This window comes from Triturus cristatus, chromosome 12 (assembly GCF_964204655.1).
Source record: "Triturus cristatus chromosome 12, aTriCri1.1, whole genome shotgun sequence".
Taxonomy (NCBI): domain Eukaryota; kingdom Metazoa; phylum Chordata; class Amphibia; order Caudata; family Salamandridae; genus Triturus; species Triturus cristatus.
The window spans coordinates 566,391,674-566,463,762 of NC_140595.1; positions in this window are offsets into that span (position 1 = coordinate 566,391,674).

Here is a 72,089-nt window from a genome sequence, read left to right on the forward strand (position 1 = left end):
TTAGCTATCTGAAGGCTAATGGAGGCCACTTTTAATATTGTGTCCGGGCCTATCTTTCGTTCCAGTCAAACCCTGTTTACTTTTCATTGTCAGGCTTTAGTGCGGAGAGAGAACAGCAGTAAATGTAGGAAGGAAGAAAAAGGTAGGAAAACAGTGACAAAGGTAAAAGAAGATATTGAAAAGCACCAGCACGAATGAGACAAAGAAACAGGATGTCAAGGGCCTTTCATTTACCCAGACATCTCCCAGGTGGGCTGCACCCCTTGGAGTCCAGTTGAAAGCTTCCAGTACCTCTGTGACTTTATCCAACTCGCCCAGGTCACTTGCTGCTGGCACAGGAGGTTTCAGGAGAACGAGCGAGAAAGGAAGGGGAAAGAATAAAGAAAGCAGCCAGAGAGGGAGGAGAGAAGAGAGAACGAGTGAATGGCTTTGAACGAGAGAGGGTGCATGAGGAGATGAAGGGAGATGGTCTGGTTTGAAATCTTTTGACAGGGCTGCCTTTGCCCCCTGTGCTTTTTTTTCTTTTACAAACATATCACAGCTGTAAACACCGTAGACTGAGTACACAGCTCTTCTGTAATTAGCAGTTCCACTGAGCCCCAGCCCTGGCATGTGGCATGCTAACTGTGATCCCAGGATGCTGAGCCCTTTAGTGTCGTTTTCAGAGTTTCCCTCACTTTCATCACATTACACCATTATAGGGCTGCTGTATGAGAGAGGCCATTGCTCACTAATGGTGAACAATGTGAGGCCTATTTATAAGGGCGTTTTGGAGTCCCTTCTTTTAGGTACTCTTGCACGCCTTTGCGAATTAGCCGCATAACATCTAAAATGTGAACAATTTGGAATTTTCAGGATCTATTCAATGAGTACAATCAGAAAGGAGGGCGCTCTCTTTTCACTTTTACTAATAAGGAGTTGGGCAGGTCATGGCTGATTCACATAGGCATGTAAGAGTATGTATAAAAGTACTTTGGTATTACTTTCCCCTTAATCATAAATGCTTTTGTCAACCGGCCCTTATGTATGCATCAAAGCCTTTCTCTTAATGAACAATTCATGGCTAGGTATCATAGTCAATTTAATTTTCAGGCAGCACCATCATGTTAGAGGGAAAGAAATACTATCATATTTTCGCTTATATTCTCTGCAGTAGCAATAAACAAATGGACAAAACAATATTCTCCAAATCCAGAAACTCTATTATCTCCCAAAGTAGGATAATTATTGCATGTCATTAACACCCTGTACCCATCTATCAACCAGTAAGTGGCTGGCAATAAAAGAAAATAAACATAAATCAAACAAAAGAATAAGAATTTTCATTACATGGATGAAGTGTATAAATAGATAACTGCAACGATTGGAGTATTCTATAGGGAAGCAATATATTATTGTTTATTAGAGACTCGTGGCTGTTTTGGGTTTTATTCTTTGTTTAATTCGTTTTTGATTTCCTGAGTTCATCGTTTCTGCTTCAGCAACCGGATTAGAATAGGAAGTGAAACTCTATAAGAAATTGCGAAGTCAGTCTAGAAATTCTTAAAACAATAAAGAAAAAATAACTTTGGCAGAATATGTCTACAGTTCAATTGGCAGAAAGAGCAAAGCAGAAGGATTTTATTTGACAATAAAATTGTGACAAATGCACCCGCTGTGTTAAAAGAGCTTATTGCACAAAAGGACGCACAGACCTGTCACCACAATGATCAAGCGACTGGACAGACTAAGGGGTGGTGAACACCTCTGAATTAGACTCAATTAAATCTGATTGGTGTCCCTGAAGCTTCTATGTAGCACTGAGTGTGAATAGCACAACAAATCCCACAAGTGGAAGGGTGTAAGAGGGTATTATAGTGGAATCCGAAGAAGACTACAATAGGAGAAGATGAAAATGAGTGCATGGTGCATGCAACTTGCTCCAAGCCTCACTCTAGAGGTATGTGTTTAGGAAAGGCATTCATCATGCTATGGGTGTGCTAAATGTGTAAATCTTTTCACAATATTACATGCAAGACGTAAAATGTGGTTTGCTAGTATCTCACATGACATTTTCAAGTGAGGGCATACCTCCCAGAACAAAAAGTCACTTTAGATACTTACAGTAGAGTCCTTCCAGTAGAAAATGTCTTTCATATGACATTTTGTAAAGCAAGATTTTGTGAATTCGGTGAATTTCATGCGATGCAAAATTCACACACTGTGCAAGTTTTCCAAGCATAATGACATTTTGCTCAGATCTCATCACATCCCATAAGAGGGCCCAGGAAAGTATGATTGAAAAGGAGAATTAAAATTTTGGAAAGACACGTGTGTAGCAGTATGAGAGGGAAACATCTGATTAAGAAATATATTGATCCTCTTTATTGCTTTTATGCAGCAGCTCCAAGGGTAGAATAGATCCTATGTTCTGGAAGACTCCAGAGTGTGTGAACTTGCCATTTGACTTCCAGATTCGAAAGGGTTTAGGATAGTCTTCTAGATTCCCTATAAGAGTCCATGTGGTTTAGGCTGCAAAATCTCTGTTGTTCGAGTGATGCAAGAGAGAGAGCTGGGGGCTGCCACCTGCAGAAGCGGCAGGTGAGCACTTATTCTCAGGCTCAGCTGCACAATAGCATATGCAATGACCTGGTATAGCTTGCAAGTCGTAGGCTGTGCATAAATGCCTGCTGACTGCATTTATCATCAGGCATGGTTATTGTCCATGAAGAATCTGGTCAGCGCTGTCTCCTCCACTTGCTTCCTCATTCTCCTAATGCTCAAGAAGGCTTTCAGATGGCTCCCACTCAACACCAGGTGAGCAGTCACACAAGCTCTTATCACCAGCAGACTAGACTACGGCAACTCCCTCTACGTAGGAAGGACCACCCAACTCATGATGAAACTCCAGACTATCCATAACACAGCAGCCAGACTCATCCTCGACGTCCCCAGACAGACTCACAACACCCCTCACCTCAGGAAACTCCACTGGCTACCTGTCGCGAAGAGATGGCAGTTCAAGCTGCTCGCTCACACTTACAAAGTACTACACAGCAAAGGACCAGTGTATCTCAACAATTGAGTTCACTTCCACCAACCTACCAGAAAACTCTGCTCCGAATCCCTCTCCCAACAGCCACCAAATGCATCTACCACACAAACAGTGGCGGCCGCTCCTTTTCCCACCTGGTGGCTCAGACCTGGAACAACTTCCTTCTGAACCTCAGAGCCTCACCATCACTCCAGCAGTTCAGGAACAACCTCAAGACCTGGATGTTCAACCAGTAGAAGAACAGGCAGCATGTTCTGGCAGTGGTTTGAGACCCTCATGGGTGATGCAGCTGCACCCTTCAAATCCTGATTGATTCATTCATTGTTGGTTTTGCCATCTGGGGAAGAGGACAACTGGAGGGAAGCCTGGAGAAAATGACCTCTGCAGAATTCGGGGAGAAAAGATTTGCAGCTCACCCTTGGTGCGGTTTGCTGCCTGACAATCCCTCTGTAGCCCGGCAAGTAAAACTTACCATTGTCTCAGCTTTACAGTATTTGACAGTGTTTTCTGTATTTGGTATTGAAGTCCCATGGGTAGGGGCAGCCTACCAAATGCACTTGTGCACATTCAGGAAACATTCGAGTGATGTAAAAATATAGCAAAATTACTGGCAAGTTACCAACACTGTGTCCATGTACTAGACACACCAACAACACATATGATGATATAATCAGGAGAGGAATACCAAAAGGAGCTTAGAAGAAGAGAGAGTTGTAAGGAAAGAATTGAGACTGCATTCCTTAGAATGAATTGAGGTGATGCATCTTAAGCCGAGGCAGATTTCCGCACCGCTTTCATTCACATTCACTGTCTCCCTCCAGGGTGAGATTAGACTTGAGGCAAGAAGATAATGTCCAACTTCAGCAATTAATGAAAGAAATTATACAGCGGGCCTCAGTGTACATCACAACACGAGTTAAGTACCCACCTTTGCAGCTCTTACAGTCAGGTACATTGTGATTCATTCATGGACAATTATTTTTATAGGGGTACTGGGAAATAGGAGAGTTTCATTTAGGGCGGCTTTGTGACAACTCTGAAACAGGTATTAAGCCTGCAGAAGTCCCTATATTTAATGTCCCTGTTCAAAAAGTCAATTTGAGCTTCGGACAGAAAAGAAAACCTGCAATTCATTATTTACTCATTTTCAGCACACATAAGGAAGAGATTACTTGGAGCTGAAAGCTAAAATCATTAATACAAACATTAAAATAGCCTCACAGACTTTAGAACTACCTGCAGGGAAGTCTATACTGGAGTCAAGATCCACACAAATTAAGCTCTCTCAGTCAACTACCACCTTAGAAAAGAACTCATGCACATCCACTGTAAACAGGGTTGCCTTGAAAACCACAAAAGGCATCACTTCCATCAAGATCCATCAATCCCCTTTCATTGCCAACCCAACATAGCAACACCCCACCAACCTCTCAAGTAACTTCCAAAGTGTTAAAGTTTCACAGTGGGGCAACACATTTAGAACCTCCTGTCATAGTGAGTGAGGATAACAACAAGCTGAATGCAACCCTGAATAGGAAGCAACATAGGGGTTATGGTCACTGTTTGCCAATAGAAGAAAGGAGACAAAGGCCCACTGCTAGGATTATAGGTGTTCATGCCACCTATAACAGATAAACCTATGTGGTGCCATGTAAACAATACTTAAAACCTTGTCATCACTAAGGTGTCTAGAACCACGCGTAGGGAGCAACCTCACGCTCTGTGGACATTTTTTTTAAATTAAAATTAAAAGTGAGCCATACAATCATTTGGGCATAAAACCTGCAGTATGTAAGGAGGGTAATTATGGAAACCTGGGGAGATCTCTCTGAATGAATGGTGGTAGGTTGTGGAGCCAGCAACCTGTCGGGCTTACCCTGGAGAAGCCAGATATTAACACCGGTTGCCTCCAATATGAAACTTCTGGTGTGACTAAAGGCAATGAAAGTTGAACACATTAAAGAATCTCCCCATCCACCATAGCTCACATGATTGATCAAGCAAAGTGTTAGGGCACTTTGCTCCGTGTGAATTCTAGTACCAATCCAAGTTCAATCAGCTCCCTCCGATGAATCTTTAGTTTAGACTGAGGCTGACCATAAAATTAAATGCATTTCAATAACATGAATCACATTTGGCTCAACAAGAAAGACAGAAAATGGTAACGTTCAAAACCATGAAGGTTCATTAAAGGATTATCAAAGTTGCAAACTCAAATCAGCTCTTCAACATTGTGAAGGAACTCGCCAACCCCAGCTCCAATGACATCCCGCCATCACAAGACCTCTGCGACTCTCTAGCTACCTTCTTCCACCGCAAGATTGCAGACATTCATGACAGCTTCAACACCCAGACCTCTCTGACAGCCGCCGACACCCCAGATTCACCGCCCCCCAGTCTCACCGGCCGCCTGATCTCCTGGAACCACGTCAATGATGAAGACACCATCAAGACCATGAACACCATCCACTCCGGCTCACCATCTGCCCCCTTCCCCCACTACGTCTTCAACAAAGCGAGCTCCATCATCGCACCCCAACTCCACAAGATCTTCGACAACTCATTCAAGACCGCCACCTTCCCAGAAAGCTGGAAGCACGCAGAGATCAACGCCCTGCTCAAGAAACCCAAGCCGACCCAAAGGACCTCAAGAACTTCCAGCCCATCTCCCTGGTCCCGTTCAAGGCAAAAGTCATCGAAAAAATCATCAACAGATAACTGACCCAATTTCTCCAAGAAAACAACACCCTGGACTTGTCCCAATTCGGATTCCGCAGCAACCATACCACCGAAACCACCCTCATCGCCACCACCGACGACATCAGGGCCCTGCTGGACAACGGCAAAATCACGGCCCTCATCCTCCTGGACCTCTCAGCCGCCTTCGACACCGTCTGCCACCACACCCTTCGCACACGCCTCTACAACGCAGGGATCCACAACAAAGCCCTGGACTGGATCACCTCCTTCCTCACTGACAGAACCCAGAGAGTCCGCCTCCCTCCATTCCGATCCGAAGCCACCAAAACCACCTGCGGCGTACCCCAAGGCTCATCCCTCAGCCCGACCCTCTTCAATGTCTACATGTTACCACTCACTAACATTGTCCGAGCGCACGGCCTCAGCATAATCTCCTACGCCGACAACACCCAGCTGATCCTCTCCCTCACCAATGACCCCGCCACTGCCAAAACGAACTTGCACGCATGGATGAAGACCATCGCCGAATGGATGAAGAGCAGTCGCCTGAAACTGAACTCAGGCAAGATGGAGATCCTCATCCTTAGCTCCACCCCTTCTGCCTGGGACGACTCCTGTTGACCAGCCTCGCTGGGAGCTGCACCGACACCCACCAACCACGCACGCACGCAACCTGGAATTCATCCTGGACTCCTCTCTGTCAATGACCCAACAAGCCAACGCCGTCTCCTCCTCCTGCTTCAACACCCTCCGTATGTTTCGCAAGATCTACAGATGGATCTCCACCGAAACCAGAAAGACGGTCACCCAGGCCCTCATCACCAGCAGGTTTGACTACGGCAACACCCTTTACGCGGGAACCGCAACCAAACTCCAACGCATACAAAACGCCTCCGCACGCCTCATATTCGACATCCCCTGCCACAGCCACATCACTGCCCACCTGAAGGACCTACACTGGCTTCCCATCAACAAGAGGATCACCTTCAAGCTCCTCACCCACGCTCACAAAGCACTCCACGATGCTGGACCAGCATACCTCAACAAACGACTCAACTTCTGCACCCCCAACCGCCAGCTCCGCTCCACTGACTTCACCCTAGCCACCTTCCCACACATCCACCGAACAACCACTGGTGGCAGGTCCTTCTCCCACCTCGCCGCCAAGACTTGGAACACCCTCCCCGTCCACCTGCGACAGACCAAGGACCTGCTGACCTTCCGGAGACTCCTCAAGACCTGGCTGTTTGATCAGTATCTGCTCTCCCCCCACCCCCAGTGCCTTGAGACCCTCACGGGTGAGTAGTGCACTTTTCAAATATCTGATTGATTGATTGATTGAAATCATCAGTGTAGGTTATTATCAATAACTAGCACACGAATGCAACAGTCAATTTATAGTTCAATGCAATTCAAAGTCAATAAATGCAATGACAAACTATTATAGGTGTCTCAAAAGGAAAGTCAGCTAGCTCAGTTCTCCCGTAAAGGAAGCATCAAACACTCCTAAACAGGGGAGTAGGGTTTTCTAAGAAGTCTGGGGAAAGATGCGTTGGTAAGCAAATAGAAATGGATATTTGAATATCAAGGCATGTAGGAAAGCATCTGAAATTTCGTTTGCCTTGCACTAGTCTTCACTACTCAATGAACTAACTCAAAGTGTCCTCCCGACTTACAGTTATTAGTAACATAATGAGAAACATTCTGTTCAGGCAGTACCCAGGAGATGCTCCTAACTGCATGTCACAAACATTGTGTAAAGAAAACATTTTCACATGGGAACAGAAAACAAAGATACATCGCTTAAGGTTGCTGGTTCGGTTTTCTCCTGAAATCCAGAAAGATATACGACATGGACAAAATGGCACCCAGACATTACTCTCTCTTCTTTCTCCGCCTTGTTCCAGATCTAAACAGTGAGGCAACTGCACCTCTGTCAGACATGGATACCACGCCCCGGGTCAAAGACCCTGTCTACTGGCAGATTTCTTTTACTTCTATTATCAGTATATATAGCTCCCTCTCCTTTCCTGCCCTTCTGTAATACCAAGTCGAACTTGATTGGAGGTGCAGAATGTAAGGGCGGGGTTGTGGTCTGGGATGAGGTGGACTATTAAATGGGGTAATGAAGATTACCAGTAAGTAATAAGAGTCATTAGCCCCTCATCATTGTCCTCCTCATTCCAGACCTAAACAGTGAGGATATACAAAGCCAATAAAAAATGCATTGACAACATGTGATGCTAAACCAGAATGTATTCAATCAACAGTTACATCATTGCTGTTTTCTAAATTGATGCAACAAAAGAACAAATTGGTCAGTTCCAATCTGTAGTGTTTAACAAAAGTTTGGTGGGAAGGCCAAGTGGCAACACAACATATCTCATGTACAGATGCTCCTCCCACTTCTTTCCAAGATGCTGTCAACATTCAAGTGGACCGACCCTGGACGTTCAAGGAACTAATTTCTCAAGAGAGCCCTTTTTACAGGGTTAACCCTAAACTTTTTGCTTTGTCCTCCTATTTTTTCCTGACCTCTTTGTGTTGGTTTTAGGACTCTGGGCACTTTCCCACTGCCAATCAGTGCTAAAGTCCATATGCTCTATGTGTAAACAGTGTTATGGATTGGTGTTTTCATGATTGGCCTAGTTGATTTATATGTCAGTCCCTAGTAAAGTGCACTGCACGTGCAAGGGCCCATAAATCAAATGCTGTTGTTGGGCTGCAGCACTGGATTGTGCCACCCACGCAAACAGCCCGTAAAGTGTAACTCTGGCCTGCCATTGCAGAACCTGTGCACAGCCTGGGGCTACCATGTCGACTTGGCAAGTGAACACACTTGCCAGTCCCTAAACCTTCCCTTTTCTACATGTTAGTCACCCCTAAGGTAGGCCCAAGGTACCCATGTGGGCAGGGTGCATTGTATGTAAAAGGTAGGAAATGCCCTGGTGTGTGTGGCATGTCCTACCTAGATAGTGAATTACAGCCTGTTACACCTGGCACCATTGGCGTGAGTCTCCCTTCCTTTTTTCGCTGTGTCTCCTCTGTTTTTGCTGGTTATAGATGCTCTGGGCGCTGTGCCGCTGCCATTCAGTGCCACAGCGCGAATGCTCCCTTTGTAAAGATGACATATGAATTGGTACATCCATGATTGGCTTATTCAGTTTACCTGTTAGTCCCTAGTAGCGTGGCCGGTGTGTGCCCAGGGCTGGTAAACCGAATGCTGCTGGTGGGCCTGCAGCACTGGTTTGTGCCACCCAAAGAAGCAGCTTGTAAAGTGTGTCTCAGACCTGCCACTGCAGTGTCTGCGTGCAGTCCAGAACTGCCATCTTGGCTGTGATGTGCACCCGCTTCCCAGCCCCTAAACCTTCCCTTGGCATCATGTAAGCCCCCCTTATGATAGGGCGCATTGTATGTGTAAGGTAGGACATGCCCTGTTATATGTAGCATGTCCTAGTAGTGAATTACACCCAATTTCGTTTTTCACTACTGTAAGGCTACCTGTTCTCCATAGGCCAGAATGGGAGGTCTGGGCTATTACATCCTATAGTCCTAACTGACCCACAGAACATGGTAGAAAAGCGAATCTAGTATGCCTGAGCTCAGAATATTCAAATACATCTTTTAGTGAAGGTTATTTTTATATTCTGGGTTTGAAACTACCACTTTTAGAGTATAGGCACTTTCTTGCCTAAGCCTTCCAGTTGCTCTGCTATTATGTGTATTGGCTGTCTGGTTTTGGAGGGACAGGGCAGGCTGAGTCAGACCTGGGTTGAATAGAGCGACCTGCATAGGTGTGAGGGGAGGGGTAGCTCCTGCACTTGAATAGGGCTGTGCCTGGCAAGGTGAAAGCTGGCTCCACCTCCCACTGTGTGTCTGAGGCAGACCCCCTCTTTCTGAAAGAAAGGATGCAGCCTGATCAACAAAGTGCTCCAGGGCTGGGCAAAACTGGTTCTGGCTGGGTTCAGAGGCTTGGGACCCCTAAGAACAAAGACTTTGGGGGTATAAATATTTGTGCACAAACCCGTACAATTTGTATTGCTCCTGGATAACAAGAAGAACCTCTGTCCGTGTGGCTACAGGAATCTGCAAGAGAAGGACTGTCCTTGTGCCTTTTGTGCTGTTTCTGGGACTGGCCTGCAGCTGTTACTACTGGACTTCAAGAAGAGGAAAGGAACTTTGATTGGACTTTTATTTCTTTTGCTACAGCAACTACCCAAGGGCTAGGAGAGAGCTAGCCTCCTGCTGGAGTATCAGGCACATCAGACTCCACCATCAGCCTCCTGTTTCCTCCCAGCGAGGATTACTATCTGCAGGTGAGGCTCCTGTGTGTTCCAGGACCTCTATTTCTACTGTTGAGAAGAGAGCGCTGAAAATCGTCGCTAACCTCCGTTAGCGAGCCGCTGCAGCTGGTGAGCGTGAGAAAAATCGCCGCTCCGCTGTCGCCGAGCGCTCGCTAACCCCAAAGATCGTCGCAGCACCTGTCTGCGGGCCTGAAAACGCCCGCTATCCGAAGATCGTCGCAGCACCTGTCTTCGGGCCTGAAAACGCCCACTATCTGAAATCATCGCAACAGGATCATCGCAGCGCGGACGCCGAGCGTTCGCCATTTTCCCCGCATCGAATCCGGATCGCCGCTCCCTCGTGGAGCGCCATCTTTGTCAACGCATCAAGATCGCACACGCAACAGGCTCGGTGCATCATCCTCCCTTCGCGGCAAGGATTTCATTGCATCACCGGCTTAGCGTGAGGAAGTTTGTCGCTTTGTCCTGCCCGCAACCCAGCGCATCATCCTCCCTTGCGGTAAGGATTCAACGCATCGCTGGTTAGCGTGAGGAAGTTTAACGCTACAACGCCTTAGCGACCTTTTTGTTGCTTTGCCCCAGGAACCAGATACTTTGTGAGTAAAAGGGTCGCAGAGACCACTGCCTTGAACTAAACATCATTTTGTGCATCCTGAACTATTTTTCCTTGCAGCATTTCTAAAGTAATTATATTTTTATAGTATTGTGGATTTTTACTGTTATTGGTCTTGTGATTAAGTCTATATAAAAATACCTATTTTTCATAACTACTTGAGTGGTGTCCATTTGTAGTGTTCCTCATTGTATTACTGTGTATGGTCATAAATGCTTCACACACTGCCTCTGAGATAAGCCTAGCTGCTCGTGCTACGTTACCACAGGGTTGAGCAGGGGTTGTCAAAGGGTGTAGGCTGCTTACTCTGACTTAGGAAGAAGGGTCCCTACTTGGACAGTGGCCAGCCATTGCCAACTAGAGACCCCCATTTCTAACATTGGTGGTCAGCGGTGAGGATCTGGACTTGCATTTATGATTGCATACAGTGATTATAGTGTACACTACTAGTGAGTGCAGACCATAACACAACCACATACGTTTTTGAGATTTTTGATTCTATTTTTGATCGATATTGCCAGTTATTATTACAATGGCCAAGCCCAGATCCAATGCCTCTGAGGATCTCTCCTGGGAAGAAGAGAAAATAGACACCTACAATGCCAAGCAGCTCAAATATTTTTGCAAACGCTTCACAGTCCCTATCACAGGTCTCACTAAAAGGGAAGAGTATTACAAGGCGCTGAAGGCCTGGTTAGAAGCCAGGGATGCCCCAAAGACTGTAGAAGAGCCTGTGGAGGGAGGAGAGGATGCAGGAGAGCGGCAGGACGAAATTGTAGATTTGGTAGGGGATAAAGCAGTTTCCAGCCCGGGCACTAGTGTGTCCTCAAGGGGCCTGACTCCAGAAGAGATGGAGGACAGGGAGAGAGATAGGCGGCATAATATGGAGATGGCTAAGCTTAAATTGGATGGTCAGAGAGACCTAGAGAATAAGAAGTTGGAAGTTGAGATAACGAAGATGAAATTTGAACATGAGAGAATTTTGAGGGAGTTGGAGATTAAGGCCAAGAGTATTGAGATCTCCCCCTCTGGTGGCAGCATACCGGTAGTGCATAATGAGAGTAGAGTGTATATACCTAAAGAGGTTATTAAGGATTTTCATAAAAGTGAGGATATTGGGCAATGGTTTGCCGCTTATGAATTAGCTATGGTGTCCCACCGGGTCCCTGAGAAGGATTGGGGAGCGGGGTTGTGGGGACGCTTTGTGAGTGAAGGGAGGGATACCTTGTTGGACCTACCCCCAGAAAGTAGAATGATTTATGCCCACATGAAGGAAGCTTTGATTTCCCGCTATGGTTTGACCCCTGAAATGTACAGGCAGAGATTTAGAACTTGCAAGAAGATAGAGGGTACCACGTGGGTAGAATATGTGTCTTTTTTTGGCAGAGCAATGGAGCGCTGGGTAAAAGGCAGCAAAGTAGAAACTTTTGAGCAACTGTATGACTTGATTGCATGGGAGCATTTTTCTAGTAACTGTTTTCCTGAGCTACGCCAGCATCTGATAGATTGCAAGCTGACTAACCCTAGGAAGCTTGCTGAGGAGGCGGACCGCTGGGTGAGCACCCGGGTTCGCAAGGGTCCAGTGGGAGACTTCGCCAAAGGTGGGCAGGGTCCCCAGCAGAGAGGTGGGGGGGGACAGGGGTAAACCAAGGGAGTTCCACCGAGGGCCCCAAGATAATTCCCAAGGGAACCAGGCAGTGGTATCCCAGCCTCCCCCAGATAAGAAGCCAGTGCCTCCAACAGGTAATCCTGTTCCAAGGAGGCCCCCTACTTGTTTTAAGTGTGGCCAGGTGGGCCACAGATACTTTGACCCCCAGTGTCCCCAAAAGGATACTCCTGCACCACCCCGTGCACCGCCCCGCCAGCTTGCTAGTGTAGCCCTGGGGGAGGAGGAGATGGGTGCCCCCGGTGGGTGGGACCCCGTAGAGTTGACCCTTGTCTCACTAGGAGACTTTGAAATGGTTCCTAAGCCTGCACTGCCTGATAACACTAAAAAATACAGGCAGTGGGTAACCATCAATGGCCATAGAGTTGCGGCTCTGAGGGACACAGGAGCCAGTGTAACTGCTGTCAGCTCCCGGTTGGTGTCCAAAGAGCAGGTTGTGCCCCATGCATTCTACCCAGTAGTGTCTGCAGACAACACAGAGAGCCACTGTGAGGTGGCTCAGGTTCTCTTTGAGTGGGGGGGGGGTCTCAGGAACTCTTCAGGTAGCTGTGAGGCCCGCCATGCCTGTGGACTGTCTGTTGGGCAATGATTTGGAGAACTCCCCGTGGGCTACGGTGGAGAAGAGAGCTCACTTGCAAATGTTGGGACTGCCTGAGTGGGCATGTGCTACCACTCGGTCCATGGCAGCCAAAGAGAGTATTGAGAGAGACCTGGAGCCTGAGAATATGGCCCAGGTCCCTGCCTTAGAGGGAGGGGGCAGGGGGCGTGGGAAACCGGCCCCCTTGGTTCCCGCGGACCAGGAGGGAGCAGACCCTGAGGGGGATGCCCTGGAGCCTACCGGGGAGCAGAGTACCGACCTGGGGGACCTGCCTGAGCTGACCCAGTGGCAGCAGGAAGGGGGGCCCACCAGGGAGGAGTTTTGTGAACAGCAGAGAACTTGCCCCTCTCTTGAGGGTATGCGGCAACAGGCTGCAGCCCAGGCAGCAGGTGACGTGTCCTGTTCCCATCTGATTTATTGGGAGAACAGTCTCCTGTATAGCGAGCCTAAGGTTGCTGAACCGGGGTCAGCCCGTGTGCTGGTGGTACCCGAGTGCTTCAGAACCTTCCTACTGGGGTTGGCTCATGACATCCCATTGGCAGGACATCTGGGGCAGACTAAGACCTTTGAAAGGCTGGTCAGCCACTTTTATTGGCCCCAGATGCGCAAGAGTTCAGATACGTATTGTAGGACCTGTGAGACTTGCCAGGCAAGTGGAAAGAGTGGGGGGAAGATCAAAGCCCCACTCCAACCCTTCCCAGTTGTTAGCACCCCATTCGAGCGAGTGGGCATCGACATTGTGGGGCCTCTGGACCACAAGACAGCCATGGGCAACAGGTACATCCTGGTCTTGGTGGACCATGCCACCCGGTACCCTGAAGCCATCCCGCTCAGGACAGTGACGGCCCCCGTGGTGGGACGTGCACTGATGGGGATCTTCTCCCGTGTGGGGTTCCCCAGAGAGGTGGTGAGCGACAGGGGGACCAACTTCATCTCCCAGTATATGAAGTCCCTGTGGAAGGAGTGTGGGGTGACTTACAAGTTCACCACTCCTTACCACCCCCAGGGTAACGGTCTGGTTGAGAGATTCAACCGGACCTTGAAGGGCATGATCATGGGCCTAGAAGAGCCCCTGAGGCGTAAGTGGGACGTCCTCTTGCCATGCCTGTTGTTTGCATACCGTGAAGGGCCACAGAAGTCCTTAGGGTTCAGTCCCTTTGAACTGCTCTATGGCCATCCGGTAAGAGGACCTCTGAGTTTGGTCAAGGAAGGCTGGGAGCAATCTCCCAGGAAACCTCCCCAGGATGTATTTAGCTACATCCTGGCCTTCAGGAACCAAACTCGGCGTTTCAGAAAAATTGCTGAGGCAAATCTGGAAGCCAGCCAGGAGGAGATGAAACGTTGGCACGACCAGAATGCCACTCTGGTCGAATTTCAACCTGGTCAGAAGGTTTGGGTACTGGCCCCAGTGGAGCCTTGTGCGCTCCAAGATAAGTGGACCGGTCCCTTTGAGGTGGTGGAGCGCAAAAGTCAAGTTACCTATTTGGTGGACTTTAAATCTCCCAGGAACCCCCTGCGGGTCCTGCATGTGAATCGCCTGAAGCCCCACTTTGAGAGGTCTGAAGTGGGCATGCTCCTTGCCACAGATGCAGGGATGGAGGAGGAAAGTGAGCCTCTTCCTGACCTCCTGTGTGCAGGAGAAAAGGATGGGTCAGTGGAGGGTGTGGTCCTCTCCACCACACTGACCCCTGAGCAACAGTTAGATTGCCGCCAGCTGTTGGGGCAATTCCCTGATTTATTTTCCCTGGTGCCTGGTGTCACTGACTGGTGCGTCCATGAGGTGGACACCGGGGACAGTCCTCCTGTCAAGCACAAGGCTTACCGAGTGACTGACCGGGTAAGGGCCTACATCAAGGAGGAGGTCTCCAAAATGTTTGCTCTAGGGGTGATTGAGTCCTCTAGCAGCCCCTGGTCCAGCCCCGTGGTCTTGGTACCAAAAGCTGCAGCGCCTGGTGACACTCCAGAACTTAGGTTCTGTGTGGACTATCGAGGTCTCAATTCGGTCACGAGGACCGACGCGCACCCCATCCCCAGAGCTGATGAGCTCATAGATCGGTTAGGGGCTGCCCGGTACCTCAGCACGTTTGATCTAACGTCTGGGTACTGGCAGATCGCCTTAACTGATGGGGCAAAGGAGAGGTCAGCATTCTCCACCCCAGATGGGCACTACCAGTTCCGTGTGATGCCCTTTGGAATGAAGAATGCCCCTGCCACCTTTCAGAGGTTGGTCAATCAGGTGTTGGCTGGGCTGGAGGATTTCAGTGCCGCCTACCTGGATGACATTGCAGTATTCAGTTCCTCGTGGGAGGACCACTTACACCACCTCTGGGAAGTGTTGATGGCGCTGCGCAGAGCAGGCCTCACAATCAAGGCCAGTAAGTGCCAGATTGGGCAGGGTTCGGTGGTGTACTTAGGACACCAGGCAGGGAGTGGCCAGGTGGCACCTCTACAGCCCAAGATTGAAACCATCCTGGCGTGGGAGCCCCCAAGGACCCAGACCCAGGTGAGGGCCTTCTTAGGACTCACGGGTTATTACAGGAGGTTTGTCAAGGGGTATGGCAGCATCGTTGCCCCCTTGACTGAGCTGACTTCCAAGAAGCAGCCCAAGATTGTGAACTGGACTGACACCTGTCAGAAAGCTTTTGATGCCCTCAAAACTGCCATGTGTACAGCGCCCGTGCTCCTGGCGCCCAACTTTGTTAAGGAATTTATTGTCCAGACAGACGCTTCAGAGCATGGGGTGGGGGCTGTTCTGTCACAGATGAATGAGGAGGGACTAGACCAACCCGTAGCCTTCATCAGTAGGAGGTTACTTCCACGGGAACAGAAGTGGAGTGCAATTGAGCGTGAGGCATTTGCTGTGGTCTGGGCACTGAAGAAGCTGAGACCATACCTTTTTGGGACTCACTTCCGGGTTCAGACAGACCACAGGCCCCTCAGATGGTTGATGCAGATGAGGGGTGAGAATCCCAAGTTGTTAAGGTGGTCCATTTCCCTACAGGGTATGGACTTTACGGTGGAACATCGCCCTGGTACAGAAAACGCCAATGCTGATGGTCTGTCCAGATTTTTCCGCCTTAGTGAAGAGAACTTCCAAGGGGATGGGTAGTTCTCCCCATTTCAGCTGGAGGGGACGCGTGTTAGACCTGGCACCATTGGCGTGAGTCTCCCTTCCTTTTTTCGCTGTGTCTCCTCTGTTTTTGCTGGTTATAGATGCTCTGGGTGCTATGCCGCTGCCATTCAGTGCCACAGCGCGAATGCTCCCTTTGTAAAGATGACATATGAATTGGTACATCCATGATTGGCTTATTCAGTTTACCTGTTAGTCCCTAGTAGCGTGGCTGGTGTGTGCCCAGGGCTGGTAAACCGAATGCTGCTGGTGGGCCTGCAGCACTGATTTGTGCCACCCACAGAAGCAGCTTGTAAAGTGTGTCTCAGACCTGCCACTGCAGTGTCTGCGTGCAGTCCAGAACTGCCATCTTGGCTATGAAGTGCACCCGCTTCCCAGCCCCTAAACCTTCCCTTGGCATCATGTAAGCCCCCTTATGATAGGGCGCATTGTATGTGTAAGGTAGGACATGCCCTGTTGTATGTAGCATGTCCTAGTAGTGAATTACACCCAATTTCGTTTTTCACAACTGTAAGGCTACCTGTTCTCCATAGGCCAGAATGGGAGGTCTGGGCTATTACATCCTATAGTCCTAACTGACCCACAGAACATGGTAGAAAAACGAATCTAGTATGCCTGAGCTCAGAATATCCAAATACATCTTTTAGTGAAGGTTATTTTTATATTCTGGGTTTGAAACTACCACTTTTAGAGTATAGGTACTTTCTTGCCTAAGCCTTCCAGTTGCTCTGCTATTATGTGTATTGGCTGTCTGGTTTTGGAGGGACAGGGCAGGCTGAGTCAGACCTGGGTTGAATAGAGCGACCTGCCTAGGTGTGAGGGGAGGGGTAGCTCCTGCACTTGAATAGGGCTGTGCCTGGCAAGGTGAAAGCTGGCTCCACCTCCCACTGTGCGTCTGAGGCAGACCCCCTCTTTCTGAAAGGAAGGATGCAGCCTGATCAACAAAGTGCTCCAGGGCTGGGCAAAACTGGTTCTGGCTGGGTTCAGAGGCTTGGGACCCCTAAGAACAAAGACTTTGGGGGTATAAATATTTGTGCACAAACCCGTACAATTTGTATTGCTCCTGGATAACAAGAAGAACCTCTGTCCGTGTGGCTACAGGAATCTGCAAGAGAAGGACTTTTCCTTGTGCCTTGTGTGCTGTTTCTGGGACTGGCCTGCAGCTGTTACTACTGGACTTCAAGAAGAGGAAAGGAACTTTGATTGGACTTTTATTTCTTTTGCTACAGCAACTACCCAAGGGCTAGGAGAGAGCTAGCCTCCTGCTGGAGTCTCAGGCACATCAGACTCCACCATCAGCCTCCTGTTTCCTCCCAGCGAGGATTACTATCTGCAGGTGAGGCTCCTGTGTGTTACAGGACCTCTATTTCTACTGTTGAGAAGAGAGCGCTGAAAATCGTCGCTAACCTCCGTTAGCGAGCCGCTGCAGCTGGTGAGCGTGAGAAAAATCACCGCTCCGCTGTCGCCGAGCGCTCGCTAACCCCGAAGATCGTCGCAGCACCTGTCTGCGGGCCTGAAAACGCCCGCTATCCAAAGATCGTCGCAGCACCTGTCTGCGGGCCTGAAAACGCCCGCTATCTGAAATCATCGCAACAGGATCATCGCAGCGCGGACGCCGAGCGTTCGCCATTTTCCCCGCATCGAATCCGGATCGTCGCTCCCTCGCGGAGCGCCATCTTTGTCAACGCAGCAAGATCGCACACGCAACAGGCTCGGTGCATCATCCTCCCTTCGCGGCAAGGATTTCATTGCATCACCGGCTTAGCGTGAGGAAGTTTGTCGCTTTGTCCTGCCTGCAACCCAGCTCATCATCCTCCCTTGCGGTAAGGATTCAACGCATCGCTGGTTAGCGTGAGGAAGTTTAACGCTACAACGCCTTAGCGACCTTTTTGTTGCTTTGCCCCAGGAACCAGATACTTTGTGAGTAAAAGGGTCGCAGAGACCACTGCCTTGAACTAAACATCATTTTGTGCATCCTGAACTATTTTTCCTTGCAGCATTTCTAAAGTAATTATATTTTTATAGTATTGTAGATTTTTACTGTTATTGGTCTTGTGATTAAGTCTATATAAAAATACCTATTTTTCATAACTACTTGAGTGGTGTCCATTTGTAGTGTTCCTCATTGTATTACTGTGTATGGTCATAAATGCTTCACACACTGCCTCTGAGATAAGCCTAGCTGCTCGTGCTACGTTACCACAGGGTTGAGCAGGGGTTGTCAAAGGGTGTAGGCTGCTTACTCTGACTTAGGAAGAAGGGTCCCTACTTGGACAGTGGCCAGCCATTGCCAACTAGAGACCCCCATTTCTAACACAGCCTATTTTGTTTTTCACTATTGCAAGCCTACCTGATCCCATGGGCCAGAATGGGCAGTTTGATTATAACATCCTATGATCCTAATTGATCCAGGGAGCACGGTAGGAATTCGAGTTTAGTATGCCTGAACTCAGAATGATAAAATACATCTTTTAGTGAAGTTGGTTTTGACATTCTGTGTTTGAAAATACCACTTTTAGAAAGTAGGTATTTTCTTACCTAATCATACAGCCTGCCTCTGCTAGCTTGTGTACTGTCTGTCTGGTTTCTGAGTGACAGGGGCTGGGGGAGACTCCAGGGGACAGGGTGAGTCAGCACAGGGCTGAATAGACTTATTGCACATAGATGGGTGGGAGATGTAGCACCTGGGACTGAATAGGGCTGTGCCTGCCTTCCACAATGCTGGCTCCACCTCATGTGGTGCGTCTGATGACTCTGCCCACGCTGACAAAGGAGGAAGGTGCACACTGGCAGAATGCACCCAGAACTGGTTTGAACTAGGTACAGGACCCTCTGCCTTCAGAGAACAAAGGATTTGATGGTATAAATATTGAGGCCCAGACCCCAGTACTTTAGATTACTTCTGAACTAAGGAACCTGCCAGGAAGAAGGACCGGGAAAGCTGGAGGTGGAGAACTGCCCCTATGCTGCGTGTTGAGGGGTTGGCCTGCAGTGGTTGTTTCTGTCTTAGGTAGGGAAAGGACTGGACTGTGCTGTCTTCATCCTGCTGTTAGAGTTTTATCCAAGGGCTTGAAGTAGAGCTTGCCTCCTGTTGGAAGTCTCAGGGATAGAAAAGACTTAAAAGAACTATTTTGGATCAAGAAGACTGTCAGGAAGAAGAGCTGGAGAAGCTGTGAGGAGGAACTACCACTTTGCTGTGTGCTTTGCTGTGTTGGCCTGCAGTGGCTATTTCTGTCTTGGGCAGTGAAAGGTTTGGACTGAACCTTCTGCAATCTACTTTTGTGAGTTTCTGCAAGGGCATGAGGTACAGCTTGCCCCCTGTTCGAAAAGTCTCAGGAGCAGCAGAGACTTCAAGCTCGACGCCATCTTCGACGCCGCTGCCAACTCTGTGTCCTGAAGGCACCGCAGAGGGCACCGCCGCACTGCAACCCTGGTCTCATCAACGATGCCTGCTGACGCCGCCACCGAGCCGCTGCTCGCACCGCAACCTGTGGGCAACGTACTCCGCACCGCCTCGCTTCACGACAACGCCTTGGTATCCCCGACGATGCCGCTCCATGCCGGAATCGATGCCGCTGCTTGCACTGTGGTTCGGGGGCACTGCTCGTAAAGTTACACCATGCACCGCCCTCATCCCGCATCGCAGCTTTGGCCTACAGACGCCAGTGCCATTGACTCCAGTTCGTCAGCCGACGACAGCGCTTCAGCAACGATGACACCGCTGCTTGCACCGTGACCTGCCAGCACCGTGACGAGCACCGTCTTCATTTCACACTGTGAACCTGGTCTCACCGACTACGCCATCTGACACCGCTACCGAGCCACTGCTCGCACCGTGACTTGAGGGCACCGCACGCCGCACCGCTGCACTTCGCACCGCAGCACCCGACGCCGGCTGACGTCAGCGCTCCTGATTTCAACAAAGAGGAGTTCGATCTGCAACGCGTGTGACTTTGAGGGCCCAGACGCCTCCTGCACCGACCTCCGGAGCTGACGCCTGCAGACGCCGTGTGTTCGGAAGCTGAATAAGAGGTCATCGACACCCTGCATTTCTGAAAGGTACTGTTTGCGGGTCTTCCCGACGCCGTAGCTGGCCCGCGACGCCGCGGTCAGCCAGAACTGTTTGGATTTGTTTGCTCACGACACTGTGAAAGCCCCGGACGACATCAAGGAACTGTTTTACAAGGTAATTTTGATAACTGAAGATTTTTAAGTTCTGTATTGTGGATTTTTATCGTTTTGGTCTTGTCTTAAGTATATAAAAAATATTGGATATTTTTCTAAACTGGTGTGGTGTCCTTTTGTAGTGCTTACACTGTATTACTGTTGGTTATGCGCAAATGCTTTACACACTGCCTCTAAGATAAGCATGACTGCTCGTGCCAAGCTACCAAAGGGGTGAGCAGGGGTTGTTTTCGGAGTGTAACTCCCTTACCCTGACTAGGAAGAAGGGTCCCTATTTGGACAAAGGTGCAAGCCCTTGCCAACTAGAGACCCCCATTTCTAACAATTATGAAAATATTTCCATCCAAAGTGATTGCTTATGTAATGTAGTAGAATGTTCATTCATTTGCAACTGTACTGCCTAATCTTTTCATTTCACATCCCGAGTACATTTTATATGTATCTTATGTTATTGCCCCTTATGTATATTATTCTTTATTATTTTCTTTTTACTGTTTGCAAAAGGTACCCATTTTCGAACACAGTAAAACACATTCAAATTCTAGTCTTATGGCTGGAGCAGATGTTCCTCAGGTGATTTTGCAGCTCAAGAAAGTGTACTGTTGTTTCTTGACCTGCAACAGCATCTAAGAAATTTGAACAAAACCACTGTATTTGTTGTTAGATCCTTTATTGTACTCATATCCATTTTCCTCATTGGCCTTTGGCCTAACTTGAACCTCTATCCAAGTTCCACAGTTCCTGATTGGTCGGCATTTATCATCCTTCCTCTGTTCTCTTTCTTAATGCCTTCCATACCATGAAAACAGTGTTTTCCTTGTGTGGTTTTAATTTGTGACAATGCCCACACACAAAACGCTTGTTGAGTTGGAAATCTAGCCCAAAAAAGTCCCACAAACAAGTGTCATGCTGCTGCAGTTATGGCTGCTGAAAGGGGGTAACCACAGTGTTTTGCCACCGGGTGAGTAGGGTTCATTGAACATGGATATGTGACAGGGTGGACAAAGTCAGCAACACTAGTTGTAGTGGTGGAGATACAGAAGTGGGTAATGGGAATAGAATCAGTGAGAAGCAGAGAATATGTTGAATACAAAGTGAGAACATTGACCATGAATGGCAGTAGCAGCAGTGATTATCAATGTGAACTGAAAGCAGAGGTATGAGGATCCACAGCTTATGGAAATGCAGAGAGGAGAGCTGCTGTAAGGAGTTTTGAGGCAAAGAAGCAACAAGGACTCCCACAATGGATAAGGTAAGAAAGAGGGCAATTCTGCATTCAGCAAATGAGTAAGCTCTTTAGAGCGGGCACGGCCTACCCCATTTGATGTAACCCTCCGAACGAACAATTAAGGTATTCTTTCCTACATCTGGAAAACGCTAAAATGTCTTTTTTCTATTTGTTTCTATGTACGCTTTTGGGAATAATGATCAAGTTCGGCCTTAGGGTCAGTTCCCTTTTTTACATTGACTAACATCTAGATATCGTTTTCTCTTTTGTTGTTTTTCATAGAGAGTCTGGACATGGGAATCAATTGATATATCGATCTCAAATGCAACCCGTCTTTCTCTTTGTACTGTCTTAATAGGAGACAGACCGTAGTATAACATATGAGAACTTATCTGGGGGCACAAAATCTAAATGCCATAAGATGTTACTCATGTCATTATTAATTCTATTTCTCTGTCATTACTAAGAACCTAATGTCGAACTAGGGACACTTTACCTGTTGCGATTAAGACCTACTTGTGGGTGCAATATTTGCACGTTATTCTCATTACCAAGAACCTAGTGCCAAACTAGGGATACGTTACCTGCCCGCAATGTCGAACAAGGGACATTTACCTGTCTCGTTTTGAGACTTATTTGTGGGTGCGAAATTAGAACGTTATTCTCATTACCAAGAACCTAATGTCAAACTAAGGACACGTTACCTGCTTGTAATTGCATAATAATTTCTTTTGGGTTGCTGTGTTTTTGGTCTTCCAACTTGTCTTGTAACCTGTTTCTCATTTAGAAGGGAGTGCTGATTTTGCCGTTACTGCATTGGAATGAGTATGAATGGCCAAATCGGCTATGTTACATGTAAAAAGCATTGCCATGTTTATAATTTGCTACGACAGTTGATGTCTCGAATTTTGAACATCCTGACAGCATACATATGGACTGTAATTTTAACTTTTCCTTCCTCTTTTTTCACCCAACATTTTATTTATAGATATAGGTTCAAATTGAACACAGACATTTTGGTGAAACAACGGTACTCACCTTTTTTCACGAGGGAGATTCCTTGCAAGTAGAGAGTCCCCAACACATATACTAGGGTCCTGATGAAAGCCTATATGACCCCTCGGGGCATGACAAAAGGCTGAAACATGTCGACCTATTTTCTGGACACATATTGTTAGTGCACTAGACCCTAAATAGTCTGCTCTGTGCACGATAAGTAATTTTTAAACGTACTCGAATCCAGTCTTATTAAAATTATAAACTGGCTCTATCGAGTCTTTTAATTTTTCCCTATTTTTCACTCACTGTATAGCACTTCACCAAACACCCAACACGGTTCTCTGATCACAACTGAAAAAACCAGAGGAATTACCTCCGGGTGGAGGAAGCATTCATTAACGCGATGATGATGCTGTCACGTTGTCAAGTAGCGGATAAGCTCTTTAGCCCGCATATTACTTCACTTGAACCACCATTACACAGAATTAACTTCAAGCACTGGACAGTGTTTACACTCATGGAACTTCAGGTACATGATGACAATGCGACTACGCTGATTCATAAGATTCAAAACTTCTAACAGTGTGCGATTTTAGGTGTGAGGTCTGAATCTAGCATTTATGCCACCAATACAGTATTGAGACACTCTTCCCTTTACTTTACAGTCTTAACTATTTCACATCTTGACAGCAGAATGAAAAGTGACCCAACTGATTAGATACATCCTGAAAAAGAGGAAGGTACATTAATCTCTTTGTCAGTGTACACCACATGACTAGGTATGGGGCTTTTACATTGTGTTAGTAGAGTGTTGTATACTATGTAACATTTGAACCATGGAGGCTGTTTGTGTCAGTGAGACAAGAGGGTAATACTACGGACTATTAGACCGGGGTCTCCAATCTGTAGTGGGAGCTACTTCTCTTATAGGAAAGTCCTCCAGAGCTACCTACAAATCTAATGGCTATTGAAATAAAAGCCAGAGCATCATATGCCTTCGGGCAGGATATAACCACAGCAATAAGTCTCCCCAACTCAGCTTGAATTGTCAATTCAAATGTAAATCACAAATGTGTTTTGGAAATGCAACCTTTTGTCTAGATATTTTTGCTGAAAATGGGCATATTTTCTACCAAATGTCACCTTCTGTTTTGGACAAGCAAACTCAGTTGTCCAGAAGCAAAATCTTTTTTGTAAAACATAATTTTTGCCTTCAAAATATGAGTTTTCATATTTAGGAAATACACAGTCCACAACCATCAGTTTATATTTTTGTTGAGTACTTAACTGCACAAATGCCTCACATGGACAGATTCTGCTTGAAATGACCAGGCATTACAATCTTAGGCAATGGATCTTCACCATAAAACCAAGGATGCCGGTTATATGTTACTAATTCTCACCATTATACCAGGGCCGCAAATGTTTAAAGGCTGGACGCCATAATGTCCTGGATGCCCCAAACCATTCATGGCCATTTGCATTTAAGGGGTGATTTACCATTATGTTAGTGATGGGTACATTTAGGCTTGACATGCCCTTAATATGTCAATGATGACAGCTACTATGTTGCAACAGCCACACATGCTGATAACAGTCAAGAATGACCATTAATACGACTAAACTGTGTCAGAGATGAACCGCTTGTTACAAAGGGTAGAATATACCTTTGGTGGTCCTTGACACAAGGCATAGTTTTCAGGGAGTGACACTTTTTATTAGGGAAGGACACAGTGTCCCACACAGACATATAGAAAAGTGCACACATGAATGCACTTACAGATGAATAATCATGAAACTTTTAATTGTCTCAGGTCTTGATCCATAGCCTGCTTTCCTCAGCTCTTGGGCTGATCGTGCACCCAACTAACACTTTTGCACTCTGGCTCCCGCAGTTGCACACTTCAGTGTATAAGCACTGGTTACTGCCCAAGGTACTGCGAGAACTCTTCTTTAATGTCCCATTGTTCACAATCATGGTGTACCCCTTAGAGCAGTGCCTTAAACATGGCCAATTTCCTTGTGACTTAGCTACATTGAGAGTGAAGACAGATGATCATGTGGCCGACCCCACAAGCTGACAGAGTGTGTTTTTGATGGTTATCGTGAAGCCCTGTTATTTGTCTGGTTGGTTGTCACTATAAAGGCCTTAATATGAATCATGCTGCCTTCTTCAACATATACAGACTCTCTGAATGAGGTACTCAGCTCTAAGAGCTACTTTGAAGTTGCCGATGAGCTACCAGTAGCCCCTGAGATACTCTTTAGAGACCCTTGCACTAGACAGACTGCATACTTAACAGGCACACTCCTCAAGGTCTCTGATAATTAGTTCTGTCTTTAAGCAGATCTTGTTCAGGCAGTATTCCTTCATAGGAACTTGCAAGCTGAACAGATGCAAAATATTCACTTGATGTGGATGGGCAAACATTTCTTGTATTTTGTGTTTTTTTAATGGCTGTCTTCCCTGTTACCTCACCTGATACCTTACCTGATAACTGTTTTGAAGTATTCATTTTTGCCACTGACTTTCAGGAAACAGTAACAGTTTTGAGCTTCCGATTGGGATTATGGTGAGAGGAGGAAGAGTGAATTATTTCTGTTATCTTTTATGATATCTTTTGATCGTCTGAATACAGAGAAGAAGGTCAGAAAACTTGCTCTCCTGTAACATCCAGACTTTACAACTTGCTGTTTGGAGAGATTATATCTCCGTCTTTGCCCATGTGATGGAAGTTTGAATGGCAGATGCACAATCCCTCAAATCTGTGGTAAAATTAGTTAAATTAGGATATGTAGACCATTCACCTACCATCATGAATCCTTATAAAAGTCAGTAATTAATTTAGAATCTTGTGATTAAAAATATTGCGAGACTATTCATAAGAATAATGGATTGGCCATGCTGCCTAACTAAACCTGAGCTATTCATTGGATACATTTTGCTGTTAAATCTTGTGAGGAATAGGAGTCTGAGAGCATGACTACTGAGGTTTGCTTCACAGGGAAGTTGGCAGTAGTTATAGAATTGGTTCCAGTGCCTGATGCCAGTATGCTAACTGTGCATTTTTTCGTCAATTCAGAGGTAGGACTTGGGCTGATGGTTACAGGAGACCCAATCTTCCAAGTGGGATGTAAAAGAACACAGAGTGGCACCCAGTGGATGGGGCTTTAAAGTATATAGGGAGCAGTGAGGGTTTTTTCAGTTTCAGGGGCCCTGGTGTTTATGGTTGAATAGTGAAACATCTACTTGAAAAGGGGAGATCATTTGACTAAGAAATTTGCGAAGTGGTTAGGACTTTACTCCCTCAAAATCTGTGTGAATTTGTGGGAACTGCTGAATAGTAGGTATTATTATGTAATATGGCCACCAAAACACTGAAATACCTCTGATACAAAAATGTCATCTATCGCACATAGAAAGTGAAGGATGAAAATGGCAGGCTGGACAAAGTCACCAATACACATTTTAGTGGTAGAGATAAAGACAAGTACAGAATGGGGAAAGTAATTAAAGGTGTGGAGTATTAATACATAAGTTACTACCATGAAAGCAACTACATTTTGGAAGGACAGAAGGTTCCTCTTCAAAACCAAATACATCAGGGTAAATATTTGCAATAGGGTCCTCGCACATTATTTTTCCACAGAATTTATAGTATTATAAAGGGAAACAGGGAGAACACTGTCCTAAATGGGAAAAGTCCGTTCCAGGGACCCTGATATTGATAGGTTGAAGAGTGAAACATCTACTTCAAAGGGGAAGATCATTTGACTAAGACATTTGAGAAGTGGTCAGGACTTTAATGCCTCAGAATTTATGTGAATTGCTGAATAAAGTAGGTAATATTATGTAAAAAGGCTACCAAAACACTGAAATACCTCTGATACAAGAAAGTCATCTATCGCACATAGAAAGTGAAGGATGAAATTGGCATGCTGGACAAAGTCACCAATACTCATTGTACACCAGAAAAACATTATTTTTCAACAAGATTTATAATATTATAAACGGAAACAGGGAGAACACAGTTCTAAATGGAAAAAGTCTGGAACATGCTGATCAACTTTATCAAGGGAAGATTGAATTGTCCTGACGCAGTCAATAACAGTTGACAAAACCCATCAAACATCAGCAGTAAAAGATGCCAAATTTGGGCACCTAAAAGGCGGTCTAACAATTTACTCGTCAATAAGGACCATAACGGCAACCAAAGACCTAGACACTATTACAACACCTACAAATGCATTTAAAGCTCTCAGAGTGAATATATGGGATAGCAATACAAAACAACAGATAATACTGCTAAACATATATATACATCCACGTGACAAAACCCAAGGAGTTAAATTGGTGGGATCTGAAATAACCAGATTGATCTCAGAAGAATCAACGTCCAATCTATTGTTGACAGGCGACTTTAACATGCATCTGTTAGGGTCTCAAAAAAGGGACGAGTTACTGGAGTAACAATTTATGGCCTGGAATATCCCTTACCAGGAGCAGAGTAACAAGATGAATCAATCAGCACTCACCAGGAACTTCATAAGGGATTTGCAACACTTAAGCTTTGTAGCATTAAATGGGCAGTTCCTGGGAGACCAGTCCCTGGTGGCAACATTTCACAACGCAGCTGCCAGTATGCAAATAGATTGCACCTTCCTACCCTTACCACTTATCAGCAAGAATGCAGGCTTTCAGATAGGGACACAAGACCAAAGTGATCATCTGCCACAGAAAAATCACTATGAGTATATCCAGACTGAAATTAGACCAGCCTGTGGAGGATCCAGAGTCCCTACCCACCGACAACTTCAGGATGGTAAAATGAGAAACCAACCAGAGAAATTGATGGCCTCAGCAAAGGAACTATGGGATAACCAGGAAGAGACAGACAGAAATGGGATAACAAGCCGGGGAATTCATTTTTAAAAAACTAGGAGAAATGCACACAGCAAGCACTGGTCTAATTTCAACGTCTACGGAAACTCTTCAAAAACAGACTCCATGTCGCTCATCAGACTACAAAAAGAATCTCCTTTTCATGTCTAAAATCCCGAACATTCGGGAACTCAAGAAAGCAAAAAACAATACATTACGCAGACTGCGGCAAACGGGACATGATCCCATCATTCAGGAGGAGCTAACTCAATTAAAAGCAAAAAAGAAAAAAGTAATCTGGCAAGCGAAAAGGGAACCAGATAATAACCTGTGGGCCAGGCTATTGTACGATACAAAGTCTAACAACAGCTCAAGATTCTGGTGCACTATAAACTGCTTAGATAACCCGAACGTACAAAGAATTAACTCACATCTGACAGAAGAAGCTTGGGCCATTCACCTCCTGCAACATTTTAATTCAAAACAGGACGGTCTTAGGAAGGGGAAGCAGAGCCCTAGCTATATCCATGATGCAACTCTCCCCTACCAAACTATCCTAGTAGTAAACCATCATCTTTCATTCACAACTCAGCAGTTCAAAAACAGGATAGCTAAAGGCAAGCTGGAGGGCACACCGGGCCCAAACGGGATTCCTCCAATGCTGTTCGAAAAAGATCCAGAATATTGGGCTTCCACACTAGTACTGCTGTTTGAACAAATCTCAGGAGGAGATAGTATCCCCGTCTCCTGGAGGGGGTCTATTGTATCCCCAATATACAAGAAAGGGGACAAGAACAAAGCAAATAGCTACAGGCTGGTAGCTTTAATTGATATTGAGGTCAAATACTACGCTGGCCTCCTCATGGATGACCTTACAGCTTTGACAAATGAAAAATTGCTTATTCCCACTAACCAGACAGGCTTTTGCAAGGGCATGGGAACAACAACGAAGATACTCACCCTAACTCTATTAATAGACGGCGTCAAAGCAGCAAAACTCCCTCTCTTTCTGTGTTTTATCGACTAATCATCAGCTTTCGATAACAATGACAGGAACAAACTCTGGTCCAAACTTGAGGAAAAGAAAATACCATCTGTTCTTTTAAATCAGTTAATACTCCTACACACTAATACATGGGTTCAAGTAAAGTTAGGAGATGGCAAATTCCTGTCCAGAGAAATCCCAGCAACAAAGGGGTTGAAACAGGGGTGTGTGTTGGCCCCGATGCTCTTTAATATGTATATGGCAGATCTATTGACAGAACTGAACATCTGTAAATCACACGCGCCAAGGATGGGAGGGTTCCCGGTCTCCAATTGGCTGTACGCAGACAACCTTGTGTTGATCAGCCGAACCCCCATCAGGCTCCAACACCTGCTAGATACAACCAGAACATACTCAGCTATCAACGGTCTAACCATCAAGCTTGACAAATCGAAGGTAATGTGATTAAATCCCAAAAAAGATGACATTCAGCTACCGTTGGCACCTGACCAGTAAAACAATAGAAGCAGTTGCAGAATATAAGTACTTGGGAGTGATAATAGACAACAAAGGCACATTTAAAACACAAAAAGAAGCCATCAAGAAAAGAGGCAACTCAATTACGGTAGTTTTAAAATTCATCAAACACAAAACTGCCGCCCCAAGCCTTATCCCACTGCTACAGGTATGGCAAGCAAAGCTTATACCAGCTATTACTTAAGGGAGTGAGTGCCTGAGGGGAAGAGACACAGCTATTTTGGACAGCACAGTCTCAAGATCGGCAAGAATTATATTCATCCTACCTAAATATGCATCGCCTGCCCAAATCAGGTTGGAATTTGGCCTGCAGTCCCAAGAAATTGCTCGCAAAGGTGCCTATGTCAAGTGCTGCCACAGAATTAAAAAGGCTAAACTAGGAACACTGAATACCCATCTATGAAATAAAATACACGTAAGGAAGGAATGTGCAGCCATGGGTTACTTAACAGCATCAATAAACCGTCTAGGCCTTGAGGATCTCTGGGCGGCCTCAGGGACTCATAACTGCTTCAAACAACTTGTAAACAAGACAGTGAAAAGGATGTTTATAGTGGAAAACAAGGCAATGCTCAAAAAAGGGCCCACTGATGGTTCGTTGTGCAGACCTACACCAGGTCCTCTCCACAATCTCACCTAGGCGCGCTATTCAACAGAGAACGAACAAAAAATACCTGCATTTCTGAATGGGCATCTTTTCAATCCTGTTGCATCTCCCCCCCTGGAAACAATCACTGACTCAGACTACATGTCGCTTATGTGGTAAAGTCGATGAGAGGGTCTTACACCTACTGTGCATCTGCAGAGCACTGCAAGTTGAACGGCGACTGCTACTGAAGCCCATCTTTATAAACAAGGGGATAAGATCCTGCAGACAAGCAGTGAAAGCATGCCTCGGAGGTAGAGATGTACAGTTATTGTATCGCTTTGTACAATTTATTGAAACAACAGGGTCAAAAATTCGGACATTAAGCGACCAGCAATCTTTATCATTGCAACCAAAAGAAACTCACAGCGCCGCTTCTCAGTGAACTACAAACATTTAGGCCAACTTCTATTCGGACGTCATAAGCTGGAGCACAACACCTAACAGTAATACACCATCCCCGCTGTTTATAGATCAATCAAGCATTACACAGTCGCCTTTTTTTACAGTGACCCAAACACTGACTTTTTAACTATTGGAATATGTTCCCTTAAACCCTATCCCCATTTCTATTCTTCTTTCGGTAAACACACAATTTTAAACTTTTATGATTCATTGTGATAGTTATTTATCAAATCTAGTGATCAAAGTTGTTTATTTTTATTTATAAATGCACTAGGCACTTTATGTACCAGAAATAGTAACCTCTTCGAAAAATGTTTGGAGGAAAGAATTGACCCCGTACATACCTTGCTATCATTTGCACGCTGAACTTGCCCTTAGAGGACACATTCGCTAAGTAGATACGCAAGACTGAACATTGCTGGACAACTGAAGCTAGCAAGCATCCAGGGCTTCAGTCTATAATCCCAGGACGCAAGTTTCTCATCTTGTATATTGAATGTACTGCCAAAACCTTACATATTTAGCTAATTAGTTGGAATTTTATACTTCCAATTAGCTCGAGACGAACAATTTATGTCTGATCCTATGATCAAAGTCTTAATCTATTTACTGTATTTGATAACAACTACTGGTCACTGCTCCAACTGCTTTGACAAAAGGAATGAAAGTTTTATTATATGCTCTTTGATCTTTTAATCATGAATGTTGTTGTACTATGCTTTTCTTGTGAAAATTGTCAAGGTTTTTATTAACCAAACAATTAATTATTTACTTACTTAATACCCTCATACAAATATGGAAGCATAGAAACGTTTGTGAAGTTTATTCTAAACCATTCAGCGGTACAGAGTGACATTATATTCCGGACACTGCTGAAAATAGTGAGAAAATGACAAATCCAGTAAGATAATATTTCATACCACCCACCTCTACTGATAGAGAAAGAATTCATAGAAAAGACTAACATTAGGAAATGATGATTGGGTGACAAACTCCCTAAGGGTCATGAGGAGAGGCAGAGATCACATAAATGCTTCTTCAAACATGGAGGACAAAGCAATAAGCCCTTTAGCATCGCAATTATAAAAAGTGGGAAGTATTAGACTAGGCTGCCAGCCATTAAAAACTGCATAGGAAACTTGCTTATCAGTCTGATCCATATAATCTGGGAGTTCACTTCCTTCAAGAAAAGCCTTTACAGATTTGACAGTGGTGAGAACACACCAGAGGAGTTTCCCTTTATGTCCAATCATAATCCCCTTCAACTAACCATGGAAAGCGAGTGTGGAGAAATAACAGGGTCTAAAATTAAATTCTTGTTGAAGACAAGAAAAGAATAACATCACCAGGGGATGGCAGTTTTCAAACAGAACTTGACAATCAATGAAAGTCACTTGTAGCCTCGCCCTCTTCGAGTTGTTCAAAGACGTTCTAAAGAGTAAGTTAGACATTGTATTGAATAGTGCCGAGATATCACTAGTCAGACAAACTAATAGAAGGTCCATTCTTCTGTGGGAGGTACAAACAATGTCTCTGATTAGCACAGACTTAACAATACCGGCGAAATCTTAGCAGTAATTAACAGCATAGATGACAAGGTGTAAGTTGATCTTGTACCTGTAAGTTTGTTGCAAGATAATATGGGGACAATACAGCATATTGCCTGGAGAATCAAGCAAGGAACAGAACCTCAGAATGCTTTCTCAACTCACGTGGATAAGGGTAGGCTTCCACAATATTGTGTGTTTAATATCATACTAAACAAGTATCGTAGCCATACTATTGACTAAGACAACATGGTGAAGGCAAGTATACATCACTAAGTATAGACTTACAATTCATAACTCCATCTTGATGACATAGATATCTTAAAGATAGGTAGATGTCGAGTTAAGAGCAATAAATCTAAAAATTTAATGAGGGTAACCTGCAAATAAGGAGATTTAACATAATCATGTTTATTCTGGCTTTTTATAAAATGGACGAAACCATTTATTCTGAGGGAAGATAAAGAAAGCAAAAAGCATGTTGAATACATAAATAGAGTGAATGAGAACATGTTTTAATGTTCTTTAAATGAATATCTTACCCTAATGCATTACTGGATGGCTGCACCTGCCTTGGTAATCTAACATACTCTATACCACTCTAAACAAAATTACCCCTCAAACCCATTGTAACATATTTCAGTTTACATATTATTCAAATCTCTAGCACAAATTCATGAAGTGATTGTGAGGCTAACATTTTCAATCTAACAACATCACTAATGTGTTTTCACACCCGTGTTTTTTTTCAGCAGGGGATGTGCAGAATCCAAACATGTGGTGCTACCAATATATCTCTGTGAGTCAGTCGAGGAGGAAGGAGTATGTGTGAAAGCCATGGAGCCAGATGCTGTATGTGTTTAGCACACACGTCTTGGCACATTCTTTTCACCCATATCTTCAAAATGTGACAGGGGATGGACTCTTGAGAGTAGGATTGTCACATGGCTGTTTTTACTGCCATGAGCAGTATTTTAATGGCAAAGCTGGTACAAAAATGAGGAAACTCACTTATATCTGGTGTTTTTTTTCTCTTTATGAGTACATATTGTAGACAGTGCACATAGCTGGCAAGTTTCCCGGGTCCATCTGTGACCAGCTTCTACAGTTCAGATTTTGCTTTGATTTCTGGTAGTTGTAGTTCTGGTTTTATAATACAATAAAAACAACAAGTCCCAGAATGCAAAGAACAAATCCTGGACTGGAGCAACAGGTGATAGTATGGACCTTGGAAAACTGGCAGGGCTGTAAATATAAGAAGAAAGCACTTTAAAAAGCGTTCAAGAGCTGCCTCAAGGATCCTTCACTGGCAATGAATGATAAACAAAGATAGGTCATGTTAGCAGTGCAAAAATGTTTGCAGACAACTTTATATACAATTCCGCAGAATCTAAAAACGTGAACAAATTGCAAGAATTGCTCTCCGAGAAAGGGGTATTGTACCTTATGATAAAGTATATATTTTTCTTCACTGTGTTCCAAGCCTCAGTGTGATATAAAGTTCTATGGGCCATATGTAGGTAGCCTAACATTTACCGATTCATAAATACCGAATTTTACCGATTCGGTATTTATGAATCGGTAAATGATATGTAGGTAATCTATCGGTAATATTTACCGATTCGGAAAGGGTCGGTAATTTAGAATCGGTATTTACCGATTCGGTAATGATGCATGCCTTCCCATTGATTCCTATGGGCCAGGAGGCCCATAGGAATCAATGGGAAGACAGTTACCATTACCGAATCGGTAAATACCGAATCGGTAATGGGGGGAGCACAATCAAGGGTGGCAGGGTGTCACAGTGACGCCCTGTTGCACCCCTGATTCCTGCATGTGTGCACATGCGGCGCACATACATGCCCTAAGGGCATGTATGTCTGCCACATGGCACTCTTAGTCCAGCAGAATATTGCTTTTTGCAATGTATTCGGTATTTAGCACCAACCTATATTTGGTGCTAAATACCGAATTATTTTCCCTACACATCACTCATTTGAGTGTCACCTACATATCATTTCAGGATTCGGTATTTACCGAATCAGTAAAATTACCGATTCGGTAATTTTACCGATTCGGTAAATTACCGAATCCTGAAATGTGCCCCCTACATAGCAAAAGCCTAAATACCGGTCGGTAACGGGATATTTACCGAAAATCGGCCGTTACCGACCGGTATTAGGCTTCCTACATATGGCCCTATATGAGGTAAACCGAATGGTCGATTTGAGGTAACAAGAGTTTCCTGATGCTGCAGTCTTTCTCTTTCAGTGCTGTATACTGGCAATACGAACCTTAGATCCTTGCACACTGCTTATGGGCCTTTAATCCTCTTCACTTGTTTATCCTGCTTCGTCGGATGACTCGATTTACATGTTGTACATATTCTGGGGCGTTGCTACATAACAAGTGGCAACCCTACTGAGAGAGATGCTTTAGTTCTGGGATCAGAGCAAGTCAAAGCAGACTATTCGCAAAAGCATGTCTTAATTGGTCATAAAAGGGACGACGCAAAATACGTCACATGGCCAACTCTGCCCAAGTGACGTGAAAATAACACGTGCCATGAATAAACAAACAACTATATTTGGAATCAGCATCAGTCCTAGAAAAGGTTTTTAATTGCTGCCATCCATTTCACCAAGCTGTAGTGTTGTCATGCTTGGCTCCTGAGTGTGGCGCTTGGACCATGCAGGGGGAGATGTGGGTAGGGGAAAAAGGGAAGCGGAAAAGGAAGAGTAGGGCAGAAAGAGAAGAGGGGAAACGAGGAGGACGGGAGTAGGGGGAGGTGAGAAAAATAAAGAAGTAAGTCAAGCAATCTATACTGCGTCCATCCTCTCATTTGGGACACAACAAACTGGCGATGAAGGCTGGGATTCTGGAACCTGTCATCACTTAAAACCCGGCAGCGGCAACACACCTTACCGCCCGCACCGCAGAATTCAGCCAGCAGCCGCAACCCTACGTTGCTGTACACCACACGCAGCCCACAGGACACCACGTACTGCTCTCGCCGACAGCCACATCTTGTCCAAAGTGACTCCTGCATTGGCTGAGGCAGAGCACCACAAACACTGGCCTTTCGACATGCTTACTAAAGTGTGTGAATGCCCCGCCGCGCTCCAGACTGCCTGCTGCTGTGTACTCTCGTCTGCCTGCCTGCCACAACTAAATTCTTGCATTTCAAATGAGCCTGCATCTGCCCCTGAGCTCTGGTGTGCCTGGCACGACCACATCCCTGCTCCCTGAGTAAGCCCTGCTTCTCACCACTCGTCTGCAGTCTCGTGCACATTTGTCCTTCTGGGCGGCCATTTTGAAGTCAGGCCACCCATCAGGAAACCTGTTACTGCCCCAGCGGCCATCTTGGAACCAGGCACTGCCTATACATTCCTCCTGGGCACACTTGCAGCATACTTTACTCCTCTATACCTCCTGACGCCTTTCCCATAGCGCCCTGCCGTCCCCTGGAGGGAGCCAGTCATCCCCATTCTACACCACACCTCAGCGGCGCACCTCAGGCGTCCACAGCACTGCCACTTACTGCTGGAACTGCAAGCATGCCACCATGTTGTTATCTCCAGACACCTCACAAAATGGTCAGCCAGGACCAGTGAAGCTAGGCGCATCCTTCCTACACCCCTCAGAACCCTTGATTCTCACATCTGGCAGCGGCATGGATCCTAGATGGCAAGCCTGGCTAGAAGACTTCGAAGACTTCATGAAGGGGTTGTGAGTTACCGACCCAACCAGCAACTCATTGCCCTGTGCAACCTGATTGGCAAAGACATTGGTCAAGTCATCCAAGAACTGCCGACAGCCATGTCTACTTCATATCAAGACGAGAGGGATGCACTTAACAGTAAATTCCTCCACAAACACAACTTAGACTATGAACACTACACCTTTAACTTGGCTTCACAGGAAAAGGATGAACTGAAGGGCGACTTCATCACACGCCTCAAATGCCTAGCCCGCAACTGCGAATTTGATAACTTCACCATGGAAGATGCCCTTCATCTACGAATCATAGAAGGATGCCAGTCAGAATCACTACGCCATCGCCTGCTGAAGAAACACTACTCACTTGACGACATTGAAGAGCTGACACGAATAAATGATCAAGCTGAAGAACATGCCAGGAAGATGGAAGCGGGCAAAACAAAGAAACGTGAACAAGCATTCCGACTTCACTCTCCGGTAAATCCATGACGCCATTCAGATCACAAAAGGCCCTCCAAGCCCACAAGCCAGACCTGCAGCTTGAACAGGAGCCGCAAACAAAAATTACAATGTTATTGTTGCGGTCAAGATTACCCTCACACAGGCCCCTGCCCTGCCATAGGGCAACACTGTCGCCGCTGTGGAAAAGAAAACCACTTTGAACTACTGCAAGGAACAAGCACTAATCCCAAAAAACTCTGGACCTCTTCACCATGCAACAGCAGTATGCGATAGGTGAGACCAATCAACCAGCTCATCAAGATCCAGCACATGGTCCTCAGCCCTCACTTCCATTTCTCAAGACAGTGACAAATACTTGTGCATGGTAGCAGATCACGACAAATTAAAGAAATACCCAAGGCTGTACATTCAAATGGGAAACCAACAGGCACAATTCGTCTAAGACACAGGAGCGTCACTCAACTACATATGTGCAACAGAATACAGGAAAATGACCCCAAAACCCAAACTGCAGAAGGCCGCGGTGCGCATCTACCGTGTCTAGGACAATTCATGCACAGATTCATGTCATAGAAGGACTCGAAGCAGCTGACTGCCTTCTTAGCCTGCCCACCGCTGACTGCCTGAAACTAGTGGAGATACTGCACAAAGTATATGACACACCCGACATCCTCAGCAAGTTTCCAAAGCTGTTCACTGGACTCAGAAAATTAGCCCACTTCAAAGTCCGACTACACATCAACGAACAAGTAACAGCCATGGCTCAACATCACCGGAACATGCGATTTCCCCTCCAACAAGCTGTAGACAAAGAGTTACAAGACCTACTGCGAGCTGACATCATCGAGAGTTCGACCGGACCAACCCCGTGGTATCCCCAGTGGTGGTAGTGCACGTATGCATGGACATGAGAGCCCCAAACACAGCCTAATAACGAGAACAGCATCTGGAAACCCACATCAGCGACATGATCACTCATCTAGATGGGGCAAAAGTCTTCTCAAAATTGGATTTAAACAAAGGCTACCACCAACTCGAGCTTTACGAGAAATCCTGCTACATCATCACCTTCTCAACTTATCAAGGCCTTTTCAGATACAAACGCCTCAATTTTGGAATCTCATCAGCCGTAGAAATATTCCAAGAAGCAGTAAGGTGAGTCATTCATCACATTCCTAATTCATTCAACTACAGTGACAACATCCTGGTGTTCAGTGATACCCTCAAGGAACAAGAAAAAGCTCTGGATCGAGTGTGCCACGCTCTTCAGATGCCAACCTCACACTCAATCGAGATAAGTGTGAGTGTCACAAATACACGCTGAAATTCTACAGCCACATTTTCTCCAGCGAAGGAAAGCGACCTGACCCTGAAAAAGTGACGGCACTAGCTGACAGCCTTGCCCATGAGCCGTCAGTGACATACAATCTTTCCTGGGCATGGCCAGTTACTGCGCCCGGCAGATAAAGGATTATGCCACCATCAGCTATCCTTTGCGTGTACTGACAAAACAAGGTCAAGTCTTCCGATGGTCAGCAAAATGTGAGCAGGTGTTCAACAAAATCAAGATATCCGTGGGTTCTGCCATCAAACTAGCATACTTCAATCCTCTCAGAAATCACCATGGGTGCTAGCCCAGTAGGACTCAGAGCTATCCTAGCTCAGTACGAAGAAGAAGGTGCCTAACGAAACATCGTAGCATACGCCAGCCGCAGCCTAATGTACACTGAGAAAGCATACTCACAGCTCTGCACACGTTTAAAAGTAAATATATATTTACTTTAAATATCACAATGAGGCTTGTCTTTATATTTTCAGATGTCTTTAATTCAAGATCTTTAAGCCTTCTTAGACAACAGGTGTTTAGTTGCTGTTACAGGGGATTACCTCGCGTCTTCTTCAAGGCTGAGGTCAGTTTCAAGTAGTCTCTTAATTCCAACCCGGAAGGGGTTCCTATAAGTACTGCTCCTGGAGCGGTAGACCAATTAGTCTCGTGTCTGGAGAGCTAAATCTGCTTCCAAATATAAGGGAGTTTCTTTTAGAAGAGCTGCCCCATCCAGCAGTATTAGGTAGAATCTTTTGGATCTCCAGGTCGTGGCATGTTCGCCGTGAAAATCAGCAGATCCAGGTTGGAATTATCACTGGAATTAAGAGACTACTTGAAACTGACCTCAGCCCTAAAGAAGTTACGGGGTAATCCCCTGTAACAGCGAAGAAAAACATGTTGGCTAAGAAGGCTTAAAGATCTTGAATTAAAGACACCATATTTAATGTAACTTTATCTATTTACTTTTGAACGTGTGCAGAGGATTTGTGTATATAGCATAAGTGGTCTTTTGGCCACAAATGTGGGGATCTGTCTGGTGGTTTTTCCCTACCTTATGCACCGTGCCAGATTACTTGCCTTAACGGATTTGTACTTGTGATAGAACTTAGAGCGCCATCTTTGCCTATTGCTGACCACCGACTGTATAACTAACACTTCCGGAACTTCATCATCATAATGGATGAGTACTCAAGATTCCCTATTGTGCAGCAAGTATCAGGAACAAGAGCAACCACCATCATACCAGTCCTGGACAAAACATTTGCTGCGTGGGGAATCCCCACAGTAGTGAAGACGGATAATGACCCTCCATTCAATGGATATGACTTCACAGAATTCACAAATCACCTCAAGTTCAGACACCGGAAGATCACCATCATGTGGCCTCAAGCCAATGGGATGGTAGAGAGGTTTATGGCCACACTAAAGAAGAAGATACAGCAATCAGAACTGGCCCAACTAGATGTCCAACTTGCACTGAAGAAGGTGCTGCGAGCATATCAGACCCCGCCCCACAGCACCACCAACAAATGTTCAGCTACTTTGTGGCTGGGAAGGACACCGCATACCAGAATACACATCACGGACGCCGTTGTACATTCTAGCCCTCACCATCATGATCACGCCGCACTGGCGGAATTAGATAAGACCAAGAAAGAAAAAATGAAAGAGTATGCAGATGACTGCCGAAATGCCAGAACCTCCGACATACAGAAAGGAGACTGGGTTCTAGCTAGATAAGAACAAAAGACTAAAACTGACAGTAGATATCATGACCAACCCCGTGACGAGTTGCAAAGGAAACATGGTCACTGCTGTGTTTAAGGACAAAAGAATCACATAAAATGTGTCACATTTGAAGAAATGCAATCCAGCAGCCTACACCTAGGCAGAAGAGTCAGAACATGACATGGATGACTCAGGTCGAGAAATAGACAACCGTGAAAGACCTGAAGCCTTGGCAAGTTCAAGAGAACGGCACCTTCCACGCTGGCAACAGAGAACCATTCGGCGAGCTACTCAACTCATTGAAGAACTGTGAACAAGTGAGCACTGAACATTTTAAGAAGGCGGGAGATGTAGTGTTGTCATGCATGGCTCCTGAGCACGGCGCTAGGACCATGCAGGGCTCTTTTGGTAGCCACCCATTGAGGAATATCCCACCTTTTCTGTGCCCAGTCTTTTCGAAGAATGTCCCAGTGCAAGAGTAGGACATTGCAGCTTTTCGAGTTGTGTGCGTTCTAGTCATACATGCCATAGCAGTGGTGACTGCTCTATCCTCAAAGCAGTGGAACATCACAAACACTGTGTTGGGGGAGGGAGAATTAATAAATTGAAAGCATTTACCTGCAGCTGCAGTCTCCACCTCGGTGCTCCTCTTCTGATGCTGGGCACACTGCACAGGCTCCCAGGGGCCAATCATAGCGCTGCTCTCCTTCTGGTAATGCCAGCATGAGAGCAGCACTGTGATTGGCCTGCGCGGGCTGAACTGATGCTCGCTCAGGCGGTTTCTCCACCTGGCTGTGCAACACAGCTGGGTGAAAAAATGTAAGTCGCATGTCGGTTTGGCCGTCCTAAGACGGCTGGCCAAATCAACATGCGCACTTACAGTGCACCACTCTTTTCCACTCTGCAGCTCATTGATGCTCCTCAGGATGGCCCCACCCCTGCCCTAATGCAGGCAATTGGCTGGGATCAGCAAGGAAAATAAAATAATAATAAAACTGGTTTTATCATCATTTTACTTCTCAGTGGGGCGATGCTCCTCCGCCATAACAGAGGAGCCACCCCAGGCCAATAGACAGAATTCAGGCAGAAAACTCCAGGTTTTTTTGACAAAATGTCTTAGGGTTCTCCAGCCTAAAATTGCCTCTATAACAATATAAGCCAATGGGGAAAATACATTCTGCTTATGAATGTTTCAAAATCTTCAACTTCCCAGTTTGAAAATGTTGGCAAGTATTGCTCTAGTGTACCAGTTCATCTTTGTGAATTTTGATTCGAAAATAATACCTATATTTCCACATGCTGACAGGTAACTACGCTTGATGTATTTATCAATAGAGATTGGCAGTGGCAAAATGCAAGAGAACACCATGAAAGACATTCCCTACAGGCATCTGCTCTGGCAGCTCGCTGATCGTTGAATGCTCAGAGGAGATGTAATTTTTGAAGCTCTTTTGAAAGGCACAATAAATATCTCGAAAAACCTACGAGGGGCATCTTCCTTTTTCACAGGCAATTGTTCACAGCACAACAGGTCGGCACAATTCGCAGAATGGTTTATTTAGTGTCTGGTAAGTTTGGCATGCACAATATGCCGCGGTCGAAGTGCATTCTAAGAGTGTGGGAAGTGTGGGAATTGTTATCCGGAGTGCAGTAGAGGTGGGTGTCAAACGTGTGAATAATAAGAACAAAACGTTTTGTAAGTATTTTGTTGGTCTTTCTCCTTCAGTTAACTGCATATAAAATAAATAAACCACACCTTAAGTAAGACACAAATGCAAGTCAAATTATTCAGTGGAAAATGCACTATTGTACCCTATAATACATGTATTGGGTAATGTTATCACTGCAGATGTCTGTGTGTGACCAGAGAGATACAGAATTGAATCCTGGGTGGAGCAGTAAGGAAAAGTGACTTGTTTGTTTTTAGTGATAGGAGGTCCCAGACTGTGACAGAGAGCACTGTGGATATGTAAGTAATGGTATTAAACTTGCATTGCACACAGCATAAAATAAGCTGCTAAAAAGCGTGCAAAAAGATTTAGGTTTAAGGTAAAAAGAAAGTGCTGTCAAAATAATGATTTAAGTATTACACAGTATCTACTGCAAACATTTTTTATGTCTGTCCATTTAAAACAGACACTCCACATCTCAGCTGGCAATACCCTTACAATAACTTTCAAAAATAATAAATCTTGTCATCACAAAGCTTCCAGTGATTCCATCAATAAAGTCTATACCATCTTCCGAGCAGCCTTTTCATGTGCAGACCAACCAACTGCACACATTTACATATCTTTACGGCAGCAGGCATCCTGATGAAAGGCGTGTTGCTTGTTTAGCTGTCTGTCCCTCCCTCTGCTTCCCAGCACATAATACTCCTTCCCTTTTACTTCAGTGTCTCTTAACTGTTAGAACATTTTTGGTTCAGGTGTCTTTTACCAAAAGTAAGGGAACTGTTTTTGTTAAATTGAAAAAAGTATGATCATGTTGTCTCTCCATAGATCCTGCCCACTTTGCATTCTGATTATCATAATAAGACAAAAATGCATGCCAAACACTTGCAACCAACAAAAAGCCCAAATTAGTTATAATACAACCATTTTAAACCCATTTTTAGTACATTTTAGGTCTGGCTTGTCAGCCCAGCTAACTAATAAGTCCTTGTAATATATAGAGTGTTTTTTGGCTGCACTCAGAGGAATACTTCTGTCTTACCTCATATGTGATGTGCTTCCATTGCAATGCATGAGAAACTATTTTACATCTCAAAAGTACCCTCAATCATCACACTTTGCCACATTGAATCCTTCATTTCACTTATGCCTTTTCATATGAAACATTTTCAGGTTTCTTTTCACTGTCACAGCCATTTTTTGCTTGTTTTTGTTAGCACATGAATGCCATCCTGCCCTTAACCCCTTCTGTGCCACGCCCTTTCCCCCTCCTGTGCCGGGCGTTTTATTAGTGGGTGGGGTTCATGACGAGATAGTCTCGTCATGGGCACAGCGCGACCGTGCTCCACGACGAGACTATCTCGTCATGGGCACTGAAGAGGTTAAGAAAGCATCCCTACTAGCATGTCCTTTTGCAGGTGAAGATAACCTGACCTTAAGTGCGCCATCCCAAAGTCTAGCAAGATTAACAGGAAAAGATGCAATCGCATGCGACTTCAAGTGTGCACCTTGAGGTCTAGTCGTCAAGATCTCCACTAACTTTTGGATTGCAACATATGTTGCAGCAGCACACCTAGCAGCTCCTTTCATCCTGCTACCAACACGATGCCGCTTTTCAGTACACCTGGGGCAGTATTACATAAGGTGCCCCGGAGGCACAATGGGCGTTTGCACGCGCTTTGCGTGCCCCCGAGGCACTGTGGTATGACAGAAGGGGGCACAGACGCTTGTGCGTCCCCTTCTATAATACTGATAGTACTGGCACGCTTAATGCACCAGTGCTACCTTCAGAGGGTGTTCCCTCATTTGCATAGGGGTGTGCCCTATGCAAATGAGGGCCTTTCTTTGACACTGTGCCTGCACCATATTACAGACACGGGCGCAGAGTCAAAGAAGACTTCAGGAGGTGCACTGACAGTCCGCCATTTAAAAGGTGGTGCACTGTCAGTGTGCCCCCTGACAGCAGCCCTCAAGATAAGGGGGGTCCCATGGACCCCCAGACATTCACTTGCAGGTGGAAGCAGTCACTGACTGCACCCACCTGCATGGGGATCTCTATTTCCCTGTAAAAGTGCAGGTGGGTGCTGTCTGCACTGTGAAAACACGGAGTAGCTGCTCCGTGTTTTCACATGATTGCGCTGCTCTGGGGGCAGCGCGAGTTCGCGGCTGCCCTGGGGGCAGCACACTCACCATATTGGGGCGCATTGGCATTGTTTGCACGCGGCGCACCTTTTCAAAGGTGCGCCGGGCATAAACAATACCAATACGTAATACGGCTCCTGATAGTTCCTTTTTTTTAGACTATGGTTATGATCTTGTACTTTTTAAATCTGATTTCACTTTCACCTCAGCTTAGGGTTACTCCAAATAATATTAATAAATGTTAACAGGAAACAGACCCAATCACTGATTCAATTTAGGCTTCTTTCATTTTGGAATGACTTAGCAGTTGTATTAACCCTTTGTAGATGTTGTTTGAGAAAGTAGAAGAAAAAATCATACTTACCAAGCTAAAAGCCGAACCAAGAACTTTAAGCCATTCTTTGAATGCTTCTTCAAATGTGTATGCTTGGAATGTAAAAACTAGACAAAGATGTAATTTTTATTACTTGGGCATAATCATGCATTTATCCTAAATATTGACTACCTCTAACTTACATATTATTAATTATAGTCCATACTTGTAAAGTGCGAACATATCACCCCTTAAGGTTTCAAGGCACTGGGGCCATCAAGTAGATTGAATGAGCTATTGCCCAGAGTCACAGGATGCTGAACTGAGCCGGGGATCGAACCCTGACCCCCCACTCTCCGGAATCAGTCGCTCTGGCCACTGCAAGAAATGTTATCGCGGTGCACTCCTGTTTACAGATATATTAACCTATTTTCAAAATTGATTACTCAGTGTGCGTCCCAGTCGATAGCGCTGTATTCGTTGAGCACTGGAAAAGTTAAACGTCGCAAGTGTGCGAGGTGCGGATGGACCGCTGCGAAGCTGATGGGCACACTTAACTTCAAAACTAACAAGTTTTTCTTCCAAACTTCAAGTTTTGCAAGTGATGTTTCCAATAAATTGCAAATCATCACTCATTTGTCATTGCTTTTATTAGTTGTAATAGTACTTATAACACTGTATCCTTCATGGTATACATTGTTAGGCAGTTTAAGCTATAGTCACTCCAAAACCCAATGCATTTCGGGTCATCCCCTCTCCACTAATTTCCTGTTTTCCTTACTTTGACACAGACCTCATAGTTTTCTTGATTCAAGCAGAAATGTCTTGTGGGCCCTGTGAAACCAGATGTGTGGTGCAGATGCGTGTACTGTGTGCGAACAATTCCCTATGAAACATACGAAAAGCGTATGAACATACCTTTGAGTTAATATCATGGAAGCCTTTTGTACATAACTATTTACCTCAAGATTTCCATGTAGTTAACCGTACTTTTGTAGCCATAATTTTGTAGCACATGTAAAACCTGTAGTTTTCATGAGAATTAAGCATGCTGTCCAAAGAAACTACTCTTAAACTAAAAACCCAAGATTGGGAATCCCATTAAGAAAGACCACACTAGAGAAAAGTCAGTAAATAAATGATCTGCAAACTCTATTCCTTTAAGACTTCACACACAACCTAAAAATGTGTTGCCAATTTCAGTGAGACCTAGTAAATTGTGTTAACATTCAAAAAGATACTGGGCCAACATAATTGTGTGAGAGATTGCTATTCAATTAGGGAAAAGAGTTTCAAGAATTATGACTGTCTTGTATCTAAATTTCATAAGAGCCTTAATCACATGCCCTGATAAAATATAGTTTAAAGTGTTTCATCTGGGCATTATAAACATATTACATTTGACCAATGACTTCTATGAGTATTCAGTAGCAGAAGGTCTTGGTCTGATCTCTGATATCTCAAGTGACTTGCAATATCTCACCCACCTTCAGAAGAAGTTATTTTGTTGTTATTAGTGGGTTTCAAGAAAGAAGGACACCCAGTATCTCTTAATTAACAAAAGACTTGCAAATATTGATAATGCATTTATTGATCACTAGGGCCAATTAATGTCCAATACTATTATTTCACTTCATACTAAATAAATCTTTCTGGCATTGAATGTGGCAAAGGGGGAAATTCATTTAGGGGAACTCAGTGCAAAATATGTCAGAATAGTTAAAGAAATGCTGTATGTCAATTCTTTGTTTATATCTTAAAATATTTTTGGGGAATGTCTAATGTGGTTTTAGTTGTTTATACTCTGTATTATCTAAAGTAAAATTGGTAAATAAATACCAGCTGATGTTGGAAAAAGTCCGCCCATCAGCGTGCCTCTAAATACTCAATTGATTTGTACCTGTAGTTCATTTTATCCATAGTAAAACATTAAAATTGCATGGAACCAGATTAGGCAATTAAAATTGACTCAAAAGAATATTTGAAATTTTTATATTTATTAATCATTCTACCCTATCCTTTACATCACATCTTTATCCAAAATATTTTTTAGTTCTATGTGGCAAAGTTGCCAATTCATGAGACTAAGGAAAATTCTAAGAAGGATTTATTACGAATTGGATAAATGTCCTTTTATGGAGCATTCTCTCGACTTATTGCTTTTGTTCTTCCTGGTTTTCCTATGATCTATGGGCTAGCCTTAGGTCTTTTCAGCAATTTTGACACTGCCATTCTGTGCCAAAGTGTTGTACTTGTCGTATGCATACTGGTGATTGGTGTATGTATGATTGGTTGATTTGAGTTAGCTGTAAGTCCCTTGTCTAGGGGTAAGACGTATATCTAGGGCATGTAGCTCAACTGCTACTCCGTGGGACTATAGCACTGGTTGTACCACCCATGGAGGTAGATCTTCCAACGTGCCACAGGTTTACCATAGTGTGCACAGGTTACTGTTACTCAGCTTTGCATTTAAAAAGCTACTTGCCATGATTCTGCATGTCTCTTACCTCATCAGAGTACTCCCTGCGGGGAGGTTGCAGTGTCGGGAAGAGGCAGGACATGTGCACGAGTGCGCTACATGCACTGGTACTGAATGGCACGGGTGGTGTGTTCGGTACAGTAGGGCCTGCTTATCACATTGGATTGACAAGAGGCATCTGTGGAAAGGCTATTAAGCTGTATTTCCTATGTGCAGAAGTGTTGCAGTAAAGTGTTTGATATTGATGAGTTCTCATGGCTAATCTTCTCTAGTGTGTGTGGATACAACATTGCTAATCTGGAAATACTATTTTGGGAAAGTAGGCATTTTTGTGCTCGTGACTCTGTGTGCCTGTCAGCCTGTCTCCAATCCACATCTAAGTGCTAGGGGGACAGCTACATATGTGCATTCCTGATAGAAGACCATAAACTAGGGGCTCAAGGGAAACTGCAGACCTCTGACTCTGAGGGGCCTTCCTGGGACGGATATGAGGGGGTGCAATTGGTGCCTGCATTCCATGGGGCAGGGCCTTGGCCCCACTAATGATATTGATCAAGCCTCCCACAGTAGGATGGCAGATAGGACAAGCTTTAGAGAGGGCTTGTGCATTTTAAAGTTGGCCTTTTGAACTGATCTCGTCTTCAAAGTCCATTGTGGGTATAACTACTGGGGCTGTGTCCTCAGGAGTTAAAGACACATTTGGGATTGGAACCATACTATGCTGGTTCAAAGCTCAGACATCAACAAGAGGACAATTCGCGCAGGAAGGACTGCAACTGAATTATCCAGAGACTTGTGGTGGTCTAGGGCTTGTCGTCCTCCAGGAAGGGGACTATCACTTGGTGGATTTTGCCTGGAAGTTGCTGGCCTACAGCTAATTGCCTACTGTTGTGGCTCGGGTCCCTAACCACTCTCCAAGGGCCAGTTGGCTTGCCTACTGTCCACGAGATCCTAGGGACAGAAATGATCTCGCTGTTTCCACAAGATCGTAAGGTGAGGGGGGAACGGGTGGAATTGATCGTCGGTAGGAACAAGGACTGTGTTGAAGTACGCTGTAATGATACTGTGCATAGAAGTGTGCTCCTAAAGATCAGCAGCCCACCTGGGTGCCGGAACATGAAGAGTTTTAGGAGTGTGGGGGAAGTTTACCGAGTCCGAGGGACCCGTGCTTGCAACTGGAAACCTGTGCTAGCTTACACTCTCTAGCGTGTGGTGTCTGAGGGGTGTTGGGGGAAGGTTGCCAAGTCTGCAAGACCAGAGCTGGAAGTCCAGACTGTCTCTGACCACCAGATCAGGAGGACTACAGCCACTGACATCGCAACCTCTGCTGAGGCTAATGACTCCCTCTCCTCGGACCCACGCCACAAGGTACTCTGTTGTGGAGAATATCGTCACTGAACCTGAGGGGTGTTGTTGTGCCTTCTGGGCACCCATGGCTGGCTGCCTGGAGTACCTGCATATCGCACCTTGCAATTAGGGGGAAAACATTTCTCCAATTGGGAAGCGCGCCAGCTTCCAGTGTCACAGTCTTTTGCCTATGGGGGATAGTGGTCCCTCACTCATGAAAGTACTGCTGGGTGCCTGAAGGCCTAATATGGATGGATAAAATGCGGTAACTGTTTCATTCCGCTTTAGGTGGTCCCGATAATCTAAACAAAATGCCACCAGCAGGGGCAAAATGTATCATTGGCTACTGCCCTTTGAGTGACTGAGGGGCTGAGTCAAAAGGCATTGTCAAAACCTGTGATTTCTTGACCATTGCAACTTTATGGGGTATGCGATATTGGGAATGTCCTGTTTTATGAATGCCTATGAATAGTGCATATACGTTCATGCCATTCTGCTGCTAATGGGAGCGTTCTACAATTGCATATAACTTTAAATTATATATACAATGTGTATGTCGTGTGGATTTCAATGTGGGTGTAATACAAAGACCAGTGTTTTATACATACAGTGTGGTGTCTTTTTTTAGCATACACAGTGTGTTGTGAGGGTAGTGTTGTGCCAATACTTTACACTTTAACCCTGAGGATAGGCCTGACTGCTATGCCAAGCACCCCAAAGGTGAACAAAGGTTATTGGTCAAGTGTATCGAACTCATCCTATCTAGGATGGTGGATTCTGTTTAGCTTCGATGCGTCCCAGCCAGCTAGTAACTGCTGTGTCCAACAATAACTATATTGCAGAATGTCTTTTCTCCAGTCAAGGCAATGTCTATTGTTTTCAACTAAGTGAGCTGAATTTGTTGCACATTCAATAATGTATTGTAGATACAAATTGTTAAATTTCTGCCTTGCTTTTTCCCATGTACTTGACCAGCACTTGAGAGGTTACATTTAAGATATCACTTACCAAAAGGATAATGCTTCGGGTGCTATCCCTACCCTTTCCTTTGTGGTAGCCAAGAAGATAGACTTTTTTCTAATTCTTACGTACGGCGGAGAACGTTGCACAAATCTTCTTGCAGGCCACTTATACACTTCCTTTTTAGGTCTCGCTGAGCCCAGCGCATGTGCTGGCTCGGAGAGACATTTTGTATGTGGCTTTTTTAAGTGCTGCTGGCTGGCCTAGCGCTTGCGTGCACGTGAGCATGCACGCGCGCTGCCGCCATGCGCTAGGCCAGCCAGCAGCACTCAGGAACGCCATTAGCGCGTCATGGTGATCACTTTCGCTTTCACAGCGATCGTGATCGCGATGACTTTCATAGCATTGGCCGCGCGTGCACACAACTCCCGCTTCTCCCCCTCCCCCACCACCTATCGCGTCTCGCGGCCCCGCGCGCGGCCAATGCTTGTTTTTTTTTTATCACAGTCCTAAGTTTTTGTAATGTAAGTCCATAAAGTGATACATATGCATTTCCAAGTACTTCACAATGAAAAGCGGAGCACATATCACAGCCATTGCCTTGGCTCAGAGACTGTAAAATCGGCAAAGAGGGGGTGGGTGTTCAGCCTTACAAATGCTGACCTGGCATTAATTTTCCCTAGCGCCCATTATACTAGAGTTTCAGAATGAATATTTTGAAGGGTTGCTTTGGAACTTGACATGTTTTCACTAAACAAAGAGTCCGTCACGGGCCAAGACAATGATAATTTCTTATTATTGGTTGATTTTATTTGTTGATTTTTTTTACTTGTTAGAGATCTCCGACTGCTATGAGATATCTCTCTGCTGTGAAGGGAGCCGATGCTATGGTAGCTCTCTCCACATGAATGAAGTTTGCGGTGCTTGCGCTGTGTTTAAAGTGTCTGCACTGTAATAATTTTTTGCTCGTAGAAAGCAAACTTCCAAGGTAGGTTTTTTTTCTGAACGGAAAGTAATTAACCTCAATGCCTCGGAAGCTTATTCCTTGCACATGGGGGCCACTTAACTTTACCCTGCCGGGACGACCGTCATTGTGACCCAGAGATCCTGTGACAAACAGACTTCTTGGACAAGGGTTACCATCAGGAGCCCAAAGGCAGAGTAGTGAACATAGCTGAATTCAACACAGTAGTGAGCGACTCTACCACTACTAAAAGTCATGCCATCGTCTCACTCTGCCTTACCAACTCCCCTGAGACCAGCAGCTTCGGTGGCAGACAAAGCTGGGAAAGAAGAGGTGATTCCCACCTTCCTACTACTAGGTCCGGTTATCTGGTAGGGTGGCTATTGCCACAGACTGGTCGGACCAGTACATGTATTATCATTTGTTATAAGAATTGTCTTATGTATACACTTGCACCATTCGCGTTTATTGTGCAGTAGCTATCTTTATTCATAATAAAAATAGAGAGTTTCCCAGGTTTGACCAAAAGGGACCGGGTACGTAACAACGTTCAAAATTAACAAACTTCCCTTATGGATTTATTTAAACGTCTCCTACTGTGAAATACAAATCAATGTATAATGAACCAAAGACAAGGAGTCTATAGGATTTAAGCACAACAGAGATAAAGTATATTGTTATTTTATTTAAAACTTTTTCTATATCTCAGACTGTATTATAGCAATATAGTAATATATCCACAATTATCACATACATTGATGTAAGTATCTTCATAAACAACATTCATATGAAAACATAGTGAAGATTATACACATTAGCAATTCAAGTCAATATTTGCACATAATTAGATCAAAAAATAATAAAACATTCAATACGAGAGTCAAAGATATTTTTATATATAAAAACAATTTTTAAATTTAAAAACACAAATACAATAATGTCCTCTTGTCGACGCGTTTCGGTGAATAATGTGATATGTACCACCTTCTTCAGGACCAATATGTTAAAAACAGCTCTCACTACCCAGTACAATCAATATGAAAATAGGACCTTTTAATCGTGATCCTTAAATGACCAGGGTGACGTATCAATTCAGTGCATCCTTGATTTCACACATGTATCTTTTTGTATGTAGCGTTTCATTTCAAACTCAGTTTGAAATGAAACGCTACATACAAGATTGATGAGCGGTTTTTTAAAAAGATACATGTGTGAAATCAAGGATGCACTGAATTGATACGTCACCCTGGTCATTTAAGGATCACGATTAAAAGGTCCTATTTTCATATTGATTGTACTGGGTAGTGAGAGCTGTTTTTAACATATTGGTCCTGAAGAAGGTGGTACATATCACATTATTCACCGAAACGCGTCGACAAGAGGACATTATTGTATTTGTGTTTTTAAATTTAAAAATTGTTTTTATATATAAAAATATCTTTGACTCTCGTATTGAATGTTTTATTATTTTTTGATCTAATTATGTGCAAATATTGACTTGAATTGCTAATGTGTATAATCTTCACTATGTTTTCATATGAATGTTGTTTATGAAGATACTTACATCAATGTATGTGATAATTGTGGATATATTACTATATTGCTATAATACAGTCTGAGATATAGAAAAAGTTTTAAATAAAATAACAATATACTTTATCTCTGTTGTGCTTAAATCCTATAGACTCCTTGTCTTTGGTTCATTATACATTGATTTGTATTTCACAGTAGGAGACATTTAAATAAATCCATAAGGGAAGTTTGTTAATTTTGAACGCTATCTTTATTCATTCCTTGTATTTGTTGAGGTCCTGAAGAAAGCCGGGTCGAGTGACCCATCCGGCTGAAACATGTCGACCACAAATGTATCTAGTTAGGAATTAGTCTATATATTTTAAGACTATTAGGTGATTTTAGACATGACACTTGGACACACTTACAATAAACATAGTTTCTTGCCCCAGTAGTCATTTTTAACTAGCACTTGCACTAGAGCACTGCACACACACTTATATATATTCTTTGGAGTTCACATAGTTGGGACATACATCTGGTTAAGAGTTTCTACAGGAGTATCAGGGTCAGGTTCCCAGTTGGGCTTGGTGGCTCAATACTACGGCCGGAATCCTGTTCTCCTATAGGTCCAGATGACGAGGCTCCGCCATCAAGGGTGGGCTGATGGACTCTATAATCTTACCGATTTGTGAACAAACTATCTGATCTCTTAGGTTTCTACTTGTAGTTTCTCTTTCACAAGTCTCAGCAGGTATCTGTTTAGTTTCAATAGACTGAGTATCTCTTGTTAATTGTCAGGCCCACGCCGTCGCCAGAGAAAGAAGACAGCAGCTGGCAATTCCATTTTGCTTTGGTCCCAATGTCCGACAGGAACCCATCGCCTCCAGCACGTGTAGTTTATAGTAACTGCGCATGACAATTCAATCACACTAGCGCAGCTCTGCCCCACCCTAGACCCCACCCTGAGGCTGAAGACAGCGCTGGAGTGCACGCGCAGAGTGCACCATATAATTAATGAGTGAACAACAGCGATGAGCATAACTTTAAAACTAGGTCCCAGAGACGGACCCTTACAGTGAGTGTACTGTGCGCTGCGGGGGCCCCTGGTGCTCGGGCCCCCCCGCACTGTGGGTGCTGCAGAGGCCTTTGTTACACCCATGGTTTCCTGTAGTGACGAGCAAGAAAGGCCACTGCCCATCGTTTACCTGTGTCCGTCACTAACAAGAAGTGTACCTGCATGTTCATACTTTTACTGAAGCATTAGGCAACCATTGTGAGGCAAAGCGCAGGTAGTGGCTCCATGGTGTTGGTAGCATCAAGCGGTCAGCAGATATTGATGACAGCTGCTATACAAGGCAATTCTATGACTTGACCAGAGGTGAGAATTATGCCATCTCTTTCGACTGCTTTATTCAGCAGCCAATAAAAGCACTCAAGTAAAAAAAAAAAAACACTACAACTCCAAAGAACAGGAAATAAGAACTACAAATCATATGTAACTCAATAACCAAGCAGCATCTCCAACAGTGCATAACATCATCAATCCGCACCATGTCTTCCTCTGTACACTTTGTGTTGCTGCTTCATGTCATATAAGTGCTCCTCAGTATTACTTGTGGGCTAGTTTCTAAATTTACATAGCAAATTTATTTCCGTCACAGTTTATTGTCAGCCATTATTTTCGCTGAGTTCAAGTGGCTTTGCTTGTGATTGTTTCTTACTAACAATACTTATCTTCCACAGCTCAACTGACAGATTCTTTGCATTCCACAAGGTGTATGCCCTCGTAGTCGATTGTTGCTGTCATTGACGGCGCCCATTTTCTGATAGTTTGCTGCATTTGTGCATCTTATGATTGCAGTGCATACATCTGCCCAAGCTTGATAAGCAATGCTTGCTGTATTAGGCCCCCAACACTTCTACTGATGAGCTTCTGGGGGGGGGGGGGGGGAGGGTGTAAAGCTGCATCTCTGATGTGAGGGAGGTTTTGGCATACCTACATGCTCTTTGGGTTCTTCCCTCCCCTTTGTGACTAGACTGTGCAACTTAAAGTGCACCCTGGGCGGTTCCCACCCCAACCATTTAGGTGAAGTTTGGAATTGACCAAAGATACAACAGAGTGATTCAGGCTCTGCGTGAGGTCTTCTGTTATGTATTGATTGACCAACATGGCAGCCACCAATTTCTGAGAGCACCTCACTACTTTAGTTAGTGGGGACTATCTGTATTGAAGCTCTTAAACCCTTACAAGAAGTTTTTGGGAAGCTTTTGGAACCTTTCACTGTAGAATCGGAGGGACTGCATAAAACTTTAGATGAGTGAAATTCCATCCAAAGAGAAGGCATCCCTTCACTAAGGCTAAATTGAAAACACACAAGGCAGATGACCACCTTGAAAACCTTAGGGAAGTCCTATTAGAACAAGCATTGGCATAGCCAGTAGGTCTCACCTTTGGGACCTTATAAGTATTTAGTTATGCAGCACAATATCCTTGGTGCAATAACATCAACTGTTGCATGGCTAAACACTTATAAGGTCCAAAAGGCGAGACCTATTGGCTATGCCAGTGCTTGTTCGTGTTGCTGCTGCCTTAGCATAAGGAGCTGATTGAGAGGTTCCCACAACAGGCAAGAGCAAAATGTCTATAATCCTGTGGGTTACCTAAGGTTATCAAATATTGTAAATGGTTTGATGGCATGTCAAACATGTCTGTTATCTCGGGAGTATAGAAATTATCAATTGCCTGAAGAACCTGTTGCTGATTTTATTTTTAGGACTAAACCTGATTAAACCTGACTTCTGCTGGCAACAGTCAAGAGAAAGAAAGACTGGTTTCTGGATGGAGTTTTCTGGTTCCCATTTTCCAAGAATATGTCAAGTTTAATAGTTATTCATACCTATGTATTCTCTCCAGCCTTCTTAGTCAACTGGTTTGAGGACCCTGTGGAGCATTTCGCAGCGTATTTAACAGGAGCTTTTCTACATCTGACCTGGTTACAGCTGTCGATGATGTCCAGTTGCAAGCAATTTGTTGGAAACTCTCTTGTTTTTCTTAAACCTCAGATCCTAAATCTCTTAGGTGTATGCTATCTGGCTTTAACCTTGTACCACAGGAGTGTGCAGTTGGATTTTATGATGGGTGAGATTGTTCTGATGCAAATTTGACATTTTCTATTCTTTCCAGCTCAATTTGCTAATAACCTGATTCCCATATAAGGACAAGAGTGCACCTAATCCCGTGATGCACCCTTTCGATTAAACTGCCTTCATTTTGCCAGTGCTTCCAAAAAACATTGCTGAGAGTGACAAACCACAACCTGAGAGCAAGTCTTACCTCTCCCGCCCAGTATTTCATCTACACATATTGCTTGCTTTGTGCAAAAAAAGCAGGATGCGCTCTGTTCCTGTGAATATTGCAATCCCTGATGAGGGTGTCACATCCTTTTACTGCTCCCATCTGGAATTATGGGATACTCGTGCAGGGGACCATAGAAATGTAGAAAGTGATGGTTTACAGGTTACTGCTGGGAGTGTTTGGGTTTGTCCCTCAAGTCATCATATCTCAAGATGTCCCATCCATACATTACTGCTGGTAAATTTTGCATGTGCCATATTAGTCAATCATTTGTTGAAAAAAGTAAGTTTTCATTTCTAGTCACATACAATCGAGACAAAGGCAAATAACTCCTCAGTATTTATTTTTTAAAGAGTTTTATATAGTGCGATCAAGACCCAAGACATGGGGTATCAGAGAGCTTTATGTGAGCACCAGTTGCGTTACAGAAGGACACATTAATTTTTCTTAGGCACCAGGAAATTTAGTGATTTGCCCAGAATCACAGGATGTTGAGCGTCGTTGCCGAGACACGAACCCGGTTCCCCAGCTTTGAGGGCGACTGCTCTAGCCCTAAGGTTACATTCTCTCCCCAAATAAGCGATTACATACATAATGCAATAGTAAGCTCCAAGAGGCAGGGAGGGAGCAAATACTCACCAATTCCACCTAGTAAATCCTCCACCACAGTGATAATAAAAACATCAGAGCAAAAATAAGTTTAAGATAATAGTCAGTAGGAAACAAATAACACTGCCTCCTTCTTCCATTCACCAAGAGCTAATCTAGCAACGGGACTGTACCAGCCTTGTCCAGCACCACATACAACATGATGCATGGAATTGCCCTGTGGTGTAAACAAGAAGGTAAACGTTGACTTAAAAGTTCACAAAAGTAGATGAGTCGTCTTGAACATCAGGGGTCTCCTAAAAAGACAGGTTTAAATTCAAGGTCCCCAAATACTAAATACAGATTTTGGAATCGTGAAGCCAAGGAGGCATGGAAATTAGGACAACTCGTTCACACAGTGAGCATCATTACAAGTTTTCCTATAACAATCCATTTAATATTGCACTCCCCATAATTATTGCTACAGACAGTACCAGTAAATTCAGAGGAGGGCAGAAGAAAGTGATAAGCATTACATGGTTCTAAGCTCATTCAAATCCCACCGGCCTTACACTTCGACCTCTCAGCATGTTAGATTGGGCACTGCTGGAGAGTGCATGGATGGCTTCCCATTAAGGAAATGTGTACGTCCGGGTGTGTTTAGACCTCTATTTAATTTCTATTGTACATCAATGGGCTTGAGGACGCTCTTGCTGATGGTATTGCAGATGTACCCATTGTGGCTGTGAATAAATTGACAATGCCGTTCTGATGGGGAGGACTCATAGGAGCATTAATATTCTTTTCCAGGTATTTGTCAATTTTATGGAGTCCTTGGAGTTATCAAGGAATTGTACCAAAACATTTACTATGCTGTTTGGCCCCAAATCTGTGAAAACTAAGGGGCTGATAACGGTCCACCGACTGCCGAATTTCGACTTTCAAAGCTGTACCGGCAGTGGACAGCTGCCTTCACCATGTTTCTGCAGTTCCCTGGTGGTGGCACGGCAGAGGCCCAATGCAACATGCTGAGCAGGACTGGTGCTGTCCCGCTGAGCATATTACGAATTCCTCAACCGCCAGCCATTTCATGGCAGGCTCCCTGCCATGAAAAGGTGGTGGAGGAGGAAAGCGGACCCTATAGGGTCCCCATATCCCCCGCCATGGGGATGCATTCAGGTGGCACAATAGGTGCCCCCTGTCTGCTTGCACCCCCAATTCCAGCAAGGCCTGAACGTCACCGTCCATGCCATGCTGGGACATTTTTGCCATTCCCATTGCAGTGCCTATTTTTCTGGCACTGCCATGGGAACGGTAATTAGACCATCCACCTGCAAAAGAAAAGCTCGTACTCAGGCAGGCGGTCTTAGTGTGGCTTTGGCGTAGCCGCACTGGTAGAGAGCCGGCGCAATTGCACCAAAGTCGTAATCGGGCCCTTTGTGTATTTTTCGACAGGGCCATTTAGTTTCACCTACCCAGGACTTCTCATATTTAGGCATTGTGTTGATTGAAAAGCTAATTGGGGCCCCTATAGATATAAGACAGTACAGAGGTTTGTGAATGCTGTAGGCTACAGCTATGGTTTGGACTTACTTATTTCCAAGAATTCAGTGGAAGTCTATTGGAGTAAGTGCCTTCCTTACTCACATATGGGGCAGGCATCTGGGGATACTCAAATGTCTCTATGCTCCAGATCGAAGAAATCATGGTCTTGCGACCACTTTTAGGTGTACCCCCAGCCGGCGCCACTTCTATTGCTCACCAGGAAGTGAGGACAGAGTATGTGGAAATCATATCAAACTGGCCCCCCTGGTGCTATGGTGTGCTGTCTGGGCACACCCTGGCACAGGCTTCAGCAGGAAGGTGATCATAGATTGCTTAGTGTGTTATACAGCCTTGGCCATACCCTGGCTACAATATGTTAAACAGGAATTATATGCCCTGGGAAGACCGGACCTCTTTTCTTCTCCCTCTACCATTGTAAAGGCCAATATAACTTGGGTTAAAAAGGCATTATATAGTTAAAAAATTACAGTTAAGTGAGGATGCAGAATCGGCAAAAGGTCTATCAGAGAATATGGTGCCTTGCAGACCTCCATGGGTATGGAGCCATACTTGTCATGGGTAGACTCTTCCTAGTATAGAGTCTTCCTGGCTAGATTTAGATTTGGCTTTGTAAGGTGTTTTCTGAGCTTCCATCTGGGCCAAATTTATCTCAGCACTGTATTAATTTGCCCGTGTGGTGAACGTTTGCCCCAAGGTTTGCTCCGTTTGACTTTTTTCTGCAAATTTTACCTGATGTTCTCTAAGAGGTTTTTAATCCCATTAATTAGAACTCATGGCATTAGAAAATCTGCTGAGGCCATGTCATACCTACAAGATTTACATTCACCTACCCCTCTGTGTCTGTATTTGTTTATTTTTAAAGCGGGCTTTATCGAAAAGAAAACTGTTTTTCAAAGATGTTTAATCTGTCTCTTGTCCGGAGCTGTTTGGCAAGATTATCTGTATTTTACTCACTGAGGATAATTGATGTCTGTATTTTAACTTAATGTATAATAGTGGTTTTTTGCTATTTTATTGAGATGGGCTTAAGGGCCTTTTGTTGCTATTTTATCCATAGCTCAAAACAACAGGAGAGACAGGGTGAAACACAAGGAACCACTCTTAGTCCCCCTGAATAATCATAATCAAACAACAAAAGAGTGTGTCCAAAAAACAAAGAAAGAGTTTATGAAAGGATGGGTCACTCTAAAGAGGTAAAAGGACCCTCACTCACCAACCTGGTTGGTGACATGCTTCATCATAGGGTCCCCATCAGAGATGCCGAATGCATCTCTGGTGTGCTGCGATGCTTAAATACAGCGGAGCGTATTGTTTTAGTATACCTTCAATGAAGTGTAATAAGTGCAAAAATAATTAATTTAAAAAGGGCCGTTGTTTTAACCACAAAAAACTTTTTAATGGCGGAAAACAAGGCACTGGTTAAAATGAAGTGAAATGGATGTCCCTAACTGGTATTTAATTGACCAGATACATCCTGAAAGGTGAAAAATCTGTCAACATGTTTCAGCTTCTATGTGTAATTTGTTGAAGCTTTCGTCAGGACCATAAACACCACGGCGGTATAAGCACGCTAAGGCTTACCCTAACCTGTGGTGGAATCATAAACAACAAACTCACGGTTACGTGGAAACCTTCAAGTATTTCTCGAAAGCCAAGGGAGTATTAAAATTAGGACAACTCCGCTCCTTAGGTACTGCTGGGTGGCGGGACCCTCATTCAAAATTCAGCGAAGGATCAACCGCCGGCCGAAAACTTAGTAGGTCCCAACAGGAATTTTCCTGATTTTAATACTCCCTTGGCTTTCGAGAAATACTTGAAGGTTTCCACGTAACCGTGAGTTTGTTGTTTATGATTGCACCACAGGTTAGGGTAAGCCTTAGCGTGCTTATACCGCCGTGGTGTTTATGGTCCTGACGAACACTTCAACAAATTACACATAGAAGCTGAAACATGTTGACCGATTTTTCACCTTTCAGGATGTATCTGGTCAATTAAATACCAGTTAGGGACATCCATTTCACTTCATTTTAACCAGTGCCTTGTTTTCCGCCATTAAAAAGATTTTTGTGGATAAAACAACGGCCCTTTTTAAATTCATTATTTTTGCACTTATTACACTTCATTGAAAGTATACTAAAACAATACGCTCCGCTGTATTCAAGCGTCGCAGCACACCAGAGATGCATTCGGCATCTCTGGTGGGGACCCTATGATGAAGCATGTCACCAAGCAGGTTAGTGAGTGAGGGTTATTTTACCTCTTTAGAGTGACCCGTCCTTTAATAAACTCTTTCTTTGTTTTTTGGACACACTCTTTTATTGTTTGATTATTATTTTTATTTTATCCATATGTCATTGAATAACTGTGTTTTTATGGCTGTGTTTTACTCCCAAAATAAAGTATTCTCTTATCTGATCTACATGATTCTGAGAATAAGATGCAGGAATCAGTGAATTCACATCTGCAGTTTTTCCTGGTGTTTCACAAAGATATTATCTACTTTCAGTAGCCGAAATCGCTGTGTGAAACACCACGCTTTGCAATCCCTTTCAATGATTACCAGATCCATGTGGGTTACCATGAGCCCCCTAATGAAGCCATAAGTGTCAGTTTTTATTATCCTCACACCTCTCCAAGGGAAAAGTCTATTGAGGCAGTAGAATTTTCATATCCCTAGTTGTACTTGTACCCAATAAGATCCAAGGTCCAGGATCCCCAAGATCGAGGTGCAATGTCTGTCAAAGAACCCACCAATCACGCTATTGCCACTGTCAACTAATCAAGGACACTAGTCCTATGGGTACCTGAAAGATTAAAAAACACTTAGCAAAATCCACTAATGTAGTGGGGAGATGAGCGCAAGTGGGAGAAGGAGCCAGCCCTACTCATTTTACAAAAACAGGATCACCGCAAAGTGTCATGTGGAGTAAACAACAGTTTCAAACCATCAAAGTAACAAACAATTACAGTGAATTTAGTCAGCACATGGCCTAAGAATGCGATAAATGGTTTGATTCTGCTGAAGATATTTTGGGCGCCGAATATGAGCAATATCTTGCAATAATGAATAAGTCAAAGGGATGTATGTTGGGGTGGGGATGGTTCCATTCAAAGAAATGTAAATGAAGATGGTTTGGATTTGCATGTAACAATGCATTAAGGATATTCATGATCGATCTAATCTGTGTTGGGTTGAGTTTCAGGGATGTGGAATGACTTTTGATTGTGTGTTTCTAGAATCGAAGACAGTTTATGGTGTTTCTAAAAAACACAGCCCATATATTCACTCAGCCAGTACGTTCCCAATTTGCTCATGTATTTACATGCTTAACAATAGTGTCAATAGCCATAATAGAACTTATTTAGCCTATAAACCTTCAATCAAGTGTTGGGCAGCAGCTTGTATTTATAGGGACGAAGGTGGGTTCTAGGTGTATTGTACACTGAATACCTCTTTTTTAATGTATGGAGATTGTACACATTTCTGCATGCAGTTTATACCCAACTGAAGTGTTTTTTTTTTTTTAATTAAGAGTTGAGGTATTTATCTGGCTTGGTCACTATATGTACATGCAAGTACAGCATCTTGAATGACACATAACTTTAATAATAAATTGAGATTCTCACTGATTTTCAGCAGCTTGGGAATGCAAAAGCAAAATGTCCGTTGCCGTCTTATTGGAATCAAAAATAGTAAATTATCTAAACTCTATTCTCCTTCTCCTCCTGAAAGTACTTCATCCCTTTTCTTTGCAAAAGTCCTTAATCATCAAGGGTAACTCAGCCTCTGAAAGAGACTTCTTTTGCCTGATTAAATGTTTTTCCTCCACCATGGGAGGATAGAACTGGGGTCACTCTCTATAGATCCTATTGTTCCTATCTCATTGCGGGACAGGTGCGGTGTCTCTTTTTGTCATACCGCAGGTGGGCTTGGACACTAATCAGTATTTTTGTTCCTGTTCAAATTACCCTGATGTAGAGCCCTCATCTGTACCCAAATGGGGAGGGAGATTGGGCTTGTTAGAGTTTTGTCCCAGTTCTCCGAGACAGATGGAATGATCAAGCAGGCCTAGGTGGAATCCAGTTATGCCGCCATCTTGTTCATTCATATGAATGAATAGCCCACTCACCCCCATCAAACATTGATTTGCTGCATGTGATTCAGCACCTGGGACTCTTCACTGGAACTGAATAAAATAGGGTGTATGCTATGTGGGAAAGGCTGGTTATTGCTGCTCTAGTGAGAGGCTATAGAGGCCATAATGTTAACTTAATGAGGTGCTTCAGGGTCAAGCACTCGTCTACCCCACCTATCAGGGTACACCTGCCTGCCAATTGGGCTCAAGACACTGCCAGCCTCCTGCTCCGCTCTGATCTCCACTGATTCACATTTACCACTCCAGCATTGCAGTTGCCCACTCTGAGCTTCTACTAATTCTGGCCTATGGTTTTTGTATTAGCATGCCCATTTGGACTCCTTAATCTAGCAACCTTGGACTGACCTCGATGCCTCATCCCCCTGTAGGGAGGGTGAACAGTTGTATATTATGGTGTCCACAGAGAAATTAATTTGGAGAAAAGTGATGGAGAAAATGGTGGCATGATATATCTTTCCCCTCACATACTTCCCTTTAAAACCCACATCTAAAATGCTCAACTATTGCAAGCACATACCATATGTCATTACTTGTGAACCACCTGGACTTTAGTGGCTTCACCCTCCAGGACTGGAAGGATCTTTTAATGGTCTCTCTTTCCCATGGGTTTTTTGGCAATATCTATCTCAGAATTTTAACTTTTGTGGTAACACAAAACGTGATTTTGCCCTATCAAGCATTGGCAGTTACACAAACAAGACCTCTGAGGATGTGTCTTCTAGTCATCAGATGGTTAATATGCCCATTATGTTACAAGTGGTTACCATACTGTGCTAGAGGCTTAGAAGGAGGGCTTGATAGCTTGACGGTCAGCGCTAGTTCAGTTGTTTCAGCGGTGGCCATCAGAAGGCAAAAATGAATGTGGCTATAATAGAGTGAAACTTGAAGCTTCTTGCAGGTCATGTTGAAGAAGCTTCCTTTCTTGTAACATAAATTGTTTGGTTTGGTCTAGAGAAATATTTCAAAGGCTGCTGGGGATGCCAAGATGTTGGTCCATTTCTACCATATTCCTCTGTTTCAGCAGTAGTAACAGCATGTTCTAAGGTAGTGCGATGAGTGAAAAGGTTCTTGTCAAGGCCAAACTGAATATCATTAACTTTAAGATTTTCTTCTTGGTGACGATCACCTCTGCATTTGGATGACAGTGTTGCACTCCCATAATATTGCTAAAGAGGGCTCTTCCATTTGCCATCTCTGATATTTCTTCACAACGTTCTCCTGGATGTTCACCTGCACCAGGAGGTTGTTCTTCAGTCCAACCCACGGTCCTTTATCATTTGATGTTTGTAGGGTGATCTGGATCCATCTATTATGCACAGCCACCTTCAAGTCCTCTTATTCCTTATCTGTTATGCTTGGGGGAGCAGGGAAGTGTCAGGAACCTTATAATATTGTGGATCTGTTTTCTGACTCCCATTATGTAGATGGATGCAGGCACTCCTCTGTTTAATGGTGATGGTGGCCTTTTGAGTGGAGGCCAGGAAGATTGAATTGATGGAACTTTGTCAGGTAAGCCAATTAATTATCCTCTGACCATTTCTTTAGGACCCTAGATTGGAGATGCATCTACCAGATGTTTCCTTTTGTCAGGCTGTATTTTTTGAGGAAAGTTGTAATTGCTGGCAGTTTGTTTGCTTTGGTACATCTCAATTTGACATCAGTAGGTGTGACTCAATGTTTTGGCTGTCCGTTCTGTATTGCATTTGGACAATGATTATGGACAGGGACAAGGAAGAGATGCAAAGCGGCACTATCTGGATCACTGATTGGTAAAGTTATTACTCTGTACGCTGTGCTGTGTTGGCGGGTGGATTGCCACCGCCGGCTGGGCGGTGGTGATCCGCCCGCCATGCTAATGGGCCCCTTAGTTGGTGAGATCTTAAATTTATCAATTACAATTGTGAAAATGCAGTTGTATTAAAGGAATTAAAGCAACTTTAACTTGCCACATGTATCCAGAATGTTGGAACTTGGCAATACCAAGTTTTTTTTGGTGGAAGCCTGCACTCATATTCTCACCAAACCAATGCTGCTGAAAATGTGCTTAAAAAAGATGAATTTATTTCCATGATAATTTCTTTTTGTGGAAAATGTTTAGCGGTATTACAGTCATTTGACAATTAGATACGTTTCAGAAATAAGACTGAGTATGGAAGGTATTACTCTTCAATGTATGCCTTTATCTTAAAATTCATTCTCTTTGCTAATCGAAGATACCATTCTGCTTGTGCCCACCTCGCGTCTGCCATTAAATGCTTTCAATAAACGTGGTCTTTATTTGAAAAATGTTTTAAAAGTGGATAATAGAGCGCCATAAAAAAGAAACCTAACCACTTGACTACAGTCCTCTCCACCCTTGAAATGTAGTGATAAATGGAGACATCAATTTGCTTTGACATGAAAATATCACAATGCATTTTTATCCTTTCGCATTGCTTGTCGTGCCATTGATCAATGCAGCAAAGCGCCATGCCTCAGTCAAGGCCACACAGTGTGATTGCACAAGCTGTCTCAACCCGCTGGAGTCCATCTGTTACATCTGAGGCCCCTGAAATGTCACAACCGGGACGAGTTCCGTGCCTGGCTTCCTGTCAAGCGAACAGAGAGGAACAGGACGGGGGTCGGGACAACTTCCTCCGGTGAGCACGCCTGACCGGAGCGCGAGACCCCTTTCAGGGCAAAGAGCAGACATCAAACAGCCTCACGCGCTGCCACCTACAGGCTCGGCAGCTGACAGTGTTGTGCTAATCAGCATGGTTCAGCTACGGGGCTTTGATACCCTGTGTATGTTTACAGAATCCCGCCTTAAAGAGAACATGGCTTTCGGCCTTTGATTCCAAAATCCAATCAGGAAAAACAATTGTGAACCAATTCGTTGTTCTGTTTGACTTCAAAGTCCACCCAACCTCACTGATGTAAGGGAATAGTAGGGCAGGCTTTGTCCATGCTTTGCGGGAATGGCACTGTAATGTTCAAAGACTGCTTGCGGGCCGCCTGTTTATATTGTATCGGTGATGCGCTCCTGCACCCAGGTCGTATTTAGCCATTTATTATACATTATGAGGAATTTGTTCCATTAGCATAACCAATGCAGTTCTTATACTAATGTGGCGCTCAGTACTTCTACTGTGCACATAATTTTCTGATTTACACATGTGTATCTGCTGATGCAGAAAAAAATTAACAGGGCACCCTAGAAAATTCTGAAATAATATTACTGGTGGTCTTCAGAAAGTATTATAAAACCTCTGTCTTTTAGAAATTTGGAAATGCGTCCTTTGGCCCAAATTCTTCAGAAATGTCTAGTTGTAGTACACAGACGCACACCAGAATCCTACTTGTAGGTAGGTCTTACCCGCTCAGTTTAATGTTGGACTGCAATTACTAGGGCCACATTGGAGTCCCGAGGCACAGTGTACCAACTAATGCTTAGGAAGGCACAGATCAGAAGTTATATATTCATACTCATTGGTTGTCAAGTCATGATTTCGTAAAAGGAAGTGTTTGTGTAGTTATTGCGTACACGCATAGGTAGATTTTAATTGGTAACATACAGCTGATGCACTTGTCACCATTCAGAATTGACACAATATAATATTCCAGAATCGTGTTTTTAGAGCATTTACATTTAATCAAATGTGTTAAGATTAAGAATACTCGTGCGGAAATAGAATAATTCTTTAAGCCGAGGTTCCACAATCCGATGAATTAATACCACACAAAGAAAGTGGGATTGTGTCATATGAGAAGACATGAGGGTCATCTAATACAAAATTCCCCAGTGGTATACAGGAATCATTCACACCAGTTGTAATCACGGTTAAGGTGATGCAGTGCCTTGACCATCACTTTTCTCTGCTAGTGGATAGCACATCGTCACTGCAGAAGCCAACAAATTAAACATTTTCAAATCTTATGCTGCTGTACGCCAGGGTTCTATCCATGTTGGTACCATGTTACCATGGGGCTCCTCGATGTGTCTGGTTGCCGGTTGTGCTTCTCAAAATGACGAGGGTGCTGATCATACACTCTGGAGCTTGGTTCAGCTATGTCACTTGTGCTGCACAGTGCGTCAGTTTGTAATGGGTGCTGCTCAGATAGGTCAAGGATGCTCAGTGGGTCAGTGGTGCTGTGCAGATAGACCAAGGCTACCCCTTGTGTCAGGTTGCCAGGTCATTGTGCGAAGGTGGGTACTCAATCATGTCAGGGCTAGTGCCCAGAGGTCATCTGATTAGGTCTAGCCTGACCCAGCGCATGCGCTGGTCTGGCGAGACTTATTGAGAGGGCTCCAAAAAGTGCTACCAGGCCAGCCTAGAGCTACAGTGCATGTGCGCGGGCGCGTGCGCCGCGCTTTACCGCGATTACTTTCACTTTCGCGGCCGCATAGCCGCTTTGATGTTTGATTGTGATCGGGATCGCGATCACTTTCACTTTCGCGGCCGTGCGGCCGCTTTGCATAGCCAATAGGTCTCGCTTTTGGGACCTTATAAGTATTTAGTTATGCAACTGTTGCATGGCTAAACACTTATAAGGTCCCAAAGGCGAGACCTATTGGCTATGCCAATGCTTGGTTCTATTGCATTTGCTATGACTGCTGCTAATTGTGGCAGGGGAGTTAGCACTGCTGTAGATTATCAAAGTGGTTAAATTGCTTTTGTCAAGAGAGCACTGTTCATGCACCAGGGATTATCTACGTATACAGAAACAAGTGCTTGTCAGCCAGGGCTGTGATTCAATGCGCTAGGGATGCTGCTCAGAGTAAAAGAATGATGATCATGTTTTGATGGATGCTAATACATGTGATAGAGCTGGTTTTGCAACTACTAGATCTGCTTCTCATGTATTATGCTGCTTCTATGTGAACCAAATGTTTCTAATGTTCTTTCACTGTAGTTATCTTTTTGTTGTATAATATAGTGGCAACTTGGCCCAAGGGTATTAGAGTGCTTTACATGAACACCAGACTATATCAGACAAGGTCATGTCCAGTCCGAAGGGTATACTTAGACCTCTTATTATTATTTTAGGAGGTTAGTGACCAACTTCTTTAGCAGTGTGCTGTGCCCGGCTCACCAACCTCTGTGGAATACGAGGCCACAACGCCTACTCAGTTCACAGGATTACTTATGATCCTATCTCACAACTTGGAGTAAGTGCCATTTACAACGCTCAGGGCTTTACCCTCCTATTGTTGAAATAGAAGCCTAATGTGAACCTTCTTGCTCGTTCTCTCTGACCTAGGAGCCCAAGGACCCACCGCCTTTTACTCATCAGCCAGATTATTCATGCTGATAATAATTCGGTAAACATTCACTGTTACTATGCATCCTTACTTCGAATGACACCCTTCATCACCTGACTAATATGAAGTATCTGATTAACCCTAGGTGCTCCCCTTCTCTTGTCCTGATGAAGACCTCAGGCTAAGGATCTAGTTACCTTTTCTGCACACATTGGTCAAAACGTCGACAATCCGTCATTATCTTTCAAGCCCAGACAACAGAGATGTATTATTTGCGTCTATAGAATGCTATGTTTACTATGTATTAATCTGCCTTCACTAAGCTGGACAGGTTTCAGTTAAATTTGATGTAAATATTGCACATTGCCCTTCCTTTCCTACAACCCTCACAAGCACACATTCCCTCCTGAGCACTCTGTTTCCCTTACTCGAGCACAGTTTTTACCAAATATACAGACAATCATGCTGTCTTGTATAATCATGCAATTATAAGAAAATAATTCGCATTTATCTTTGATGTGTCATGGTGATGTCTTAATGTTTCAATTTTGTATTATGCAAAATTTACTTCTACTGTGACCACTTCTCACTTTTTTACATATGGCTTTGCACACAAACAACACACACACAATTGAATGTACACCTATAGGTACCACAAGCACAACACCCACAACTACCACAGCAACATATATTTTTTTATTAAGTGTCAATACATGTGTGTGTCCATTATACCTTGATAAGTTGTAAAATAATATTAATGCATTACACACAAATAAAATTGCATGTAAGTACAATGTAAAAATACAATAGGCCAAAGGAATTGTCAAAACACAATTCATAGTAAGACAAGTGTAAAAGCTGCCTACCTGAGATCCCGGTGAAAAAGAATTTGATTACAGTCGTGGTCAGGTAGACTCAGCAATAGAAGGACCTGGACAATGGGGTTCAAACGGGCACAGAAGTGGGAAAGATTAAAAAAGCAAAGTTTCTATCTTGTTTCCTTCAATTCCGGCCAACTCGAATTAGGAGGTATCCCCGCTACAGTTTCCTCGATGGAAAGGCACATTGTGATTGGCCCATTGGTAATCTTGTCTGGATTCCCACCGATAGCCGCTTTTCCCTAAGATGCTGTCTACGTGGGTGATAATTCCTGGCTGAGTCGGCAGCATTAGGACAGTCTTTCCTCCATAGACTCACCAACATCTACATAGAGCTGGGGAACCGGCAAGTAGGCGGCCGGTGAAAATGTTGAAAAATTGATGACGAGACGAAATTCGCCAAGATCTAAATCAGGCCCTAAATGATTTGCCCAGAATCACAGAATGTTGAGTCTAAGCCGTGATTCAAACTTAGTTTCTTTGTCCCAAAGTCTGCAGCTATGGATGTTACGCAACACCTCCTCCCCAGGAGATGCTAATGCTCCCTCTAGGGCCAATTAATTTTGACAGGGCCAGTAATTACAGTTACTAATAATCAACAAGTTTCTACCACTAAGAGTGCTTATATAGTACTGCAACACTACAGCCCTTGTGTGCTATGTCCATCTCTTGCAATGATTTCTTGGTGCCTGCAATGTGAGAAGATATAGAGAAAAGAATTGCTAAACCTGATAAAAAGAAAACACAGGTATGCACTTGGATAGTATAATTAACGGGTGAAAGAGTAATATAAAGCAAATGACATAGTAAAATTACTGATTCATCATTTTTTGGAGAGAGAGGAGAAGGACTAGGTACATGCGACTCAGCTCTAAAGTTAAAAATCCCACAAAAACATGTTTATGAGATGATATAATGGCAATTCGCAAAATATTGCATAACACCTCATCACAAGCTCACACCAAACTACATGCATTGTTACAAGTGACATAACACAACATGCAGTGTTCAAGATAACTGACGTTGATGTAAAAACACATGTAGTGTTGTGATATCTATGTGACTGTTAAGTGTATATGTTAGACCTGTCAGCCAAAGGGTGGGCTTTCCCCAACCGTTTTGCCTTACTCTTCCTGTTTTGCTGAATTTGTTTTGTTGGCCGCATGACTCTGTACAGTTTGCCACTGCTAACCAATGATAAAGTGTGTTGCTCTCTCCTATAAACATGGTGAATTGGCTTACACTAAACTGGCACATTTAATTTACTTGTAAGTCCTTAGCAAAGTGGTACTATCTGTATCAAGGTCCTGTCAATTAAATGCTACTAGTGGGCCTGCAGCGTTTATTGTGTTACTCACTTAAGTAGCCTTTTCAAACAATCTCTGGCCTGCCATTATGGCCAGTGTGTGCAGTTTTAAACTGCCATTTCTTCCTGGCAACATAAACATTTTGTGAAGCCTACACTTTCCCATTTTAATACATATAAGACACCCATACTGTAGGTCCTAAGCAGCCCATAGAGCAGGGTGCAGTGTATTAAAAAAGTTAAATATGTTCTTCTTAAATTCACTTTTCACTACTGTGAGCCCTACTTTTACCACAGGATAACTTTGGATTACCCTATTACATTTAATAAGTGATAACTTTCAAGTGGGAGCAGGTAGGATTGCCTAGTTTGCGCTCTAAAGAATTATAACGTAAACTCTTTAATGGTGAAGGTGGATTTTAAGCCACGATTAAGAGAATGCCACTTTTAGAAAATTGATATTTTCTTGTTCCAATTGTTTGGTGCCTGCAGCCTGACTAGCTAACCAGTCAGTCAGTCACACAGCTTTATTTGATCATTTTAAAACGGATCATAAAAGCACAAATCATCTTAAAATTTCGACGCCAATATATAAACATATATACAGGATTAAAATAAGAATTAAACAGATTTGCTATGATCCAAATAAGTTCATATGAAAACATTTAAAAAGGGTACAGTTACACATTTAAAATTAAACACTGCTACTAAGATGTCATTCCATCTATTTCCTCTTCCTAAAACAGGCCCACAAACACGAGGCAACACTGCAACATACAAATGGATCCAGTAGGGCCTTTAAAAAGTACACAGCCACCCAACACAGCCTGAAATTGTGGTACCACAGAAGTGGGAGTATAAATGTTTTCCTTTCCTCTGTATAGTATTTATAAAATAATACAATGTGTAGGTCTGACTGCACGGCGTGGTTATTGCAGGGACAGGGTGAGAGATCTGCTAGTTTGTATTTCTTGTGAGGGTATCCCAGGAGTATCGGGATCATATTCATACAAAAACGTAGGAGAATAAATCTATGCTGCGCATTATTTATGCGAGAGAGATAATGAAAACCGTCCTCTGGTCTTGGTGGAACCAGATCATAAGAAATAGAGGAATGATGGATATGTTTCTTTTCTCTTCTGGCATAATTTGATCTGTGGACGAATAAATCCATTATCCTTTTCTTTGAGACCCTTTTGCACGACTCAGGGTCCTGAAATAATTCTCCCATCCCTAAAGCTTTCAATTGGGCCTCTACGTAATTTAGTCACCCGATCCTTTTATAGTGATCTCATTTGCAGCAGTCCCTAATGGTTTGGGTCACGTCCACCGTAGACCTCCGCCATATTGGGACCCACAGCAAGACTGGTGCCAATCTTATTTTATCCTTCAGGTAAGGGAGCCCCAATTCAAGATGTAAGTTATAGTTTGGGGCTCATTGCGGTAAGGACATACAATTTTTGAAGAAGAAGTCTTCTATTTGTTGTAGCGGGGCAGCGTTAACCATACCCCAAACTCCTGCCCCATATGTTGCAGCGGACTTTGTTTTGGCTGAATATATATTTTTGATTACATCAAGTGGGCTTCCTCTTAACTTCCTTACAAATCTTTTAACAGCGCTGATGCTCCTTTGCATACCCTAGGCTCTTGACGCCACTAACTTAGACCATGAGTGATCTTTATCAAAAAGCCCTCCAAGATATGAAAAGGAGTCAACCACCTTGATTTTCTTTCCTGACAACTGGAAGTGGGGAAGTTTCTCGCCTCTAGCGGTTCCAGACACAATTCTGAATGATTTTAGATCAAGGGAGGCCATGAAGGCGGAGTAGGCTGTGATTAGCGTTTGTAGTGCTAAACCCGATCTGGCCATTAATACCGCATCGTCGGCGTACGCCAAAATCGGAAGGGGGTATGATCATATTTGGGCACATCCACCGGTAGAGCAGACAGGGAGGACTCTACCCCATTCGTATAAATGGAAAAAAGGAACGGGGCAAGAACACACCCCTGTCTTACGTCCTTTTTAATTTTAAAGAGGCAGGTGCACTCCCCCTTTCTGTCATACCTTACACAGGCAGTGGCATTGGCGTACAGCTGACAAATAAATCCAATTATCGGTGGATCGATACCCATACCCTCCATCATGGACCACAACCTCGAGTGTGACACACAATCAAAGGCTGAAGTTAGGTCTATGAAGGCCATATAGAGCTTCCCGCCTTTTGCCTTAGTATATTTTCCTATGGTTAGGGAGAGGTTTAAGCACTAGTCAACCGTCCCCATACCTTTACAGAACGCATATTGCGCCATCATAAAAATATTATGGGATTCGGCCCAATCCTCCAATCTGGCCAAAAGAACCCGTCCCATAAGTTTGGCAGTGGTATCGAGGAGAGATATGGGGCGATAATTTTTTGGAGACCCCCTCTCTCCTTTTTTATAAATAGTAACAATTACACTTTAGTTCCAAGAGAGAGGCAGGCCTACTATCTGAATACTATTAAAAATATTTGTAAGTGAAGGGACCCACATATCGTAATTCTGCTGAAAGAGGTCAATTGGGACTCCATCTGGCCCGACGCCTTTTCCGGGGTACAGGATTCCAATGCCATTCTGAACTCTGATACATAGAAAGTTAGCTCACCCTGAGGTAACAGCTCTGGACAAGGTAATAGTGGGTTTGGGGATACTGCTAAACCAAATATTCCTTCAAAATGTCTTACCCATGCCTCTTTATCTACATGAACATCTACTGTAGGATCACTGGTGTCTTTAAAATATGGGGCATTCACAATTTTCCAGAAGTCTCTGCTACTACCTTAGATAGCTGCTTGCTCGAGGTCTTGCCATGCCTGCACCCTAAAATCTTTCTCTCTCGCCCTCCTCGCTAGTTTATATTCTTTGCGTAACACGCATATCAAAGAGGAATCTCTGGGATGGGTTTTTAGGGCATTTACTAGTGCTTTTTTTGCTGTGGCAGAGGCTGTATCATACCACCCGGTATTAGCGAAAGCATTTGGTGACTTGACCCGAGTGAATGCTACTTTTACTTTCGCCAAAAGGGCAGTGAACTGGGTAACCAAAAATAAAGGCGATTAATTCTCTATCAGGCAGGCTAATATTTCCTCCTTTACTTGGGCTAGGATTTCGGGGCCTTGATTTAATTTTTGTGCTTGTGACCACTTCAGTTGATAACCATTTTTCCTAGACAAGTTCACACCTTCTACAATCTTGTCGTGCTCTTTAGGTTTGGGTAGAATGCTTAAGTGAATAGATAACATGGCGTGGTCGCTATAGTAGGAATATCGGGTGCTCGTATGGGCCACTTTCCCATGGAGGTCTGCTCAGGGGGTCCCAGGAGGAACCCCAGGGCACAAAAAAAATAAAAAAATCATCAAAAATTTGCACTGGGGTCGCGGGTTCTCGCGTTTTATTTTAATGAGACCCTTGGGTGGGCTAGGTTGCGGGGGTACTTCTTAAAAAATAATAGCAGGGGCTCACAGGGGTTGCGGGGGTCTGCTGAGGTCCACGCAGCCCTGGGGCTTCACTTATGTTGGGAGGGGGGTTGCGCGCCCCCCGCCTGGAGTATTCTATGTGCTTGTAACTTTGGCGTCGTTTGACGAATCTTTATGAAATTATCCAAAAAGTTTCTCTTTTTTTGATTAGCTCCTATGTTGAAAGTTTGGGGGTGCATGGTGTAGGAGGGCTGAGAAAAAAGAGGGTCCTAAAACGTGTTTTCTCCATGGAATTTACAGAAGACTACAGGTGAAACTGCTGAACAGAATTGCGCCAAATTTGGCAGGAAGAAAGGTGATGGTCCAGAAAACACGCTTTTGTTTAAATGGTGTAAATCCATTCAGTAGTTTTTTAGAAATATCAAATTTTACAGATATCAAAATTTGAGAAATCTGACATGTGATTGGCTGAGGGGTTACAAGCACCAGCTTGCGGCTTATTGGCTGTGAATGGGAAACCAGGAAGTGTTGGCAGCCATTTTGTGATTTACTCCGTCAGCTTGCATCTCTCCGTGTAGAAGCCATCAGGTCCACAGTTTTACCTGTGCGAGGAAACACTGGTATCTGTGTCTGTGTGAGATATGCCTTTCACGCTGCCTCTCCTCATATCACCAGGTCGCAGGTATGCCTTTAGAAGCCCGTCCGTCGGCTCAGAGCTCTGTGAGTCAGTCTGTCGGCACGACCCTCTACACTACCCAAAGACTACCCAAACACCACTGCACTGTCATAAACTCTAAAACACTACCCCATCACGATCCCCTACACTACCCAAACACCAGTGCACTGCCCTAAACCCTGACTCTACCCCCAGCATGACCTCCTACCCAAACACCACTGCACTACCCTAAACCCTAAAATACTTCCCCCAGCACAACCCCCTACACTACCCAAACAGCACTGTACTACCCTAAAACATAAAACAGTAGCAGTCCGTCGGCTTGCAGCTGTGCGTCCGTGAGCCATCGTGTCCCTTTGTGTGCATGTGCGAGTTAGTCTGTTAGGTGATAGGTGTGTTTTTGCTAGCAGGGCCGTTGGCCCGTTGGTGTCCCTTTGTGAGTTAGACTGGAGCTCTCCCTCTGTGAGCCAGCACACTGGTGTGCATTTGCGAGCCAACGGCCCATAGCTCACACTGTGTGAGCCGAGCCGACGGCCCGTAGCTCTCCCTGTGCGAGCTCAGCCGACAGGCCGCAGGTGCCCCTCTGCGAGGCTGCTCGACGGCCCGCAGGTCTCCCTGTGCTAGCCGGATCGCAGCTGTCACTCTGCGAACCGATATTGGGAATATAAGGAGGCTCTAAAAAGAGCCCTTGTGTTTATTAGTTGGAGCTACATATAAGTGCGGATGCACAGCTTCAGGTTATTCAGAAAAACTCGATTTCCCTGATCTGTGAAGTGT